The 72089-nt window shown below is 46.0% G+C and overlaps 2 protein-coding genes across 2 annotated transcripts; both read left to right on the top strand.

Annotated features, from left to right (window-relative positions):
• The first annotated feature begins 21720 nt into the window (after positions 1 to 21720).
• On the top strand, positions 21721 to 36875 carry LOC109757003 (nuclear distribution protein nudF). The gene is made up of 8 exons (XM_020315829.3): positions 21721 to 21992; positions 23336 to 23522; positions 23657 to 23745; positions 24878 to 24983; positions 35022 to 35230; positions 35425 to 35467; positions 35632 to 35891; positions 35999 to 36875. The coding sequence occupies exons 1-8, from the start codon at positions 21829 to 21831 to the stop codon at positions 36384 to 36386; spliced, it is 1446 nt and encodes a 481-aa protein (XP_020171418.1). The 5' UTR covers positions 21721 to 21828; the 3' UTR covers positions 36387 to 36875.
• A 19144-nt stretch (positions 36876 to 56019) lies between these two features.
• LOC109775484 (probable WRKY transcription factor 72) lies at positions 56020 to 58477 on the top strand. The gene is made up of 4 exons (XM_020334228.4): positions 56020 to 56281; positions 56398 to 56469; positions 56654 to 57241; positions 57361 to 58477. The coding sequence occupies exons 1-4, from the start codon at positions 56219 to 56221 to the stop codon at positions 58114 to 58116; spliced, it is 1479 nt and encodes a 492-aa protein (XP_020189817.1). The 5' UTR covers positions 56020 to 56218; the 3' UTR covers positions 58117 to 58477.
• The last annotated feature ends 13612 nt before the right edge of the window (positions 58478 to 72089 follow it).

The following is a 72089-nucleotide window of genomic DNA, read 5'->3' as shown; positions in this document are numbered from 1 at the left end:
AGAATCCCCATTCTCCTCTTGGGCCATAGCATCGAATTGCAAGTCGAGTTGATGCAGGAATGATTGAATCAAAACAGGCGAGATCGGTGATCCTTGTGGAAGGCCGACTTCACTGTTTGAGTAGTCATTCCCTTTCTTAGAAAGTATCGGTGTCTTGAGAAAGCAATTGATGAGGTCAATGAGAGGAGCGTTATCTGTACCTAAGAGCTTAGACAAATGTTCAAGTAGTAACCGATGGTCTATGCTATCGAAACACTTGACCACGTCCACCTGAACCATATAATCCATAGACGACCATTGAGTTAATGCACGGAAGAAGGGCCGAGAACCTTGCGGAAGCCCTGCGCAGATGGGGAAATTCGTGGATCTAATGAGTCATTGAGTAGCTCTGCCAACGCGGTTAGTATAAGTCGATCGGCTGCCGCCGGTTGAGTGATAGGCCTACCTAAATGCTCCCGGCCTTTTCTTTGGTCTAAAGGACCTAAACTACTCACTTGCCAAACTGCCTATTCATATGCCCTTTCCTAAACCACTTTGCTAGTTCTATACACCTGCCAGGATGCTTCTATTGCTTATTACGTATTTGATACTGCTCACTATAATGGAATAGCTTTGTACTCAGTACATGATTGCTTTATAGCACCTGTAGCTTATGCAAACAAATTCCCTCAGAGTGGCAGCTTTTCAATGTCTAGCTAATCCACTGCATCTTATAAATTGTATAGTTATTCAGAACCTCTTCCTTCGAGCTCCTATGGAAGACCTTGGCCGCACGCGCCTTAGGCGATTTCTATTTTCTTTAGTTTAGAATTAGTCTTTAATTTAGGCCGCAGGTTTCTACAAATTAGGTTAGGCCAAGATATTTGAACTTGTGCAAACCAACCAGTTCTCCCATTTTTTCCCTGTGGATCGACACCCGAAGTACTACACGATAGGTCATGCTTTGCCTTTTGCAGATGCTAGTACAGTCCTATTTCAATCAAAAAGTAGAGTCCTATTTTCAAGTACAGACCACCGCTTTCTTTTTCTTTGGACTGAAGACCCGCCTGAGTTCATAGTGCTGACTTCCCACCCGAGACTGACTTGCTTACCTCTGCACCAACAGCTTAAATAGTAGAATTTATAACACTCCATTCTTCTATAGATAGCCTAGAATCGGAACTAGAATATGTGCCCGACTTACCTATTTCCAAGACAGTTACTCAACTTCCATCGCCGCTTGACACTCTCGTAGTAGATCATAAGAGAAGTATTCTTTAAAGAAATTCGTATAGAAAGATGGACTAGCTCGAGACCTTGGCTTCAAACAATCGATTGAATCTGGATTCCTTTGCTTATCCTTCCTAGCTATAGTCTCTCTTGTGCCTTCGGCAGTAAAAGTGAAAGATTTCTGTATCAGCAGTTTGTTTCCCCATTTGCTCAAACAACGCATCAAACCTGTTCCCTCACCATATCAAAAGATCAAGCAGAAGAGTCCTCTTCTTCAAGAAGAGTTTTTCATTTCACTCTTCCGCAGCAATGCCCGGGCAATAAAACAATATGAGCAAAACAATATCATAGCAAACGGTATGTGCTGGTTGGATAGAGCAATCAGTAGTTTACGTTCGAGCCAATCTTCTTTCTAGTAGACTTTAGATTCAGTCGTCCGTTTGTTTTGTTTTGAATTGACATAGAGAAATCTTTCTCGCGTTCCCTTAATTCAGGAATAGGTGGCGAAGGCTACTTGTTCCTTGTATATATATAAAGGAAAGGGGTTATTTTTCCTTTACGGCAATAAGAGTTGATTCCCTTGCTTGTAGTTTTGGATCGATTCTGCGATAAGGCTGGATGGCCAAGGCGCCCTTTCGAGACTAGGACTCTCAGGTGGGTAAGATTCGGAAAACAGAAAAGCTAACCTGAATTCCTGCTTATCCCTAGGCTGCTGCTCTGTACTGCCTTCCCTCAAGTCGGTATCTTCTTCCATCATGAAAGTCGGTAAGCAATCTAGTCGGCAACAGGGAAATCAGGAACTCAAACTAATAGCTTCCTTGGTCTCTGAACAGAGCACTACACTAGATGAGGGAATCGATGGATGTGCACCTTTTAGGGGAAGAATGCCACAACCCTTCCTTCCGATACTTTGGGCCTTACAAGATTCTAGCACGTGTTGGTGTTGTTCCATATTAACACCGGGAGCTACCTTCAACTTCTCAAGTGCACCCTGTATTTTTCACGTCTCTAAGCTTCGACGTGTTGTTCCCCCGCCCACTGTCTCAGGTATCCTCTCGTTTACCATCTGAGACTGACAATCCCTCTATCCCTATGCAAGTTTTGGTGAGTCGTTGGTATAAGTAATAAAGGGAGATCAAGTCCTGGAACAAGGCTTGATTCGCTGGTCCGAGTCGATGGCACTGGACAATACTTGGGAGGACCTCATCGACCTGAAGACTCGTTTTCCTTATGCACCGGCTTGGGGTCAAGCGCTTTCTCAAGGAAGGGGGAATGTTAGCGCTTCTACTTCGAATACTCGTGCCCCGATTACAACACAAGACGACGTCGGCCCACGAGCCAGACCCAGGAAGAATACGAAGTCCAATTTCCTCAACCGCGCACACGGATAAGACGCGAGACAGTTTCTGAGGGATAGAAGTCTTGATCGGGCCAAGCCGGCATAACAGTTAGTAGTTCGCATTACTTTCTCTTCCGAAGCGCGCACATTCGAGTTCAGTATGGATGCACTGAGCGCTTAAGACCACTCGCTGGATGATATGGTCAATCATACTCCAGAGTGGGGACAGCATAACAATAACATTCTCTCTTTAGATTCGAGATGTATTACTCGAGACGTGCCTCACTCTAGTGAGGATTTGAGCTCCCGGATAGACGTAGGGCCCGCTCGGTACGCTGTCATTGTTTAGGGGGGTTCTTAATTATAGCATGAAATTCCGAGTTGGAGGAATGATATTGGGCTTGAGAAGTGAGCAAGGAACCTGACATAACATTCCTATGGTTCCTCTGTCCCGGTCTTGCACCACTCTCATATCCATCAATCAATTTCATAGATAGTTACTATGGTTGTTTCTTCCTCCATTCACTAAAGCAAATGGAGCCTTTCCCTCCTCGAGTCAGCAAGCCAACTCGAGCGTTTTACCCTCGTGTCACTAGCGCAACACAAGCCATTCAAAAAAAAGTCTTGGAACTGAAGAGAAATCCATCTCTATACAAACTCTTTATGTTCTTGATATTGATTGAGTTACGAGAATGAAGAAGCGTAGCACACCTTTTCTCTCAATTCAAGTTTCCATTCAATAAGTGCATCAAGTATTTCGTATAGAAAGAAAAGGAACCACTTCTCTTCTCTTAAGTATATGAAAAATAGCTTTTTGGTCCCTTTCGTCCAGAGGTTAGGACATTGTCTTTTCATGTCGAAGACACGGGTTCGATTCCCGTAAGGGATAGGTACTTATTCCCGGCCGGCGGTATCAAGAACCCGGATAGTCAGTAGGAAACTCCAATCTGCAAGCGGAACAACGAGTTTAGAAGGCACGTTCTTGAAAGAGCAGGCTGACTATGAAACTCATATAAGGCTCGCGATCGGGTGCATTGTTGACTCGGGGGCGGTTCCATAGGCGGCTACTCTAAGACGGATCAAGTTGGGCTATATATTATGGCAAGTTGACCCTACTTTCCAATTTCGTAGATAGAACAGTTCTAGTAGAAGGTTAAACCGGCCTTCCTAAGAGTACTAGGTTAAAGGGGAGACCTCTAAAGCCCAGAAAGAACTATCCTATCCCTTTAGGAATCCAAAAGCGCCGTATCTGTGGATCACTGACGGCTATACCCAATGAGCAAAGTAGAAAGAGCCTAGGAAAATGCATCTTCTCCCTATTCAGTCAGCAGTTGTCCATCGACTAGTCTTACTTACCGCACCGCCCGGCGAAAAGGGATTTCTCAGTGATAGACCCACGAGAGCGTGTGTGCCAGTGACAAAAGAAGTGCGAGATGATCTGGGAAGTGAGGGATGCCCTTCCTGGGTATCACGAGCGGCGAGGCAGGTACGACCAGAGGAAAAGCAAGGCAACAGGGTGCTAGGTTTAAGCAAGTATTGTCCGTCCGATCATTGGAATCGGCTTAGCCGAAAAAGGCAGATCTGGTTTCACTAGTAGGAAGAACACCCTTCTAAGGTGAAGGTATTCCATTTCTAAGAAGGAAGTTCTATATATTCGAACTAGAGAGAAGCTCTAAAATGGAAATCGAAAAGGAACCCCTTGTCCGTCCAGGTACTCACCCCGCCGGAACTCGCAATCAAACATAGGGTTGGCAAACTAGGAAGGCACAGAAAAGAAGGCAGTTGCGAAGGCGAGCAAGGTATTTTTGAATTTCCTCAAATTGATTCATCAATGAAGTAGTTGAATTGAAGTAAATGTGCCTACGAAAGAAGAGTTTTCGATATGGATATGCGAACAGGAAGAAAGCAAGCATATATTACTATTGCATTGGCAACGAACACCGTCAAACAAAGATAGCTGTTGAGGAGGAAGACCTGGATAGGGAGCCGGTTACGAATAAACCTGGGACTAGGAAACCCCGAACTACGAATGGAAACACTTTTTCAAGCAGGGGTAAACGGATCTGGTTAGGAAGCCGGAGATGGAAGAGAGGGTGTCGTGTCGGATCTTCAATCGGGGCAAACAACGGATGCTCGGGATAAAGCTGGACTTCGATTGGTTTTTGATGGATATGAGCTTTCCCTGAATAAGGATCAAAATATGCTTCCTAAAACAGCATGCGCAATGGTGGGCCGAGTACATAGCATAGCGTATATCAAGTATCCAACGCCTTCCGAATAAGGAATGGAAGCCGACTTAATAAAACTACATCTTGCTGATGTAGGTGTAGACAGGTATTCTAAAAGGAGTGACAATATTGGGTGTAAGGATTCTTCTATGCAAACATTGACCACTCGTATGGTAGCCTCACAACCATCTACAAGGGAGACTTCCACCTCAACCTGAAGTTCACCCACGTGGAGCCTTTACTAGTCGGAGTGGTAAGACTACAACCGATCCTCTTCCCCAATGCCAGCGTTGTATGTACCACCTGCCTTCTACCCTAGCCGGCCCAATACCTTCTCCGCAGGGACCTCAACAGTCCACTACTTCTGCTGCACAGCCTAGTTCTTCTACACCAGCAGCTATTGCTCCTAATGATCCATCATCAATCTGCTTCACCTGTCAACCCGAAGCTGCCATTTCCAGAACGGTTTGTGAAGTCAACTGAAGACAAGCAGATTGCAAAGTTTCTGGATATGATGACAGATATGCAGATTACCACCCCCATCCTTGATGGTGTCTTACAGGTGCCGATGTATACACAGTTCTTTAAGGACCAGCTCGCAAAGAAGCGAAACATTAACGAGCCAGAACTGGTTACTCTTACTAAGGAATGTAGTGCACTCGTTCAAATAAGCTACCTCTCAACTTAGATGAGCCTGCCAGTTTCAGTATTCCATGCTTGATAGGAAGTCAAACTTTCCATGCTTTATGTGGTCTTGGGTCTACTGTGATTCCCTTCACTGTCTACGAGCCACTACCATTGGGTGATGTACGGCCGACTAGCATCACTCTCCACCTTGCTGATCAGGATCCGGCAGACATTTTGGGTGATATCCCTGCGATAGTTGGTAACTTCGCATTTCCAGTTGATTTTGTTGTCTTGGAGATGTAGGATAAGAGCTTTCCTTTTTTTTGGGAGACCTTTTCTAGCTACTGCAGGGGCTGTCATCGATGTGAAAGATGCTAAGCTCACGCTTCAATTTGGTGAGGAGAAAGTCTCATTTGACATTAGGTATATCTTCCAACTCACCTTCCTCACTGTCCAGACCATAGTAAGCAATATGAAACGAGTCACTTAAGCCCTAGTAAAAGGCTACTCTTTGAATCCCCTCTTTAAGGCATATAAAATTAGTACTCTTCCTGAGCTAGCTTAAGCATATCTCGAGCGAGTGAGTTTCCCTCCATCAAGTTCTAAGCGATCAAATAAGGTCCTTGCTCTCGAGCCAATGCCAATACCAATAGAGAGGGTCTAAACGAAGGATTCAAAGGAGGTTACCGGTTAAGGGCAAATGCAATCTCTGAGCCAGTTGGAGAAAAAAGGTAATCAAAGAAAGTTTCAGTTGGACTTTCCCTGCCAACCCTACCCAAATTTCATACCCTGCGGTTTTCGTTCCTCTATTGATATTTCGTTCCTCGAATCGAGACTTTCTTTGTCGAGGATCTCTGGTTTAGGGTACTCCATCGAGTTTCAGTTTATTCTTCTAATGGCTGTGTCCGTCTAAGGTGGCTATTTGAGCGATTTAAGTATCGCGGTTGTCTTGAGCTCTGGATTGATGGAAGGAAACCCGGGGCTGGGTTCGATTTCAACTCGGAGATAGCCGGGTCTATAGTAAGAGCCGCTTTGTGAACAGCATCGGATGACATAGCCAGGGTAGCCGCAATAGAGCAATTATGCCTTAAGCCCAAAACTCTTCCTTCTAGGGATCAGATCAACCTAAAGCACCATCAGTTGTGGATTCATCCACAAAGTCTTTCTACTTAGCTCGTCAAGCGAAGTAGCTATCAACGGCTTTAGCATGACAACTAGAACATCAAGCCATGGTAAACTGCCAAAGCTTCTGCTGTAGTGTAGCACCAGGGTTCAGCCTTCTCCTTGCCGAGTTGCATCGCCCGCATCGTGTTCAATTGGAAAGTCTGGCAAAGGCGCTTCCAACTCCTAGTTCAGGGTCTGAGGTTACCAAACAAAGATGAATCCTGCGCAATTAGAGATTAAGCCATAAGATCCCACCCAGAAACTGGAAGAGTCGGGGGCACCTACCGAAGGAGTCTTCCCTCCATCGATTCAATGACAAAATAGCTCTATTGAGAGGGCCTTTGACAACCCTCTTGAATGTGGCTCGCTCCTAGTTTTTCTTCCCCCGCCCGTTCTATCTAGGCTGGTGGCAATACCAGATTTCGTGTCTGATCGAACTTGAAACTAGCCCATTGAGCTTCTTGGATTCCAAACCAGAAAGAAGGATCGCACACAAGAAAATAGAGTTGGAATGAAAGATGGGGTAAAGATGAACTTTATTCTCCTAGCTGCTCTCCATCCAGCAAGTTACTCTCTTTCAAAAGATGACAACTCAAGATTACCAATCAAAACCAACGCTTTTTCTTCTCCTATAGCTTCATCATTACATCTTTCACTAGTTGTTGGATGTGAGTGATGAGATCGATCCATGGAATTTTTACCTCACTCACATACTTTGGAAGATGAAGAAATTCTCTTGAATTTACTTATGGGCTGGCTCTACATGTGGTCAGATGGGTTCCCCTCTTCAGTCATTTGGTACCTCTCCAACGCTTCCTCCTATTCCTATTGATCAGATCAAAGCCAAACCTATCTAGTCTTGCACGTTGTCACCCACCGCTCTTGCCAAAAACAAAGAAATTCTATCTTGGGAACTAAAAAAGAATCGGAATGGGAAGTATTTATTTCTTGATTCTCCGGCTAGCATCCTTACTTCCTTCTTCAATGGAAATTCTATGTTTTGGCTCGGTATAAACCAAAAAATGAGAAATTCTCTTATTTGTAGAAAAGTCTTCTTTTGGTTAAATCTGGAGAACCCAGTCGAAACTCTGATTCATGTTTGTGGATTTTAATAGCTCTCCTATCTACCCGGAAATGATCTTCTACCTTTACTGTCTGTGTTCTTTACATATCTTTTGATTGTTTTTCAAATCATTGTGTCGTTACAAATTCAGTGGTTGCACCCTTGTGAGCAAGTTGTTGCCGGATTGGATAGGAGAAGTGAAACAAAGCTACGAAGGATAAAAATTAGCTGAAGAAGTTAAGAAGAGCATTAGTGAAGCGAGAGGAGGACAAGATGGTTGGGAAGAGGAGGAAGGGGTATTAAGGAAAAAAGGGAGGCTTTATGTGGGGACCGCTGGAAATGCAAGAGCCAGGATAGCGCAAGAACTGCATGGGACAGCTACCGGAGGCCATTCAGGTATACTAGCTTCCTATAAGAGAACTAATAGGAACTTTGTCTGGCCAGGAATGGATGCCTCTCTTGAGGACAGACTGTGACGGTAAAGCAACAACATCAACTCGCAATGGCCCTCGTGCCATGAGACATGGATTTTAGTCGACGTAGATTGGATCGAAAGATCGCACTTCCGCTCTTCTCCTATCGGACTAGTCACTTCCCACTCTCCTCAAGTGAACAGTTTAGCCACTATCCTCCCATATACTCTGCTTTTTCATTGCTTATGAACTGGAACTTGTTGGTGCATGGATTTCACGTTTCAGCAGCACTTTGGTTTGTGCATGGTTGTGAAAAGAAGGCTTTCTATACACTTATATGAACTTCATTGGCGAAAGAAAGAGAAGCTTGCCTTGATAAAGCACAGCCTTTCGCACTCCAATAGGCATATATTGTTACAAGGTTATGCCCAAAGGTCTCAAAAACGCCGGTGCTACATATCAACGCGCCATGACTAAGATCTTCGATGAGATAATACATAAGATTGTCGAGTGCTATGTAGATGATCTCGTTGTAAAGGCGGTATCCTATGAAGAACATCTTCAACATCTCAGAATCGTATTCGACCACCTAAGGCAACATGCACTCAAGTTAAACCCGTTGAAGTGCGCCTTCATGGTCTCGTCAGGCAAATTCCTAGGGTTTGTCATTCGACATCGGGGAATAGAAATCGACCCGAGTAAAATCAAGGCCATACTCGAAATGCCTCCTCCTCAAAACCTTAAGGAGCTGCGTTCGCTTCAAGGGCGCCTGGCATACATCAGGCGATTCATAGCCAATTTTGCAGGAAGAATCCAACCTTTTACAAGAAAAACCAAAAAAGACATTCCATTCTTTTGGGATGAAAACTGCCAACAAGCCCTAGATGGCATCAAAAGCTATCTCCTCAATCCGCCAGTCCTGGCTGCGCCGATACCAGGGAAGGAGCTTATACTCTACACCACGGCCTTGGATGAATCTCTTGGGGCTCTATTGGCACAAGAAAATGAAAACGGGAAAGAGAATGCCCTCTATTCCCTCAGTCGTGTGCTCGTAGGAGCTGAACATGCGTACTCTCCTATCGAAAAACATTGCCTTGCACTGGTGTTCGCTGTCAAGAAGCTACGGCACTACATGATAGCACATCGGGTCACCCTCATCTCCAAAGTTCACCCACTTAAATATCTCATGACAAGACCAATGCTTACAGGAAGATTGGCAAGATGGGGCCATCATCCTTACTGAGTTCGACATTGTGTATGCGCCGCAGAAGGCCATTAGAGGGCAAGCGATGGCGGATTTCCTAGTAGCACATCATACATATTTATACAGTAAATAAAATATGTCCATGGATGGGATTGCACGTAGTCCATTCCACCTTTATCTATCTAGGTTATCCTTCTTTCTTAACAAAGCAGAATGTGATGATCGATCCCTCTATTATGGGATTTATGTTTATACCAAAGCCTCTACTTTAGATATTTACGCTGATGAAGGAAAGCCTTGTTAAAGACTACTACTTTTGACTTCCTTTTTCATACTCTTCTTTCATCCTCCTTACCAGAACGCTTTTCCTGGTTCAGAAGAATAAGATACTGAAATTGTGGCTTACATATGGAAAATGCCTTCGTCTTGAAGCTACCAATGCACATCACGGTGAAATCATTGTCAATTAATTGTTAGATTCCCCATATCACCCATAGCCACCCAAATCTTTTTTTTTGCCTCAAACTCTGCTGCCCTATCACTCCTCGATAAGTGTACTTACTCAGGTTGTGCACTTGGCTGAGCGAGATCTTCCCCTTTGGCATGAGAATCGCCTACCTACGCTAACGTAACTAATGCAGATGGCGGAAGTTAGTAGTTCTCCTATGCCAACATGAACACAAATGAAATCGTCGAATTTCGTATAGAAAGAAAAGGAACCACTTCTATTCTCTTTTCTTAAGTATAAGAGGGATAAGTACTTATTCCTGGCCGGCGGTATCATTGCTGCTCCCCGCCTAATGCGGATCATTGTGCAATGCTTATGTGAAATCTCAATCCAAAACTTCTTCGTTTCGTTGGAAAAACCAACGCCGACGTCAAGATCAGTCTCCTTTCCTTTCAAAAGTGAGCGAGCAGAGCTGAAAAAGATGGAGTTACCTGGAGATGAACAAATTCGATTACAAGACTGCATCTCCAGGAACCAATCTGCGTTTATCCGTGGGCGTAATATCCTGGAGGGTCCGCTCGCTCTCCAGGAAATCGTCCACGAGCTTAAACGCACAAAGGAACCAGCCGTTCTGTTGAAGCTGGATTTCGAGAAGGCGTACGACCGGGTTAATTGGGATTTCCTGCGTCAAGTGCTCCTGGGTCGTGGCTTCTCCGCGGTGTGGGTTCATCGCGCCTTGCAATTGGTCTCGGGTGGCCAAACTGCAGTGTCGGTGAACGGAGAAATAGGGCATTTCTTCAGGAACAAACGCGGCCTTAGGCAGGGTGACCCGGTGTCGCCGCTTCTGTTCAATTTTGTTGTTGATGCGTTGTCCGCTATGCTATCCAAAGCAGCGGCGGCTGGCCATATCCAAGGGTTGGTAGGCCATCTCATTCCAGGGGGAGTGACCCATCTGCAATACGCAGATGATACATTTTTTATGTTTCGCCCGGACCTCCAGAGTATAGCCTCGGTCAAGGCGATCCTCATTAGTTTCGAGCTCATGTCCGGTCTCAAAATCAACTTCCACAAGTGTGAGTTGATGACGATGGGGGTGGAGCCGGACGAGGGTAGACGTATAGCGGATTGGTTTAATTGCAAAGTTGGCAAATTTCCCTTTACGTACCTCGGGCTCCCGATTGATATCAAACGACCCACGATAGAGGATTGGGATCCGCTATGCGGCAAGGTGCGCGGGAGGGTGTGCCCCTGGCGAGGGAAATTCCTCTCCAAGGCGGCTAGACTCATTCTTACGAATTCAAGTCTGTCTTCCTTGCCAATGTTCGCCATGGGTTTGTTTCTTCTCGCAGAAGGGGTGCATGCGAAGTTCGACACGCCCCGCGCCAAGTTCTTTTGGGAAGGAACCGGCCCAAACCGTAAATATCATATGGTTAAATGGGCCTCGGTGTGTCGTCCCAAGGCCTTGGGGGGCCTCGGGATCACCAATTCCAGACTCTTAAACATCGCCTTGATGTGTAAGTGGATTTGGAAAATCACTCAAGGTGCTTCAGGCCTCTGGGTTAATCTCCTCAAAGCCAAATACTTCCCAGGCGGGAACTTCTTCGAGGGGCGGGCACGGGGCTCCCCCTTCTGGAACGATTTGCAGTCGGTTAAACCGGCGTTCGCCATGGGGGCGAATTTTTCGATTGGAAACGGACGCTCGACCCGTTTTTGGACGGATAGGTGGCTGGGAGCCCAACCTTTATGGATGGAATTCCGGGATTTGTACAAGCTGGCCGTAGATCCATCCATCACGGTGGCGGCTGCGCTCGCGGCTTCTCCTCCCGTGATCTATTTCAAACGAGAACTAAACGGGTTGGAGCAGTCCAGCCTCTTGGCCCTGACGCACCGTATTAACCCGGTCACCCTTCAGGACGAACCAGATACGGTCAGCTGGGCGCTTACCAGTTCGGGCAAGTTCTCGGTTAACTCTCTGTACTGTAGGCTGTGTCAAGGGACGGCACAGCAGGCGCTCGCGGGGTTATGGAAAGCGCAGTTGCCCTTGAAGATCAAACTCTTCATGTGGCAATTGTTTCGCGATAAGTTGCCGACTTCCTTAAATGTGGCCAAACGCAATGGACCGGCCACTGGCCCCTGCGCGTTGTGTGGGGAGCCTGAGGACGCCAGCCATGCGTTCTTCAGATGTTCCCTTGCTAGATTTGCTTGGAGCGCGGTCCGGGCGGCGGCTGGTGTTCAGTGGGATCCCAGATCGGCCGCAGAGCTTACTCACCTTTTAGATACGATACACGGAAGTGCTAAACGGGTGATGTGGAGATGTGTCGGGGCACTTCTCTGGACTATATGGCTTACTAGAAACAAATTTACTATTGAGGGTTGCTTCCCTTCGCATCCGGCTAACATCCTCTTCAAATGTAACCTTCTATTGCAGCAGTGGAGTCCGTTGGGGAGGCGCAGGGATACTGAGCTGACCAACACCGCTCAACAACGTTTGCTGCAAGTCTATGTGATGGCTAGGGAGCCTTGACTATGGTGCTGTCCATGGTCCCTTTTGTTGCTTGACGAGCCTGCGTGCTCTGTACGGGCTATGCCCTATAATGCCTTTCTTTGGTTTGGTTAAGCTGCGCATAGAACTTCCGTTGATCCGTTCGCGTTGGCCGGTTAGGCCTGTGGGGTTGTGTTATGACTTGTTTCACGCTGCCGTTGTGGCTTTATTAATTTAAAGCCGGACGCGTCCGTGCGTCTTCGTTCTAAAAAAAAGCTTGTCTAGAGTCACTGGACTTAAGCAAGCGGACTGGTATCCCTGTGGTACTGCTCCCGCAGCTTGTCTAGGAAACACTTGTCTAGAAAAAATTCTTTTTCATTTTATTATCTGATGAAATTTAGGATGCATTAGAAGTGTGCACCGATGCACATGTGTGTTGGGGAATGGGGAGAATATCACGTGATACCACCACTTAGATACAAATTCGAAAAAATCAAATTTAAATCATTCAAAAAATTCCAAAAAAATATGGATGTTTGCAACACACGTGTCTACAAACCCTAAAAAAATTCAGATCCAAATTTGATGTATACATTGAGAAGCAAAAAAGACAAACCTGTTGTGAATAGTGTAGTTTTTCACACTTTTCATGTTTTTTTCTTTATCGACACTATTCATGCTGAATTTATCATGGGAGCATCTAAGTGATGGTATCACCTGCCATTCTCCCCTGTGTACCGCTCCTGCAGCTCGTCTAGTGGTTTTTTTTTTCATTTTTTTATCTATTGAAATTTAGGATGCATTAGAAGTGTGAATATCCTTTTTTATGGTTCCGCTATGCGGGGTTTGTTCGGCCGCAACCCGTGAGAGCCCGCAAAACGCGTGTTTTTTTTCTTCTGAATTTGACACATATCTCACATATTACACAGAATTATGAATTCAAAAAACATAAAATGTGAATATTATGAATCCAAATGACAATAATTATTCAAATCACTGAATAAAACTAATAATTCAATACAACAATGGTACCGACCACACATGAATTAAAAGAAATTAATGTAAAATGGGCCGATGCCTTTGCCAATCGTACTAAATGCCTTTGGCCATGCCTTTGCCAATGGTGCTCAATGAGATCCTCCTGAAGTTGATGTTAGGTGTTTGCATCTTCAGTTTGTCGGTATGTCTGAAGGAATGCTTGTATGCGGTCAGGGTCTCTAGCTAGCTTCACAGACATTGTAGTACAAGAACTCCAAGTTCATGTCCCTCTCATTTTTTATGATCAAGTTGTGAAGAAACACACAACATGTCTTGATGTTATTCAAGGTTTGATTGTCCCAAAAATGAGCAAGACCACGAACAATGGCAAATCTAGATTGCAAAACCCCGAAGGCTCTTTCAACATCTTTTCGGGCAGCCTCTTATACCTTTGCAAATTCAATATGCTTTCTAGTTTTGGGCTTTTTGATGCTCTTGAAAAATGTACACCAAGAAGGGTAAATACCATTTGCAAGATAGCACCCCTTTGTGAACTCATGCCCATTCACCGTGAAGTTGCAAGCAGGAGTATCACCACCAGCAAGTCTAGCAAACAAATGAGACTGTTGCAACACATTGATATCATTGAGAGTAGTCGAATACCAAAAAACAATGCCAAATCCATAAATCCTCGGATGCTACGGCTCTAGCACAATTGTTGCATCTCGAGACTTGCCACAATATTGCTTGTGCCATGCCTTCGGGCAGTTTTTCCAAGTCCAATGCATGCAATCAACGCTTCCTAGCATGTCGGGCCAACCTCGCTTCTTATTTGCTGCCATCAACTTTTTTGTGTCTTCCTCATTGGGTGCATGAAGATAGACACGACCAAAGACGTGGATGGTCACTTTGGCGAACCTACGCACTGACTCAATGCGAAGATACTCATCAGCATAGTTAGTCGGAATGCCATACGCAATTACCCGCATAGCTGCGGAGATTTTTTGATATGCGCTAAAACCCAACAAGCACGCGACGTTTCTCCTTTGAGTAAAAAAATCAAGAATTTGCCTCGCAAGCTTGCACAAATTTTACGAAGAGGGATCGGCGCATCCGATACCTTCTCCGGAAGAGGTGCGGCAGATAGGTAGGATTGTCCGCGAAGTAGTCCTGCATCAACATCATGTTCCTGAGATGGCGGTTGCGAGGGATGCAAAGACAGCCGTCGGTTGATCCTCGCCATCTCTTGCGGTTTCGATCCTCGATCTCTTTCACGGCTAGGACTGCCACCACCATCTGCTGTCGATGGCGCTCGAGCATCAATTCCACGTCCGAGTCCTTGGACGAGGACGAATCCTCGAGCAAAAATTGCTTGCAAAGGCTCAAATCCATCTAAAAACGGCATTCGAGCTCGCATCAACAAAATTTCACCTGCAGTCGAGGTAAAGGGGAAGAAAAGGGGCTCACCGGGGCGGTGGCGACCGGGGGCTCGTTCGGCGAATCCGGGGCAGGCGGCAACTCGTCGGCGGTTGATCCAGGGCGGCGGCGACCCCGGGGCGGCTCAGCTCGGCGGATCCGAGGCGTCGGCGAGTGGACCCGGGTGTAGTGCGGCCCGGCGGCGCGATTCCGCTGGGGGAAATGGCCGGAATCGCAGGCGGCGGGTGATGTCGCTTGAAGCCACGTCGGTATTTCCCCAAAGAGGAAGGGATGATGCAGCACAGCGGCGGTAGGTATTTCTCTCAGATATGAAACCAAGGTTATTGAACCAGTAGGAGAACCAAGCAACACAACGTAAACAGCCCCTGCACACAAATAACAACACCTTGCAACCCGACGTGTAAAGGGGTTGTCAATCCCTTTCGGGTAACGGGTCCAAAAACGGTGCGTGGACGGGAGAAAGTTGTAATAGATTGAATAAATAGATCGCAAATAAAATAAAGTGCATCAAAGTATTTTTATATTTTTGGTTTAATAGATCTGAATAAAAAGTGTAAATAAAATATATCGCAAAGCAAATATATGAGAAAGAAGACTCGGGGGTCATAGATTTCACTAGTGGCTTCTCTCGAAAAAGATAGCAAACAGTGGGTAAACAAATTACTGTTGGGCAATTGATAGAACCTCAAATAATTATGACGATATCTAGGCAATGATCATTACATAGGCATCACGTCCAAGAGTAGTAGACCGACTCCTGCCTGCATCTACTACTATTACTCCACATATCAACTGCTATCCAGCATGCATTTAGTGTATTAAGTTTATGGAGAAACGAAGTAATGCAATAAGAACAATGACATGATGTAGACAAGATCTATCTATGTAGAGATAGACCCCATCATTTTATCCTTAGTAGCAACGATACATACGTGTCGTTTCCCTTTCTATCACTGGGATCAAGCACCGTAAGATCGAACCCACTACCGGGCACCTCTTCCCATTGCAAAATAAATAGATCAAATTGGCCAAACAAAACCCAAATATCGGAGAAATACGAGGCTATAAGAGATCATGCATATAAGAGATCAAAGAAACTCAAATAACTTTCATGGATATAAAAAGATATGACTGATCATAAACTCAAAGTTCATCAGATCCCAACAAACACACCGCAAAAAGAGTTACATCATATGGATCTCCAAGAGACCATTGTATTGAGAATTCAGCGAGAGAGAGAAAGCCATCTAGTTACTAACTACGGACCCGAAGGCCTACAAAGAACTACTCACGCATCATCGGAGAGGCACAAATGGAGGTGGTGAACCCCATCCGAGATGGTGTCTAGATTGGATCTGGTGGTTCCAGACTCTACGGCGGCTGGATGAATAATTCGTCAACTCCCTTAGGGTTCTGGGATTTTTTGGGTATTTATAGAGCAAAGAGGCGGTCCGGGGGGCACCCGAGGTGGGCACAACCCACCAGGGCGCGCCTGGGCCTCCTGGCGTGCCCTGGTGGGTTGTCCCCTCCTCGGGACTCCCCCAGGTGCAACCAGGGCCAATATCTTACTTCTGGTCCATAAAAAATCTCTGTGAAGTTTCGTTGCATTTGGACTCCGTCTGATATTGATTTCCTGCGATGTAAAAAACATGCAAAAAATAGCAACTGGCACTTGGCACTATGTCAATAGGTTAGTACCAAAAAATGATATAAAATGACTATAAAATGATTATAAAACATCCAAGATTGATAATAAAACAGCATGGAACAATCAAAAATTATAGATACGTTGGAGATGTATCAGCATCCCCAAGCTTAACTCCTACTCGTTCTCGAGTAGGTAAGTGATAAAAACAGAATTTTTGATGTGGAGTGCTGTTTATCATGTCATATCATATTCTTTTCTTTAAAACGTAGACATTTGCACTTTTATGTGATTCAAAGCAATAGTCTAGTTTTGACATAATAATTTAGATACTCAAGCATATCAACAAGCAACCATGTCTTTCAAAATATCAATGCTAAAATAAGTTATCCCTAGCCCATCACGCTCAAACATTAACCCATTCATGAAACACACTCGAATATTACACCCAATACTTAAGTACGATCATATTGCCTCTTAGTTGGTGCTTTTATAAGAGAAGATGGAGTCTCAAATAAAAATTGCATAAAGTAAAAGAAAGGCCCTTCATAGAGGGAAGTAGGGATTTGTAGAGGTGCCAGAGCTCAAAGTGAAAAATTGGAGATAAAAACATTTTGGAAGGTGTATCCATCCCACCAAAGAAAACGACTTAGAGTTCCGAACACTTTCCATGCTAGATATGCCATAGGCGGTTCCCAAACAGAAAATAAAGTTTATTCCTTTTTCCATCATACTTTCACTTTTCATGGCTAGCCGTATCCATGGGTGCCTTCCACACCAACACTTTCCAAAGAATTTATTATTTGACAACATATAGTAAATTCATTTTTGCATTTCGGGACTGGGCATCCCTAAAACCTTTGCCTTACTCTCGTGCAATGACAAGTGAATAAACACTCATCGTGAGAATAACACATCCAACATGGAAAATATTAGCCACCCATTACCGTTCCATGAGCGAAACAAATACACAAAAGAGAAGTTTATTTTGAAAATTAGAGATGACACATGCAAATTTGCTTAGAACGGCAAAATAATACTGCATATAGGTAGATATAGTGGACTCATGTGGCAAAACTGGTTTAAAGGATTTTGAATGCACAAGTAGAGATCATACTTGGTGCAAAATGAAGGCTAGCAAAAAGATTGAGAAGCGACCAACCAAGAAACGAATAATCTCATAAGCAAGCATTAAGCATAATTAACACCGAATAATGCATCATAAGTAGGATATAATTTTCATTGCATGACTATTGACTTTCGTGCATACATAGGGAATCGCAAACCTTAACACCAATATTCTTACTAAAGCATAATTACTCATCAACATAACTCACATATCACATCATCATATCTCAAAACTATTACTAAGAATCAAGTTTATTTTGTCCAATGATCTTCATGATTTTTTACTTATCCTTCTTGGATATCTATCACTTTGGGACTAATTTTCATGTGTTGCTTTTCATAAGCTCAAACAAATATAAGTGAAGATCATGAGCATAAAAATTTCTTTCTCTCAAAATAATTTAAGTGAAGCAAGAGAGAATTTCTTGAAATTTTTACGAACTCTCAAATAAATCTAAGTGAAGCAAGAGAGCATTTCTTCAAAAATACTAAGCACACCGTGCTCAAAAAGATATAAGTGAAGTACTAGAGCAAGTCCTAGCTCATAAAAGATTTAAGTGAAGCATAGAGAGCAATTCTAACAAGTCATGACATATTTTGGCTCTCTCAAATAGGCGTGTCCAGCAAGGATTGATGACTTAAAACACAAAATGAAACAAACAAAGACTCATATCATACAAGACGCTCCAAGCAAAACACATATCATGTGACGAATAAAAATATAGCTTCGAGTAAAATATCGATAGTCGTTGGAAGAAAGCGGGGATGCCACTCGGAGGCATCCCCAAGCTTAGTTGGTTGCTCATTTTTGGATAATAGCTTGGGATGCCGGGGCATCCCCAAGCTTAGGCTCTTCCATCCTTCCTTCATCCATCGTAAGATAACCCAAAACTTGAAAACTTCAATCACACAAAACTCAACAAAACCTTCGTGAGATCCGTTAGTATAAGAAAGCAAATCACTACTATAAATACTGTATCAAACCAATTCATATTTTGTTTTTTATTATATCTATTGTATTTCAACTTTTCTATGGCAAAAACTCATCAAAGAAAACCATAGAGCCATCAAAATAAGCACACAACACAAAGTAAACAGAATCTGTCAAAACAGAACAATCTGTAGCAATCTGATACTTTCGAGTACTTCTGTAACTCCAAAAATTCTGAAAAAATAGGACGACTAGGGTAATTTGTATATTAATCTTGTGCAAAAGGAATTGGCATTTTATCACGTTCTGGTGATATTTAACAATTGTTTTCGTGGCTGCATAAGTTTCTAATTTTCAGCAAGATCAAACAACTATCACCCAAGAAGATCCTATAGGCTTTACTTGGCAGAAAAACTAATTAAAACACACAAAAAACAATCATACCAGTAGCATAATTGTTCAAACACTTAAGAACATAAAGCAAAAAGCAAAAAATAAATTTTATTCATTGGTTGCCTCCCAACAAGCGCTATAGTTTTACGCCCTTAGCTAGGCATAAGGCAAGGATCTAGGTTTTATCATCCTTCTTCTTCTTAATTTTCTTAGAGGTGTTTCCATCATGAGGTTTTGTAAACAAAACATAAAACATATTATCCACGGAAACTTTAGCATTCCTTAGTTGGTTTTCATCATAACCCCTTTGATTTCCCGCAACAATCCAAGAGTAGTGTTGATTAACATTATTGAAAACTTGTTGGATTATATCTAAAACGGGATTTAAGATTCTCATCAAAGATCTTATTATCCCCAAGCAAATGCCTCAATGCATAATCACTATTGTAAAGAATTTCATCTATTACGGGTTTTTCATGATTCATGCCATAAAAGTCAAAGATTTCCCTAGCTTCCCGTATTATGTAGTCAAACTCATTCATAAGAACGAGAGTGGCCAAGTTTTTAGCCCTAGGATTCTTTATCTCGGGAAGCTCAAAAAAAATCTTTGCAAAATAGGATGAGTGAGGATAAATTTACTTTCAAGTTTCAGAACTAGTGCTGAAATAGCATCCGCGTAAGATCTAGTAGGTTTAAGTATAGGAGCATCATCAAGACTCAGATTTCCAACACAACTGAAAAATTCTTGGATACGTTCTTTCCCCATAACGTTCCCCTGCCCCAAGATAAAATTTTTAGCATCTGGATTGCCTGTACATCCAATCTTAGGAGTCAGGCCATCATCTGTTGGTGCCATACCGAAATCACTCATGATTGCAAGCAAAGAATAGATCTGACAAGAAAACGGCGATCGGAAAAGAGGGCGAATAAAATGGCAATTTTTTTTGAAGTGCGGGAGAGGAAAACGAGAGGCAAATGACGAATAATGTAAATTGCAAGGAGATGAGCTTTGTGATTAGGAACCTGGTATATGTTGAAGATCCTCCCCGGCAACGGCGCCAGAAATTCCTTTTGATGTCGCTTGAAGCTACGTCGGTATTTCCCCAAAGAGGAAGGGATGATGCAGCACAGCGGCGGTAGGTATTTCCCTCAGATATGAAACCAAGGTTATCGAACTAGTAGGATAACCAAGCAACACAACGTAAACAACCCCTGCACACAAATAACAACACCTCGCAACCCGACGTGTTAAAGGGGTTGTCAATCCCTTTCGGGTAAAGGCGCCAGAAACGGTGCGTGGACGGGAAAAAGTTGTAATAGATTGAATAAATAGATCACAAATAAAACAAAGTGCAGCAAAGTATTTTTGTATTTTTGGTTTAATAGATCTGAATAAAAAGTGCAAATAAAATAGATCGCAAAGCAAATATATGAGAAGAAAGAAGACCCGGGGGCCGTAGATTTCACTAGTGGCTTCTCTCGAAAAAGATAGCAAACGGTGGGTAAACAAATTACTGTTGGGCAATTGATAGAACCTCAAATAATTATGACGATATCCAGGCAATGATCATTACATAGACATCACGTCCAAGATTAGTAGACCGACTCCTGCCTGCATCTACTACTATTACTCCACATATCGACCGCTATCCAGCATGCATCTACTATATTAAGTTCATGGAGAAATGGAGTAATGCAATAAGAACGATGACATGATGTATACAAGATCTATCTATGTAGAGATAGACCCCATCGTTTTATTCTTAGTAGCAACGATACATACTGTCGTTTCCCTTTCTGTCACTGGGATCAAGCACCGTAAGATCGAACCCACTACCGGGCACCTCTTCCCATTGCAAGATAAATAGATCAAGTTGGCCAAACAAAACCCAAATACCGGAGAAGAAATACGAGGCTATAAGAGGTCATGATATAAGAGATCAAAGAAACTCAAATAACTTTCGTGGATATAAAAAAATATGACTGATCATAAACTCAAAGTTCATCAGATCCCAACAAACACACCGCAAAAAGAGTTACATCATATGGATCTTCAAGAGACCATTGTATTGAGAATTCAGCGAAAGAGAGAAATCCATCTAGCTACTAACTACGGACCCGAAGGTCTACAAAGAACTACTCACGCATTATCGGAGAGGCACCAATGGAGGTGGTGAACCCCATCCGAGATGGTGTCTAGATTGGATCTGGTGGTTCTGGACTCTGCGGCGGCTGGATGAAAATTTCGTCGACTCCCCTAGGGTTCTGGGATTTTTGGGGTATTTATAAAGCAAAGAGGCGGTCCGGGGGGGGGGGGGGGACCCGAGGTGGGCACAACCCACCAGGGCGTGCCTGGGCCTCCTGGCGCGCCCTAATGGGTTGTCCCCTCCTCGGGACTCCCCCAGGTGCAATCAGGGCCCAGTATCTCCTTCTAGTCCATAAAAAATCTCCGTGAAGTTTCGTTGCATTTGGACTCCGTCTGATATTGATTCCCTGCGATGTAAAAAACATGCAATAAAAAAGTAATTGACACTTGGCACTATGTCAATAGGTTAGTACCAAAAAAATGATATAAAATGATTATAAAACATCCAAGATTGATAATAAAACAGCATGGAATAATAAAAAATTATAGATACGTTGAAGACGTATCAGCGGGCCGCGGGCGGCTGCCGGAGGGGATGTGGGGAGCGCGCGCGCTGAAATGTCCCTCCCGCCAACCGCTTTCGTAGGATACAGGACACCAACAGGGCAGGGGAAACCGGGATTTTCGTGGGTGGGGGAGGGGGAATTTACCGCGCCCCTAATTTTTTTTAAGGGTCAGACGTATTCAAGGTTTCTGTTCAGGTCATTTTTTCGCCTAAAACTGTAAACTGACAGTTATTTTACGGTCGGGGCGATTTAAGGGGTCTGCTAGAGATGCTCATAGGCGCGGGGTCCAGCCGTGCTATATACAGTGGGGGAGAGAAAAATACTGGACCGTCCGATGTCAAAGAAACGGTGCGGAGGGAGCATAGACAGTTGGGGACAGACCGAGAGGTAAAGAGCAAACTTAACCGCCGCCGCCGCCTATCCCCCCTTCCCCGCGCGCCTGAGACGGTGGCCACCGTGATACGTTCTAGGGTTCAGCTCGCCGGCGATGTCGATGCCGTTACCGGGGCGGACGCTCGTCGACCTCGACGGCGACGCGCTGGCCCACTGCGCGCGCCACCTCGGCGCCCGCGACGTCGCCAGCCTCGCCATGGCCTGCCGCCCGCTGCGCGCTGCCGCCTACTGCGACGCCGTATGGTACCACCTCTACAGGTCTCTTCCTTCACCCACTTTCCACTTTCCTCTCGCTCTCGTTCGATTCGGGAATTTCGATTTAGGCGTCAGTACACTCAGCTGTATAGGGCAATTTGTACAGACCCAATAGGTTTGCCCCCTTTTGGTGATTGCACGGCAGACCTCACTGAATTTTTGTGCCCGGAGTTTACAAATGATCGGTTTCCTGTTATGATTGGGATTTCGAAGCTTTTGTGGGGCTAACAAATTGGGGAAAATTGTTTTGCAGCGATATTAGGTGCCGCAACGATGGTTGGGACTGCAACATTATGAACCTCTACTGTGATTTTCTTGTTTGAGCAGATAGAGTTAAGCTTCGGAGAACATCTGGTTTGGTGTCAGCTAGGCTGAGGAAGCCTCGATTGAACAGTACATTAATTGTTGGGATGCACTGCACTGAAAGGGAGGAGATCCTGTCATTTTTCAGAATGACTTTCATCTTCATTGTTGTATGATTGGTTGGCATTTGATAGGAAAACTTGATCATAAGACTGTCAGAGGGTTTGTGGGTCCACCGATTTAGTGGCACTTTATTAGTTGTCTTGGTTGTTGGGATTGCAATCTGCAGACTTGTCAATCTTCTGATTTGTATCTCTCCAGCAAAGTAGAATATTTGAAATATGGAGCAACAGTGTTGGTGTTTATGGTATACTCCCTATGCGTCATAACAATAGTGTTTTTTTGGACATTGACACAGTTTGCAAGGCGTTTTTTGGATAACTTGATGTTGAATTTAAAAATGTTGTTTCACAAAAAAAGAGAGCGGTTTGTACATTAAGAGTGAGCTCAAGTTTAGGGTTTCAGGTACTATCATACATTATGAACGTCTATCTATTACATGTTGAAGATATCAATTTGATGTTGTCGGTGCTAGTTATTTTTCATTGTAGAGTCAAACCTAGAAATATTGGACTCATACAATTCAAAATGACTTATATTCGACTCTGTTGGACTAACTTTTTTAAGTAGTAGTTTTTGGTAGTTTAATTGGATAAAGCTATTATGTAGGTGGAGGAATTGTCACTGTCTACACAATATGAACTTTATTTAATAAGGCGCATGCAATTTGAAAGTGACAGGCAGCGAATGTTTCTTTTACGTGATGCCACTACAAATGCTTGATGGTCGTTTGTTCGCTTTTATGCTTTGCATCAAGTTTTACAGTTTCTACGAGTTGATCAATGTCGTGTGATCCTTTTCTGAACTCACATAACTGTATCTAATGTTTGAGTCTATGCTATATAGTATTTTGAGACTTTGGAAACTACATATGTATCTGATTGCCCACTTATTTATTGCGTCATGACCATTTGAACGCTTAGGGGGCAATGGCCTTTTCAACAAGTGCCTCGTGGAGCTTTGGGGATTAGAGAACTATACATTCGGAGGCACACTGAAGTACATCAAATGAAATTTGATGATCCCTTATCATCTATTTATTATCTAGATCCCACGGAGCCGACACCAAGCCACCTAATGCTTGATAGGAATGGTGTTTGGTTCTCTCAAGTGAGTGAAATGCAACAGTATTATGTGTTTTTAATATAGCAGATTTGCTCTTCTGCTTAAGTAATGCAGGTTGTTACAGTATCAAAAGCTTATTTGTGCTAAGCAACATATGCCGTGCAATTTCCTCTGTGCAGGGGCCAGTAGTCAAAAGATTGAGGCTTGGTCTGGACATGGAATTAGTGGAAACCTACAGGACCCATAGCGCGAGGATCACTTGTATGAGGTAACCATAAAGCAAATAACCATTGCTCTTTAGACATTTGTAGTTCTTGTTACTTTTTAGTCAGCTTATCTGATGTTCACGGTTTTTTTTGGGGGTCAGTTTCATGTACTTCAACCCTGTTGGGAATCAAGGGGTGACCATTGAATCCTTTTTTTCTGTTCCTATAATAATATCAAAGATAGTACATTTCTGTGCTAACGGATGTTAGGATTTAAGATCCATCCCCACTTTATGTCTTGGACAAGATTCTTGAATCCTCGCATAAAGAAAATTTCTGAATTTAGTAGGATGTTATGACTGACATGTTATTTGGAACAAAATGACCTCGTCTGATTTTTAATGTATTAGTCTTGCTTTATATCTTTGCTTCCATTTGTTAGAAAAATAGGCAACTTCATTCAGTCTCAGTACGTTGGTTATATCTTCAGATTTTGTAGATTTGTTTTTACTTCATTCTCATCTTGGGTTCAAGCCTCGACTTCTGCAACTTAAATAAATAAATTGCTTGCTTTCTTTCTCTCCATGCCACATGTGAGAGGGATGTTGAAGTATATATGGATCGCCCAACCTTCTCCATCAGTTTGTACTTTTGGTTCTAGTGGTTGATGCATGAAACTTAATACAACGAGGGCATATATAATGCTCATTTACTGAACATCTTATGTTTGGTATAGTAGGATGTTATGACTGACATGCTACTTGGAACCAAATGACATCATCTGACTTTTTATATATTATTTTGCTTATTTTTGCTTCCATTTGTTAGACAAATAGGTAACTTCACTTCAGTTAGTACCTTGGTTATATCTTCGAACTTTGTAGATTTGTTTGTGTTATGTCTTGGTGACAATGTCATTTTTTTACTTCATTATCGTCTTGTTACACTACCATTTCTTTTACTTAATTTTCTTCTTTCCTAGCAGAGAGGAATTGTTGCAAATCATTTTCATGATTACTAGCTGGTTTATGTTTGGGATACAGTATCCTCATTTCACAATTTAAAATTTTACCGTTTCACAGTTCTATCTGTTATTGGCTTTCCACTAATTCCCCTATTTTGCATGGTATACAAATTTACTGTGCCTGCTGAAAGTCTCAGAGATAGGAATGTCTTATTATTTTTATTTTGCAGATTATTCCCACTAATCGACACCCCGTTGTATCGAAGTGATGCACATAGAAATGAAAAGGCATTAGCCACTTCAAGCACAGATAGAACAGTCCGTCTTTGCTGGAAGGTACCTCATTTCTATGTTACATTACCCTGTTGATACAACATGTACTCCCTCCGTAAAGAAACATAAGAGTGTTTAGATCACTAAAAGCAGTGATCTAAACACTCTTATATTTCTTTAGAGGGAGTATGTTCTTTTTTTGTGAGGATACAACATGACCATTCATGATGACATCACTGACTTTGTACATGAGTGCAGAGGTACTTGAAACAGGAATAATAAAAAACAGAAACTAACTGCTACTCCCTCCATTCACAATTATAAGATGTTCTAAAGTTTTCTGATTCGGATGTATATAGACACATTTTAGTGTCCCTGTTCACTCATTTCAGTCCATATGCAGTCCATATAAATATCCAAAACATCTTATAGTTGTGAACGGAGGTTGTATTACTTATGGTCATTGAATGACGGTAAAATATAGTTATTAAAATGATACAAACTCTTGAAAAGAAATTGGAGGGAGTACTGAATGAGCGACAATTAATGTTATTGTACTCCCTCCAATACAATGTTATTGTACATCATATTGACATGCGTCTGCTGTCATGTCTATGATTTACCTAACATTTAACATACACTACTTGTTATCTTCACAAAATTTTACTAGTTGATTATACTCTTCTGGATCTTTCCTCAAGAAAATCCTGGCCCGATCCAGAAAAGTCAACAGAGGTTAACATTTCATCTTCATTGTGAGTCATTGTGCTGCATTATTAGTCTGAACCCTTTGACGGAAGAATAGTGAGGGTCACGCAGTCCTCCGTTTAGGTTTACTTCATTTTGATTGATCAACAGCTAGGTCAAACAATTGTCTGCTTTCATATGCTGTATAATGAATATTAGCAAGTAAGCTACTATCAGCATCACATCTTAACCAATTTGCTAACAACTCAGTTAATTACACGTCCAGACCACTCTATGATATGTGCCACGACGCACCGTTGTATTTAAATGAACTAGTATTAGCAGGTAATCTACATGTTTGTCTTTACCATACCAGCCATTTCAGTCTAGAGATGAAAGGCCGAGTGTTGTTATGTTACTTGTTTTGGTTAGGTGATTAGCTAAACAAAGTGATCCAAGCTTGACTATGCTGGTTTCTTGCTGTAAACTACTTTTTTTAGAAAAGGAGGATGACCCCCGGCCTCTGCATCTGGGAGATGCATACGGCCACTTTATTGATTATTCTCGAGGACCGTACAAAGTATTACAACAATGTGTCTGAATCCACCATCTTGGCAACATATGCCACTACTCCTATCCAATATGATGAGGGGGTGCTAGCTGGGCCACTACCCAAACCACTCACCTAAGCCTAACATCAAAAGCCGGAAGCCGAAACTCATTCGGAAGCCCCAGCCGAGCCACATACCGGGTCTGGGGCACAATCCGGTCAGACGCACTCGTGTGTCGTCGCCGCCATCTTCCACAGGTCCGTCTTCAGATCATATTGAGGCTTCTACCTTGTCTGGCCACTCTGCCATCGACGTCCCCATGACGCCAGACAGCTTCCTCCTCCTGCACGAGTCCATCTCCGCGCATCAGACGCCGAGTCTCCATAGCACCATGCCGCCGAGATCCGCCACCATCAATGTGAAAGATGAAGCACCGCTCCACCAAAGTCGCCATCCTCTAGTCCCTCGAGCCCGTGTGCACCTCCAAGAATGACGCCCCCAGGGGGGAAACGACACCAGAGAGCCGCCGTCATCCGATCTACTGATCTAGGGTTTCCCCCGGAGGTAGCAGAGAGTGGCCTTGAACTTCTCCACGACGATGCCTTCAGGAAGGGAACGACGCAGACAGCGTCGCCATCGCCGGCCTTGGCAATAGCCAAAAGCAGGTTTTCACCCAGATCTGATCGAAGACCTCCATCTCTCGTGCACGGGTCGCCGCCATCCTTGCCGGGATCTGGAAGATCCCGCAAGCCAGATCTCAGCAGGGAGAAGCCCCCCCCCCCCCCCCCCCCCCCCCCCACCGAGACCCGCCGGCCGAGCAGGGGAGGCCGAGGCCGCGCCCACAGGAACAGATGATGAATCCATGCCCGCGCCGCCGCCCCGGAGTCAGCCCCACGCGCCAAGAGGCGAGAACCACCACCATGACGCCCGCCGCACCGCCGCCGGGAGCTCGTCGCCGACCACTCCGCAGCACGCCGTGCCGCCGCACCCGCCAACCAGTCCGGCGCCCAGGCCCGGCGGATCTGGCCCGCACCTGACCACCCGCGCGAGGGGACGAAGGAAGCCCCGCCGCCGCCTGCGCAGACCGGGCTTCGCCCGGCCGCGCCCTCCAGCGGCGGCGAGGGGGAGTAGGGAGGGAGAGGGGGCCGAGCGGAGGAGATCGGGGCGCCCTCCCCGGCCGCCTCGCGGGTGGCGGCGCGGGAGGGATAAGGTTCGCAAAAATGTTTATCTTGCTGTAAACTACTAACACGTGCTTCCTTTTCTCTTCTGTAATTTCTTTCAAATAAGAAATTTTAGTGTTAGATGGACATTGGTTCCTCTTTATATGAAAATAATAACACGTGCTTCCTTTTCTCTTCTGTAATTTCTTTCATTTCCTTGTTTTGTGCTTGTGGTATCTATTCATGACATTGTGAAGCGGCCACTGACCCTGGCCTGCCGCTTAACTCTATGCCAACCTCACTAACTACTAACAAAGTTATGCGGCAGTACCCCTTACTCTGCCTTGTCAGCCCCTCTGTGTGCTTACATGTTAGATTCCCTGGACTAGTTGCCGGTGAGAAAGTGGTACTCAAGCATGGTAACCAGGAAACCTAGTTAAGAGAGGTGAGGATGGAGAAGGAAATTCTGGTTAAGAGGGGTGCGGCTTATGTAATACTGGCTGCTAGAGACAAAGCAGGATCTAACCTGCTGTAAACTAACAAGAGATAAAGTAGATCTAATCTGCTTAAACTCATACGTACGGAAGGATATACATAGTCCCAATCTGATATTCTAGGGACTGGAACCATTATGCAGTAGCCTCCATTCCTTGTCCAGCCTGGCTGACTGCATGTATGGAATTTTCGACATGAAATTACACATGAGCCTCCAACATGCTGCTGTGCCGTACATCCTAGTGTGTCCTTCCTTCCCAAGATCAGCCTTCCTGGTCACCTTTAGTTGCTTCTAGCTCCAGCCCGCTGCAAAATTACCACAATAGTGTGCAAGCCTCGTCATTGATGTACTTGCCAGGCCTTGCGCCATTTCGTTTTCACCAAAGATGGCATGGCATGAGGTATTTAAATAGGAAATTTGGATATATGCCCTTCTGAAGTGCCCAGTTGGAAATCCCAACACGCAGTTTCTGCTTCGATATGTGCCTCTGTAGAGTTGTAGCGCAAACAGAAATACCACATTCGTCCAAATTTACCTCTAATTGGACATTTATGCCCCTGCGGATCCTCTTTCTTCTTCTCAGTCGTCCTCTTCATGTTCCTCTTCCCTCGTGCAACACGGGCTTTCTTGTCCCACTCGCCTCTGTTAGAGTTATAATATAAGTCATGTACCCCTTTGTATTTATCCCGTTGTATAAGGGGTTTCCTGCATATGTTCCACACCTGTACATGTATATATATCGGCCTATGGCCTCATGGGAATATAAGTTGCTTATTCCTAACATGGTATTAGACCTCTAGGTTTCTTTTTCGCACGCCGCAACTCGTGCCCGATCCGCTGCCCCGGCCGACGCATCGGCCTCCTCGTCACGCGTCGTGCGCAGCTCCCTCTGCGCCCCCGTGCTCCCGCTCGTCTCGGCGCCCTGCATCGGCGTCTCGGCGCCCTGCATCGGTCGCCTCGCCCCCGCTCGTCGGCCGCCGCCGAAGCTCCCGCTCGTCTCAGCGCCGCCGAAGCTCCCGCTCGTCTGCTCTCCCCGTGGACTCCCTCTGCGCCGCCGACGCTCCCGCCCGCCAGCTCCCGCCGTCCCTGCGTTCAGGCGCCGCTCCCGCCTGGCAGCTCCCGCCGCCCGCCGGGTACCTGCTGCTCCCTCCGTTCCCGCGCTCCAGTGCCTGGACTCCGCCCCTCCCGCCTGGACTTCGCATCCCCTTCCCGCGGCCGCCGATCTCTGCTCAGATCGAGCATCTCGATTGGAAGGTCTGATCTCTGCTAAAAATAAAAAAAAATGTCGGGCTATGTTGTTGTCCCTCGCTGCCCGGTGATTCCTGACGGAGTTTTCAGTGTTTGCTCTACTGACCCCGTCTCGCACATGTGCCTTTCTTCTGCGCTTGGTGCTCGTTCGTCTGTGCTATCGTCCCCTGTGGCGACTCTCGCACGTGGTGATTGTCGCTCTACATCGACTCTTCCTGCGACTTTCATCGGTGATTATCGTTCTACACCGGCTCCTCTCACGGCCCCCATCGGATGTGTTGATGCATATGACTCTATTGACCCGCGTCTTCCTTTGGCGCTTGGGGCTTGTCTGCATGTGCCCTCGTCTCCGTCACCGGCCTCTACGGATGATGTTGCTTATGCTATGTCGTCTCCTCTGGCGGTTTCCACAGGTGGTGGTGGGCCTGGTGGCTGCTCCTCTCCTAGTGCTACTGCGTCATCTACTTCAGCTATGTACTTCACCGAGCAGGAGATTGTGGGACTTCGTGGTCTGCTCACTGCCTCCAGCTCTTCATTGCCGGGTGCATCTCCGTCGACCTCTTCAGTTGAGCTCCTGACTGAGCAGGAGATTACGCGCCTTCGGTGCTTGCTCGCTGCATGCTCTGGTTCTTCACCGACGGGTTCTGCTGGTTCTGCTACTGACTCCTCTGGCATTGTGAGACCACCTTCATCACAGTCAGGTACATCTCCATGGATTCTGGATACTGGAGCATCTTTTCATATGACTCATGATTCATCCACCTTGTCTTCTATTCGTGCTCTTGATTCTCCTATTCATGTTCTTACTGCTGATGGTACCTCCCTCCCGGTTAATGGTCGAGGCATTCTTAGCACCTCATCTTTTCATGTTCCTGATGTTGCTCATGTTCCTCGACTTACCATGCAGCTCCTTTCTGGTGGTCAGATTGTTGACTCCGGTTGTCGGGTGATTCTAGACTTTGACTCTTGTTCTGTTCTGGACCGTCACACTGGTGCTGGCCCCCGACACCGTGACTCTCAGGGTCTCTGGGAGCTTGACTGGCTTCACCTTCCCTCCGCTGCTACCGCCGCCAGTCTTTCCCCCTCTGTTGCCTTGTCTACTAGCTCTTTTCAGCAGTGGCATCATCGCCTTGGTCACTTGTGTGGCTCTCGTCTCTCATCCTTAGTTCGACGTGGTCTTCTTGGATCTGTCTCCGGCGGTGTGTCTTTAGACTGTCAGGGTTGTCGGCTTGGTAAATAGGTCCAGTTACCTTATCCTCATAGTGACACTGTGTCAGCGTCCTTTTGACCTGGTTCACTCCGATGTCTGGGGTCCAGCTCCCTTTGCCTCGAAAGGAGGTCATCGCTACTATATTATTTTTATAGATGATTTCTCTCGATACACCTGGATATATTTTATGTCTTCTCGTAGTGAGGTGTTATCCATCTATAAGCGTTTTGCTGCCATGGTTCACACTCAGTTCTCTACTCCTATTCGTGTTTTCCGAGCTGACTCTGCTGGAGAGTATATCTCCAAGATGTTGCGTGGAGTCCTTGCTGAGCAGGGTACTCTTGCCCAGTTCTCTTGTCCTGGTGCTCATGCTCAGAATGGCGTGTCTGAGCGCAAGCATCGTCACCTTCTTGAGACGGCTCGTGCGATGATGATGGCATCTCTCTTTCGCCTCATTTTTGGGACGAGGCTATCTCCACTTCCGCCTATCTCATCAACCTTCAGCCGTCCGCTGCTTTGCAAGGTGGCGTTCCTTTTGAGCGTCTTTTTGATCGTTCTCCCGATTATTCGATGCTTCGCTTGTTTGGTTGTGTTTGCTATGTTCTTCTTGCCCCTCGTGAACGCACCAAACTGACCGCTCAGTCTGTTGAGTGTGTCTTCTTAGGCTACAGTGATGAGCATAAGGGCTATCGTTGTTGGGATCCTATCGGTCGTCGGATGCGTATCTCTCGCGACGTGACTTTTGATGAGTCTCGTCCTTTCTACCCACGCCCATCTTCCTCGATTTTTTCAGTGGAGGATATTTCTTTTCTCACTTTTCCTGACTCACCTATCACCCCCGTTGCGCCTGTGCCTATTCGTTCCACTCCCTCTGCTTCTCCACCTCTAGTCGATTTGCAGCAACCATCTTCTCCGGTTTCCTCGCAAAGCATGTCACCGGATTCTACACCTTCATCTCCGGTGCCTTCTTCGTCGCCACCCCCCGATTCTACCTTGGCGATTCCTCCTTCTATTGTTCCATCTTTTCCTCAGCATTACACTCGTCGTTCACGACCTGTGGATGCCTCCTTGGATGAGTCGTCCTCTTCCACTCAGCCTACTTATGGCTTGCGTTCTCGTCCTCGTCCGCCTGTTGATCGCTTTGGATTTCCCACTGCTGGTGCTGCTGTTCTTGAGCCGACTTCTTATTGTCAGGCTGTTGTTCATCCTGAATGGCAGTTTGCGATGGCAGAGGAGATTGCTGCTCTTGAACGCACTGGTACCTGGGATCTTGTTTCTCTTCCTCCCGGAGTCCGTCCCATCACTTGGAAGTGGATCTACAAGGTTAAGACTCGCTCCGATGGTTCTCTTGAGCGTCACAAAGCTCGTCTTGTGGCTCGTGGTTTTCAGCAGGAGCATGGTCGTGATTATGATGAGACTTTTGCTCCTGTGGCCCATATGACCACTGTTCGTACACTTCTTGCTGTTGCCTCTGTACGTCACTGGTCTATATCTCAGCTTGATGTTAAGAATGCCTTTCTTAATGGTGAGCTACGTGAGGAGGTGTACATGCAGCCACCACCTGGGTATTATGTTCCTGATGGCATGGTATGTCGTCTTCGTCGCTCTCTCTATGGCCTTAAGCAAGCCCCTCGCGCCTGGTTTGAGCGTTTTGCCTCTGTGATCACTACTGCTGGTTTTTCAGCAAGTGCTCATGATCCAGCATTGTTTATTCACCTTTCTCCTCGTGGTCGGACTCTTCTTCTTCTCTATGTTGATGACATGATCATCACTGGGGATGACCCCGAGTATATTGCCTTTGTAAAGGCCCGTCTTAGTGAGCAGTTTCTTATGTCTGATCTTGGACCTCTTCGCTACTTTCTTGGGATTGAAGTCTCTTCTACCTCTGATGGCTTTTTTATATCCCAGGAAAAGTATATTCAGGATCTTCTTGCTCGTGCTGCTCTTACTGACGAACGGATTGTTGAGACTCCTATGGAGCTCAATGTTCACCTCCGTGCTACTGATGGTGTTCCTCTCCCTGACCCGACGCGTTATCGTCATCTTGTTGGCAGTCTTGTTTATCTTGCTGCACTCGTCCGGACATCTCTTATCCGGTTCATATTCTGAGTCAGTTTGTTTCTGCTCCCACATCGGTTCACTATGGTCATCTCCTTCGTGTTCTCCGATATCTTCGGGGCACGATCTCTCACCGTCTATTCTTTCCTAGCTCCAGTTCTTTATAGCTTCAGGCCTATTCGGATGCTACGTGGGCTAGTGATCCTTCTGATCGCCGTTCACTTTCTGCTTACTGTGTTTTTCTTGGTGGTTCTCTCATTGCCTGGAAGACGAAGAAACAGATTGCAGTTTCCCGTTTGAGTGCTGAGGCTGAGTTGCGAGCCATGGCTCTTTTGACGGCAGAGATGACTTGGTTACGGTGGTTACTTCAGGATTTTGGTGTTTCTGTCACTACACCGACTCTGCTCTTATCTGACAGTACAGGTGCTATTAGCATTGCGCGCGATCCTGTGAAGCATGAGCTCACCAAGCATATTGGTGTTGATGCTTTCTATGTGCGCGCTGCTGTGCAGGATCAGGTTATTGCTCTTCAGTATGTGCCTTCCGAGTTACAATTGGCAGATTTCCTGACGAAGGCCCAGACTAGAGCACAACATGGCTTTTATCTCTCCAAACTCAGTGTTGTTCATCCACCATGAGTTTGAGGGGGGGGGGGGGGGGTGTTAGAGTTATAATATAAGTCATGTACCCCTTTGTATTTATCCCGTTGTATAAGGGGTTTCCTGCATATGTTCCACACCTGTACTTTTATGTATATCGGCCTATGGCCTCATGGGAATATAAGTTGCTTATTCCTAACAGCCTCAACCTCCATACTTGGGGCCTGACCTCTGTCAGTGCATTACACGTGGCCATAGGGCTCATCCTTGCCACACGTCATGTGGCTGAGTACATATTTGTTGAGATTAGCCCTGACCCGAAGAGCAGGGGAGCGGAGAGACGGCGTCGTGCTCCACGCAACTTGCGGAGACAGCAAGGTGAGCTGGAGAGAAGGTGCTGCAGCAGGAAGGTGGTGAGGAGGTAGGACAAAACAGGCACTTTTATCGAATACGAGTGAAATTCTTCGGTCAATGACATGCTTATAAATATGGCAACTCTGCAGTGGCATTTCATGAAGTTGAAACCTTGCAGTGTCATTATAAAATCTGAGCAATTTACAGTCATGCATCTAAATTATCTTTGCAAATAATGTGATGGTTAGCTAACATCTTCAGTCACAATAACACATCGTGGTGGGGTATGGTTTTGAAAGGCTATATATCTAACTCCTTGACCCCCGGCCCCCGCGTCGCCTGACCGGGCGACTCGGGCGGCGGCTAGGGTTTCCGAGCGCCGCCTCCCCCACACCTCCTCTCCCTCCTCGTCGCCACCTGAGGTGGTCGCCGGGCAAGCCCGCGCGGCCGCCAGTGACGGTGGCGGCGAGGCCCTCGTCGCTCCTGCAGCGGAGGATCTGGATCCCAGGGTCGGCGGCCCCTGCCGGCGTGGCGTCGCCGTTAGCCTTGAACGGCGCTCGCGGAGGGCTCTGGCCGGCGTCCTCGACTGCGGGGGCGGTGGGGCGTCGGCGCCTGGTGGCTACAGCGTGGAGGCCTCCTTTTCCTCGCCAGATCTGGAGGTTTGCCGCCCCTAATTCGCTCCCTCCCCTTCTGCGCTTGTCTTCCCGCGGCTGGTCGCTGGATTTGGCGGAGTTTGGGGCTGGTGTTGCAGATCGGGACCGGGGGAAACCCCTGGCCGGCTGGTTCGGCCCGGCATCGACGTCGGCCTTGGGCGACGTTTCCTTCCTGGAGGCGATGTCGTGGTCTCCTTCTCCCCACCTCCGTTTCCTCTCCCGGGTGAAAACCCAAAATCCGGCCGGATTGGGCAGCGGCGGCGCCGTGTGTGTCGTTCCCTCCATGGAGGCGTTGCCTGGGGAGTGTGGATTCGGGCATAGGGGTGCTGAAGGTGGGGTTTTGGCCGGCAGCAGGTGCAGTGCCTCTCGCTGTCCCGCTGTCTGCCTCTCTGTTGTTGCTAGGCGGCTTTCCTGCAGCCTTCAGACGTTCTGGGCGCGATGTGTCTTCGGCGCCTGAGGGATGCGGTCATCGGTTGATGCTAGTTTCCTGTAACTAGCTCTCCGAGGTGTTGTAAGTTCAGAGTGCCCCCTTGTATCTTTTGGGCTTTTCACACATTGATGGCGGCGGAGATCGATGGCATGGCGCTGTGGAGACTCGGCGTCCGATGCGCGGAGATGGGCTCGCGCAGGAGGAGGTTGCGGTCTGGCGTCATGGTGACGTTGATGGCAGAGTGGCCAGACAAGGTAGAAGCCTCAATATGATCTGAAGACCTGTGGAAGATGGCGGCGACGACACACGAGTGCGTCTGACCGGATTGTGCCCTAGACCCGGTATGTGGTTCGGCTGGGGCTTCCGAATGAGTTTCGGCTTCCGGCTTTTGATGTTAGGCTTAGGTGAGTGGCTTGTGTAGTGGCCCAGCTAGCACCCCCTCATCATATTGGATAGGAGTAGCGGCATATGTTGCCAAGATGGTGGATTCAGACACATTGTTGTAATACTTTGTACGGTCCTCGAGAATAATCAATAAAGTGGCCGTATGCATCTCCCAGATGCAGAGGCCGGGGGTCATCCTCCTTTTCTAAAAAAAAAATCTAACTCCTTGAGAAGCTAGTGCTAAGCGTGATTTTATAACCTTTTTATGTAGGGCCAATCACGCTGTTACAAGGGCCATTCAGGACCTGTTACTGCTCTGGCTGACAAATTGCTTGATGACGGTGAATGTAAAATACTCGCAACTGGTGGTGAAGACTGCACCATTCGCCTTTGGTCTATGAATACAAGAGCAAAAAAACACCCTCTAATATCAACTTTGCACGGGCATGAAAAAACACTGTCACTTTTGTCTGTTGCTTGGTACGTACTGTCAAACCATCTGAATGGAACTTATTCTACTATTAGTCGGCTATTTTTCGTGTGCAAGTGCACCATTTATCAAACTGGAAAGCATTTCGATGGCTTTTGTACAGTTGCAAGGTTCCTATACTTTCCAAGGTTTCTTAAATGATGATCCATCAGCACGATCATTGAGCTTCTTCTTTGCTCTTCAGGCATAAATCCTCCCTGCTGGTCAGCAGTTCCAAAGATACAAAGGTAATAGAACATCGAAGAAAACTTTATCTGAAATCCTCCCTGCTGGTCAGCAGTAATATTAGTATTTAACATATTCTGTGTGGGCCACAACTGAGCCATCTGATGCTCATGGTAAGCTCTATTGTTTGTATGTTGCTTTTTCATGTTGTTATACTGCATCACAGGTGAAAGTGTGGGACACAATGGCACCTCCTTCCAGTGTCTCATCATCTTGCGTTGGGGGTGCTCATCTTAACTCAAGTGGTCCACCGATTGCAATCAAATGCTACGAATCCCTTTGTTACATTGCTGCTGGATCCGAAGTGACAGCAATTGATTTGAGGACGATGAAGAAGGCTTCTGTTCTTGCACCTCGTAACCAAAGAATACTTTCTTGTGAGATGCTGCCCTCTGAATGGCTAATATGCACGGGCATAAAAGACAAGTAAGCTCGCAATCTCTCTACAATCAGTGCTTTCCAGTTTCAGACATCGAGCTTCTAGCTTCGACTGTGTTGCAAACCTTACCTATCTATCATTATTTGCTGGACAGGGCTCTTCTGTGGGATATTCGTAAGTCTCAAGAACTCAAGCACACAGTCGCAGAACTGCATTCAGATGGTCCCGTGACGTTGCTTCACTTGGATCCATACAAGGTAGTGATGGGCGCGCCATGGGATGGTCAGGTCCATGTCTGGGAAACTCGGACGGGCCACTTGGTGAACAGATTGAGTTGCGACGAGCCTGTTAAATCAGGAGGGAGAAGCACAATGTCAGCCATGGCCGTGGACGGGTGTAGGATTGTCACCGCAGGGAGTAGTTCTACCAGAGGCAGCCTGTTACACTACCAAGACTTTCTGAGATCCTCAGTTCCTGTAGCTTTACCTGGCAAGGAGGTTTCCAAGTTCTGGGGATCTCAAGAATATGACGATGAAGACTAGCGTAAATTATCCTCACAAAGGTAGCATTGCATACAAGATGAGATTTTGAGAGCTCATCCCTTATGTTAAGCTGGTGCACATCTGTCTCTTGGCCTCTCCATGCTAAGGTTTATTAAAAATACAAGGGAGCGTCTTTGCAAATGGGCCTGCACCATGCATGCAGGAAGGATACTACTGCCTGAGCAGTTTGCTTGTAAGGCTTCATCTGTAGCTACATACATATTGTTTTTCTCGAAAAAGCTACATACATAACATGAACCTTTGTGTAACTAGTGGTGACAGGATAATCATGTTGTTCTCTTCACCATAGAATTACAGTGGATTAGGTTGAGTTTCTCAAAAAAGTGAGGCCTGGTTCCCGCAGTATTCCTCTGAAGGGCAGTTATAGTGCTACTGAACATATATGCAGAAGTCCAGTAGCACATGTGTTGACAATCATATTACCATTGTAAGATATTCTCATAGATAATGAATCATATCCCACGAGTACTCCCTCCGTTCCTAAATATAAGTCTTTGGAGAGATTCCACTATGGACCACATACGGAGCAAAATGAGTGAATTTATACTCTAAAATGCATCTAGATACATCCATATGTGGTCCATAGTGAAATCTCTACAAAGACTTATATTTAGGAACGGAGGGAGTATAAGTTATTACCTATTATGCACTTATGCAGCATGCAATTTTTATTTTGAGAGAATATGCAGCATGCATGTTCAGATACAAGACATGCTGCAGTTTATCAGTGATTCAGTCTATCCCTGTCCTCAAGGAATGTATTAGATGCGGAGCAGTTCATTCTCTTCCTGCATATGGAACATAAGTGATCTCTAGAGAAGTCTGATGGCCTCAGGTGTTGCGATCAATGATCAAGACAAAAACAAGTTGTTTTTGAAGAAAAGTCTGATGAACTGTTGTACATGATGTGAAGTTTGAGAAGACTCATTTTCCTGTTTTTGCAAACTATTGCTGATGGGAAAGCAGCAGTGCAAACTCTCTGTTAATCACATCAAACTTGTAAATCGAATAGTTAATAGTCAAATTATGAGGCAACCTGGAGATCGTGATTTTACCGCATTAGACACAAAATAGGCAGAAGACTTTACCCCCCACTCTATAGTCTAGCACAAAGGGCTTTGGCTTGTTGTATAACCTTTCAAAGAATGGGCTGGTCATACATACATATTGCATCGCCACCTTTTTTTTATCGAAATTCATCAAAATTGGTACTCCCTCCAATACAATGTTATTGTACTAAATGAGCGACAATTAATATGGATTGGAGGGAGTACTAATTTTGGGGTGGACTGTTTCTTATACATGAAGGTAACCTAGGTTGAAGTCAGGCTTCAGTGTGAATACTCTCTGAATTCCAGCACAGTTACTGCTGTATTATATTCAGTTACAATGTCAAACATGGTCACTGGAGATAAGGGAGAACTAAGTTTAACCTGCAGTACGTTGAAGTCAGCAATGTCGCACTCCAAGTTGGCAATGCAAGGTGTTTACACGCTACAAATCCGGCGGCTCTATTGCTAAGGACAGAGGTGAGTCTCTATTATGATTATAACCATCTATCCTCTCCATGGAAAAAATCGTTGGTGTGACCGAATTGTCTTTGCTTTTTCTCAAGCCTACTGTAAGCAGTTGACATTTGAACCAGTAATCTTCTTATCTTTGGCATTTATATGTGACACATCTAATTAGTTATGCAGTGGAATCAGTTGCGCTGGTACAACGTGCAATCTTGAAGTTGATTGGCATAAGAATGTCTTGGGTTTACTTCCTATGAGACTTTCTTAGGCTGTTAAGAAGTTATCATCTTAGATGCAGACAAGCTGTCATTTTTCTCATGCTTTTCCAAGTAGACTTGAGAACAAACCATCTTTTCCATGGTTTAGTGATCTCTATTTTTTGGCTTTGCATATTAACTTGGTAGAGCATAACTCTGTTCTACCTCTTCGTTTGGTAGAGCATATTTTCTTTGCATGTCTCAAATCAATCTTGAGTTTTTCCTACAAGGATTTTCCTGACATGCTTTCTTGTAAAAATAAAAGGAATACTTGTGAGAGTTGCAGCCTCCTGCCACTATTTCACTAGAGAATGGTTTTGCTTTAGTATCTGCTCCGTGCTAATAGTGCATATAATGGCAGTATCTGCTTGGAGGATACTCTTTTTGAGAATGGAGGCTGAGCTCAGCCTGAAGCTCAACATGGGGACAGAAAGTTACTTAGTCTAGCATCGTGAATATGCCTTTTTGTCACTGCCCTTTAGAAAGTCAGTGTCAAGTAAGTGTGAAAAGGACTCATCCTTGTGTGCTGCAGAGACAAGTTGAACCGGGCTATTTCCTGGAAACCACCTAATACAGCCTTATCTTTTAGCTCATTTCCGCCTTTCTCGCTAATGATGATTACTTGTGCATTAAACCAGGCCTATCGAGTTAACAGCCGATGTGTCGTGGCACGAAGACCAAGATATTGGAGTGATGTCAGTGCATAACAGAATAGTCTATGCGAATTAGCACGCCGGGATGAATTTGACAAACTTTGATATAATTTAGCGCACAGGAACTCAGGTCAGTAATTCAGAAGTCAGAATTATGAGCACATACACATCCTATTAACATTTGTCTGCTGTCATGTCTATGCTTTACCTAACATTTAACATACACTACATGTTATCTTCACAAAATTTTACTAGTTGATTATACTCTTCTGGATCTTTCCTCAAGAAAATCCTGGCACCGATCCAGAAAAGTCAACAGAGGTTAACATTTCATCTTAATTGTGAGTCATTGTGCTGCATTATTTGTCTGAACCCTTTGACGGAAGAATAGTGAGGGTCACGCAGTCCTCCGTTTAGGTTTACTTCGTTTTGATTGATCAACAGCTAGGTCAAACAAAATTGTCTGCTTTCATATGCTGTATAATGAATATTAGCAAGTAAGCTACTATCAGCATCACATCTTAACCAATTTGCTAACAACTCAGTTAATTAGACGCCCAGACCACTCTATGATATGTGCCACAACGCACCGTGTATTTAATTGAACTAGTATTAGCAGCAGGTAATCTAGCCTGATGGGGTGGTGCATCTACATGTTTGTCTTTACCATAGCAGCCATTTCAGTCTAGAGGTGAAAGGCCAAGTGTTGTTATGTTACTTGTTTAGGTTAGGTGATTAGCTAAACAAAGTGATCCAAGCTTGACTATGCTGGTTTCTTGTTGTTTCCCAAATGGAGATCATAATGTGCTGTCATTACACTCCAGAAATCAACAATGTGATGCACTGATGCTCAGCTGTTCAGATTTTGATTTCGACGTTTGCATTTGGTTAGGTGGATGTTATACAGCTGTTGCAGTTATTTTACCAGAGAACAACTAAGATTGATGACCGACTGGTCTTGACTGGTTTCGTTACCGATAACAACAAAGCATGTCGATTAGTGCTAGGACTTGGTTGTGGTATGGCATATGCCAAAAACACATGGGCCTGAAGATTTACACATTGACAACATTGCCCATCATAATCACCTCTTTTAGCCATTTGAAATTAAAAATAATACCCAAACTCTTAAGTTTCTATGCAGAAAGGGGAATATGTACCAACACTCCTATATAATAAATACCGATGCACTTTACCAGTTCTACTCTTTTGAAGGTTTCCTTTCCACATGAATTCCAACAACAATTGTTGTTCAAGTCTTGATCTCGGTCAAGTAAACGTAGTTATTCCGGTAAAAATCGCCATTAATCAATGATCTAAATCTGACAATCAAGTCTTATTGGGATGTATGAGCTGTGACAATTGACTTCTCGCTGTACCCTGTCCATTATTAGTCCTCCTCAACTCTAGTCTTTGCTAAGACAGATCCATCCACGATCTGACATTTCGATAACTTCTGACAAGTTGTTGACCTCGAGTATTCTGATGCACAGACTGCAAGAAGATCCCAACAGATACTATTCCTTTTGTGTCCAAACTACACTAGAACCGCTCCCATAGGCCGCGCCCTTGATCCGGTCCATGTGCCAGACCGCTGACCTGCAAAAGATAGATGATCTCCCTTCTGACTTTGCAAATTCTCATCTCATGCATGACCCAGTAACCCACGAAAAATGCTAGCACCAGCAACATTTGACAGCTACCGAGAATCAATCGTCGGTAACGCGAGTTTGATTTCCCAATCGCGACGCCACAAAAAACAATAAGGGCGGGTGGAGATTTTTCGAGACCGGCGAAGAAGAGGATGATGACGATGATGCAGTAGATAGCATTGCCTTCCAAGCATCAAACACCTAGAGGAAGCAAGAGCCAAAACCCCCTTGTTTTCTGCCAGTTGATAAACAAACTCATTATAAATATACCGTGCCAAAGGGGACTCATGGGGTCTTTCCTTAAGAAAAATGTGCTGGAAATCTCAATCATGCATGATCCAAGCCCTAGGGTCCAAAGTTTTGACCAGATCGTTGAAACGGCTTGGCCGCTGATCACATGATCGGATGCGTCGTCCAGCGAGGAACCCCATCGGTTTTCTTTGTATCTTAGCTGTATTCATTTGGGAGAGGATTAAAAAGCATATAGGAATTAGGTAGGAAGGACGCCTCCCCTGATGCTTCAGTTGACTAAACCGTGCGGCTTGCTTCAGCTGCTTCTGTCGACCCCAACCGCCATGTGCTTATCTTATTGGCCACCACTTCTTCTGCTCCTGCGTTTTTAAACCTGTTATATCGTTAGAAACGGTGCTGTTTCTTTCATACATGACGCACCTTTGCGCATGTGTCTTCGGTGGTTCCTTCTCTGACTAAATCCCCGAGTATAGTCAAGGGAAGGCATATGTAGTCATGGTGTATATGCATATATTTTGTGGACAGAAAGAAAAATCTGTGACTATTTTTGTCGTGTTTTGAAGAAGTTGCACGTCCTCAAGGAATATATATTTGAAGCTTATATCATGTATTTGTGGCATCGTCGCACAGTAGACGACATTTTAATTTCTATGATTCTTTGGACACATTTAAAAAAATTGTGACTCTTTGAACCACATTTTGTGTCCAAACTCCCACTTTGAATAACATTTTAGCAATTCAAATGGCCCTTCACATGTCAGTCTCACTCGTCACCTTTGCCACGCTAGGCTCTTGGAGAAATGATTATATTTTCATATGATTAGGTACTGCATCAAGGTGAGCTAGGTTTAACAGGTGGTTGTGTTCAGAGGCTTCCCCTTGGGGTTCTGACGTCAGATTCCACCCAAGCTCTAGCGTGAAGGGCCAATGGTGCGACACCCTCCAATCTCGGGGCGAGTGGCAAGTGGAGGCACTGTTGTGCTTGGCACTCAAGTGATGGCGACGCCATGTCCTCCCTTGACGACTAGGCTCCCTCTTGAGAGAGCCTCTTCCTTTTGTTCCGGTTCTCTGATCACGGATCAGAGCTATTGCATTCGAGAAGAAAAATAAAGTAATGGAAGTCGAGAAGACGCGTAATGGTAGTGAATAGAAAGACATATTCTTCCAATTTCCTTGTTCCTGATTCGATTTGCTCGCATGAAGCAACAAGAAAAGATACCACTCGAGGATCCAATACTTTATTCCACAAAGGAAGTATCCTGAAATCCTTGATTTAATTTCGAGCAATAATATGATAAAATCTTAATCAAGCCATTCAGCTAGCCTAAAAATAGAAAAACAACCCATCAACTGAAGAGTTTATGTTTTTGTAAAATTTCTGCTCCCATGACTACAAGCTGTGCTCAATATTTCACTTGATTTCTGCTTGGTAATATGTTGTTTTGTTGCTGCTTTGTCAGATACTTTGTATTCTTCCGTGCATGTGTTGAGTGTTGTGTTGCACTGTTCGTTATTGAGGGCTTCATTATTTAAAGCTGGTTGAAATAGTTCTTTCTAAATAAAAAGAGTGTTTGTGACATGGTAACACATTGATCAACATTTTAACTTTTATGATTGTTTGGACCACAATTTACAACCAGAATTCCATTTTGAACCCAATTTTAGTTATTTAGGTAATCCGTGTAAGTGGGTCCCACTCATTAGAACGGCATGGCGCCTAGATTTGTGCATGTGGCTCTCTAGTATGCATCAAATATTGCGCAGGTTATTGAATACCAACAGCACTAGGGGCAGAGCGTGAGCCAAGTTTTTTTTGGGGGGTGGGGCATACAACTAGGGAGATTCGCAAGCATGAATGTTATATGAGAATTTACCAATGAAACTAGCTTATGCTTTCAAAAAATCACTCAGAATGAGGGGGGGGGGGGGGGGGGGGGGGGGCGGGCAACACTTAAGGTGGAGCGAGGTAAGAGTGGCGATGGCTATGCTCGCAGGGAATGGGGACACTAGACAAACCTGTAGGAATGCAGATTTGGAACCTTGAGGGTACTCCGACCCTCCTTAGTTCAACCTTTGCATCCCTACGAATGTGGTTGCGTTGGACCGAGACAAAACAATATGTCGTCATTGTCAGCTCAGAGGTGCATCAGACAAAGGTATGTCCCAAAGAGGTACTCCCTCCGTCTCATAATATAAGACGTATTTTGACACTACACTAGTGTAAAAAAAGTCTTACATTATGGGACGGAGGGAGTATGTTTCTAAGTCTAAGCATGAAGTGGTGGCTAGCGAGGACTATTTGAAGGTATTGCTCAAAGTAGAATTATGTACTGCAAAACACGGTTTAAACACATCGTGAAAAGTTAAAATGTTGTTCAAAATGTCATGAACAGACTGCACAAAAATTTCCTACGCCACACCGTACCTTTGTTTGCTCGATCGGTGGTGCGGCATCAAGACAAGCATAAACAATTGATAATTAACAATTCAGGTAAAGGAGACTTTTTTTCCGTAACCTCGCCGATCATGTACGAGGGTTCTTTTAATTAGCACACGAAGACGCCCTTGATTGTCGCAGCTATTCAGCGTGGAATTTGCCTTCTTGTTCCTATATGGTGTGTATGGGATCTGGAACTGGAATTTTGTTCCATGCCGTGTGCTGCTTTGTAGCGAGAATTATTGTGACCTTTTTCATGCCAGCCGCACCGTACAAGTAGCTAGCTGCACGGCGGCACGTGATACACGCTCCTCATTTCCGTCGATGCATATGCCGCCGGTGTCCTTGTCCCCACCGCGTCTTCGTGCTGTGGAGTACCGTGTAGGAATTGAAACTCGTAGGAACACAGACGCACGAGCAAAGCTATTTGAGGCCGATTTCTTAGGCTAACGATCATGCTCAGCTCACGGCACGATCGGTCGCAAAACTAAGGACTTGCCAAATCCGACATCCTATACGTCCGTGCACAGTGATCAGACAATTTCTAAATCCGTGCCTCCGCAGCCATGTATCTCATATCAGGCACTCTATATCCATACAAAATCATACAACTTAGTACGTAGATCACCAGACGGACAAAATTGGCAGAAAACGGACTAAACCGATAGCAAAGGGGCATAAGTTTACATATAAATATCACCATAAGATCGGTCATAGTTCACACGGTTCATACTGTCCGGCAAATGCTAACTAGATACTAGGAGGTAGATACTACGAGCTAGAGGAGTAAATAGCATAAAACTACTAGTTTACAGGCTATGGTTCCAAAAAACTACCACTTTTTAATTTTTCTCAGATAACTACCAAGTCAGGGGTTGGCTGTTTCAAAAAACCCAAATCATCGAGTCTTTATAAGTTGATCACGATTATGACAGGTTGGGCCCACAGCTAAACAAACCGTTAGTTTGACCTTAGTTTGACCGTTAACTTACATGTGGGGCCCACATGTAAGTTTCTTTTTCCTCTTCTCTTTCTTCTTTCTCTGCCTCCTATACCAGACCTCTCTTCTCCCGAGCCGGCGACCCCCTCCCCCTCCCAAGCCGGCGACCCCCTCCCCCTCCCAAGCCGGCGAACCTCCCCCCAAGCCGGAGCTCCTGGTGGCGACGGTTGCAACAAGGCCGGCCTCGTCCGCGACACTCCAGCAGCGGCGCAGGCCATCTGCGTCGAGCTTGAGGAGCTCGGGCCAGGGGATGGCGGCGGCCGCGGGCGAGGCACGACGTGGGGGTGGCGTGGAGACCTGAGCGGAGCCCCATGGCCGGCGGCGCCCCAGGCGGCTCCCATGGCGCGCGGTGGCACGGCGACCCGAGCCGGAGCCCCATGGCTGGCGGCGCTCCAGGCGGATCCCGATGGCGCGCGGCGGCGCGGCGACCTGAGCCGGAGCCCCACGGCGGCGCGCCCGGCGACCACCCCGGCCACCCAGGCTGCGGGCGCGGCGACCACGGGCGAAGCCCCATGGTGCAACGGCGACCACGGGCAGAGCCCTTTGGAGGTGCGGCGGCGACACTGCAAGGACCCGATTGCTTTTTTAAAATGATTCCAGGGACCCGATTGCTTTTTAAAAATATTTGTAGGGGCTAATCTGTAAAAATTTTGTTGATGAGGCGCTGACATGTGGCCCCCACAAGTCAGTTAACGGTCAAACAAATGGTCAACCAAACGGTGTGTTTAGTGGCGGGCCCGACCTGTCATAAACATGTTTAATTTTTTAACAAAGAGAATTTGGGGTTTTTTGAAACAGCCAACCCCTGACTTGGTAGTTATCTGAGAAAAATTAAAAAGTGATATTTTTTGGAACCATAGCCTGTAAACTAGTAGTTTTATGCTATTTACTCGAGCTAGAGAGGGCGGAGCTGTTGGGGAACGTAGCAGAAATTCAAAATTTTCTACGCATCACCGAGATCAATCTATGGAGTAATCTAGCAACGAGGGGAAGGGGAGTGCATCTACATACCCTTGTAGATCGCGAGCGGAAGCGTTCAAGAGAACGGGGTTGATGGAGTCGTACTCGTCGTGATCCAAATCACCGATGATCCTAGCGCCGAACGGACGACACCTCCGCGTTCAACACACGTACGGAGCAGCGACGTCTCCTCCTTCTTGATCCAGCAAGGGGGAAGGAGAGGTTGATGGAGATCCAGCAGCACGACGGCGTGGTGGTGAAAGTAGCGGGATCCCGGCAGGGCTTCGCCAAGCGCAAGCGGGGAGGAGGAGGTGTCACGGGAGGGAGAGGGAGGCGCCAGGGCTTAGGTATTGCTGCCCTCCCTCCCCCCACTATATATAGGGCCAAGGGAGAGGGGGGGGCGCAGCCTTGGCCCTTCCTCCAAGGAAGGGTGCGGCCAGGGAGGAGTCCTTCCTCCCCAAGGCACCTCGGAGGTGCCTTCCCCCTTTAGGACTCTCCCTTTTCCTTATCTCTTGGCGCATGGGCCTCTTGGGGCTGGTGCCCTTGGCCCATATAGGCCAAGGCGCACCCCCTACAGCCCATGTGGCCCCCCGGGGCTGGTGGACCCCCGGACCCCTTTCGGCACTCCCGATACAATACCGATAAAGTGCGAAACTTTTCCGGCGACCAAAATAAGACTTCCCATATATAAATCTTTTCCTCCGGACCATTCTGGAACTCCTCGTGACGTCCGGGATCTCATCCGGGACTCCGAACAACTTTCGGGTTACCGCATACTAATATCTCTATAACCCTAGCGTCACCGAACCTTAAGTGTGTAGACCCTACGGGTTCGGGAGACATGCAGACATGACCGAGACGACTCTCTGGCCAATAACCAACAGCGGGATCTGGATACCCATGTTGGCTCCCACATGTTCCTCGATGATCTCATCAGATGAACCACGATGTCGAGGATTCAATCAATCCCGTATTCAATTCCCTTTGTCTATCGGTATGTTACTTGCCCGAGATTCGATCGTCGGTATCCCGATACCTTGTTCAATCTCGTTACCGGCAAGTCTCTTTACTCGTTCCGTAACACATCATCCCGTGATCAACTCCTTGGTCACATTGTGCACATTATGATGATGTCCTACCGAGTGGGCCCAGAGATACTTCTCCGTTTACACGGAGTGACAAATCCCAGTCTCGATTCGTGCCAACCCAACAGACACTTTCGGAGATACCTGTAGTGCACCTTTATAGCCACCCAGTTACGTTGTGACGTTTGGTACACCCAAAGCATTGCTACGGTATCCGGGAGTTGCACAATCTCATGGTCCAAGGAAATGATACTTGACATTAGAAAAGCTCTTAGCAAACGAACTACACGATCTTGTGCTAGGCTTAGGATTGGGTCTTGTCCATCACATCATTCTCCTAATGATGTGATCCCGTTATCAACGACATCCAATGTCCATGGTCAGGAAACCGTAACCATCTATTGATCAACGAGCTAGTCAACTAGAGGCTTACTAGGGACATGGTGTTGTCTATGTATCCACACATGTATCTGAGTTTCCAATCAATACAATTCTAGCATGGATAATAAACGATTATCATGAACAAGGAAATATAATAATAACCAATTTCTATTGCCTCTAGGGCATATTTCCAACAGTCTCCCACTTGCACTAGAGTCAATAATCTAGTTCACATCACCATGTGATTAACACTGACAGGTCACATCACCATGTGACCATCATCAAAGAGTTTACTAGAGTCAACAATCTAGTTCACATCACTATGTGATTAACACTCAATGAGTTCTGGTTTGATCATGTTATGCTTGTGAGAGAGGTTATTTAGTCAACGGGTCTGAACTTTCAGATCCGTGTGTGCTTTACGAATATCTATGTCATCTTTTGGATGCTACCACGCGCTACTTCGAGCCATTTCAAATAATTGCTCTACTATACGAATCCGGTTTACTACTCAGAGTCATCCGGATTAGTGTCAAAGTTCGCATCGACGTAACCCTTTACGACGAACTCCTTTTCACCTCCATAATCGAGAAAATCCTTAGTTCACTAGATACTAAGGATAAGTTCGACCGCTGTCATGTGATCCATTCCCGGATCACTATTGTACCCCTTGACCAACTCATGGCAAGGCACACTCCATGTGCGGTACACAGCATAGCATACTGTAGAGCCTATGTCTAAAACATAGGGGACGACCTTCGTCCTTTCTCTCTCTTCTGCTGTGGTCAGGTCTTGAGTCTTACTCAATACTCACACCTTGTCACACAGCCAAGAACTCCTTCTTTGCTGATCTATTTTGAACTCTTTCAAAATCATGTCAAGGTGTGCGTTCTTTGAAAGTATCATCAGGCGTCTTGATCTATCTCTATAGATCTTGATGCCCAATATGTAAGCAGCTTTATCCAGGTCTTCCTTTGAAAAACTCCTTTCAAACAACCCTTTATGCTTTCCAGAAATCTTACATCATTTCGGATCAACAATATGTCATTCACATATACTTATCAGAAATGTTGTAGCGCTCCCACTCACTTTATTGTAAATACAAGTTTCTAACAAACTTTGTATAAACCCAAAAACTTTGATCACTCCATCAAAGCGTATATTCTGACTCCGAGATGCTTGCTCTAGTCCTTGGAAGGATCGCTGGAGCTAGCATACCTTTTTAGCATCCTTAGGATCGACAAAACCTTTCTGATTGTATCACATACAACCTTTCCTTACGAAAACTGGTAAGGAAACTTGTTTTGACATCCATCTGCCAGATTTCATAAATGCAGCTAATGCTAACATGATTCCGACGGACTTAAGCATCGCTACGGATGAGAAAATCGTAGTCAACTCCTTGAACTTGTGGAAATACTCTTTGCCACAAGTCGAGCTTCATAGATGGTAACATTACCGTCCACGTCCGTCTTCTTCTCAAAGATCCATTTATCTCAGATTTCATGGCTTCTAACCATTTGTTGGAATATGGGCCCACCATCGCTTCTCCATAGCTCGTAGGTTCAGTATTGTCCAACAACATGATATCTCAGACAGGATCATGTACCACTCTGAAGTAGCACGCATCCTCGTCGTCCTACGAGGTTTGGTGGTGACTTGATCCGAAGTTTCATGATCACTATCATAAGCTTCCACTTCAATTGGTGTAGGTGCCACAGGAACAACTTCCTGTGCCCTGCTACACACTAGTTGAAGCGACGGTTCAATAACCTTATCAAGTCTCCACCATCCTCCCACTCAATTCTTTCGAGAGAAACTTTTCCTCGAGAAAGGACTCGTTTCTAGAAGCAATTACTTTTGCTTCCAGATCTGAAATAGGAGGTATACCCAACTGTTTTGGGTATTCTTATGAAGATGTATTTATCCGCTTTGGGTTCGAGCTTATCAGCCTGAAACATTTTTCACATAAGCGTCGCAGCCCCAAACTTTTAAGAAACGACAACTTAGGTTTCTCTAAACGGTGTCGTCTCAACGGAATTGCGTGGTGCCCCTTTTAAAGTTAATGCGGTTGTCTCTAATGCCTAACCCATAAACGATAGTGGTAATTCGATAAGAGACATCATGGTATGCACCATATCCAATAGGGTGCAGTTATGATGTTCGGACACACCATCACACTGTGGTGTTCCAGGCGGTATTAATTGTGAAACACTTTCCACAATGTCTTAATTGTGTGCCAAACTCATAACTCAGATACTCATCTCTATGATCATATCACAGACATTTTATCCTCTTGTCACGACGATCTTCAACTTCACTCTGAAATTACTTGAACCTTTCAATAATTCAAACTTGTGTTTTATCAAGTAAATACACTCAGCATCTACTCAAATCATCTGTGAAGTAAGAACATAACGATATCCACTGCATGCCTCGGCACTCATTGGACTGCATACATCAAAATGTATTACTTCCAATAAGTTGCTCTCTTGTTCCATCTTACTGATAAACGAGGACTTTCAGTCATCTTGCCCATGTGGTATGATTTGCATGTCTCAAGTGATTCGAAATCAAGTGAGTCCAAACGATCCATCTGCATGGAGTTTCTTCATGCATATATACCAATAGACATGGTTCGCATGTCTCAATCTTTTCAAAAACGACTGAGTCCAAAGATCCATCTACATGGAGCTTCTTCATGCGTTTTATACCAATATGACTCAAATTGCAGTGCCACAAGTATGTGGTAATATTTTATATCTTTTGGCACGAACATGTATATCACTACGATCGAGATTCATTTTAGGTGCAAGACCATTGAAGGTATTATTCAAATAAACAGAGTAACCATTATTCTCCTTAAATGAATAACCGTATTGCGATAAACATAATCCAATCATGCTCAACGCAAACACCAAATCTCGATGGTAGAGGGAGCATGCGATGCTTGATCACATCAACCTTGGAAACACTTCCAACACATATCGTCATCTCACCTTTAGCTAGTCTCCGTTTATTCCGCAGCTTTTATTTCGAGTTACTAACACTTAGCAACCGAACCGGTATCTAATACCCTGGTGCTGCTGAGAGTACTAGTAAAGTACACATTCATATAACGTATATCCAATATACTTCTGTCGACCTTACCTGCCTTCTCATCTACCAAGTATCTAGGGTAGTACTGCTTCAGTGACCGTTCCTCTCATTACAGAAGCACTTAGTCTCGGGTTTGGGTTCAACCTTGGGATTCTTCACTAGAGCAGCAAATGATTTGCTGTTTCATGAAGTATCTCTTTTGCCCTTGCCCTTCTTGAAACTTGTGGTTTTACTAACCATCAACAATTGATGCTCCTTCTTGATTTCTACTTTCGCGGTGTCAAACATCGCGAGTTGCTCAAGGATCATCATGTCTATCCCTGATATGTTATAGTTCATCACGAAGCTCTACTAGCTTGGTGGTAGTGACTATGGAGAACCATCACTATCTCATCTGGGAGATTAACTCCCACTCGATTCAAGCGATTGTGGTACTCAGACAATCTGAGCACATGCTCAACGACTGAGCTTTTCTCCCTTAGTCTGTAGGCTTAAGAAACTTGTCAGAGGTCTCGTACCTCTTGACGTGGGCACTAGTCTGAAATCCCAATTTCAGTCTTCGGAACATCTCATATGTTCTGCGACGTTTCAAAAACATCTTTGGTGCCACAATTCTAAACCATTAACATTACGCACTGAACTATCACGTAGTCATCAAAACGTGTATGGCAGATGTTTCGCAACATCTACAGACGACGCTGAGGTTCAGCACACCGAGCGGTGCATTAAGGACATAAGCCTTCTGTGCAGCAATGAGGACAATCCTCAGTTTACGGACCCCGTCCGCATAATTGCTACTATCAACTTTCAACTAAATTTTCTCTAGGAACATATCTTAAACAGTAGAACTAAAGCGTATGACATAATTTGCAAAGACCTTTTGACTATGTTCATGATAATTGAGTTCATCTGATTCATGAACTCCCACTCAGATAGACATCCCTCTAGTCATCTAAGTGATACATGATCCGAGTCAAACTAGGCCGTGTCCGATCATCACGTGAGACGGACTAGTCATCATCGGTGAACATCTCCATGTTGATCGTATCTACTATACGACTCATGTTCGATCTTTCGATCTCTTGTGTTCCGAGGCCATGTCTGTACATGCTAGGCTCGTCAAGTCAACCTAAGTGTTTCGCATGTGTTCCGAGGCCATGTGTGTACATGCTAGGCTCGTCAACACCCGTCGTATTCGAACGTTAGAATCTATCACACCCGATCATCACGTGGTGCTTCGAAACAACAAACCTTCGCAACGGTGCACAGTTAGGGGGAACACGTCTCTTGAAATTTTTGTGAGGGATCATCTTACTTACTACCGTCGTTCTAAGCAAATAAGATGCATAACATGATAAACATCACATGCAATCAAATAGTGACATGATATGGCCAATATCATTTTGCTCCTTTGATCTCCATCTTCGGGGCACCATGATCATCTTTGTCACCGGCATGACACCATGATCTCCATCATCATGATCTCCATCATTGTGTCTTCATGAAGTTGTCACGCCAACGATTACTTCTACTTCTATGGCTAAAGCGCTTAGCAATAAAGTAAAGTAATTTACATGACGTTATTCAATGACACGCAGGTCATACAAAAAATAAAGACAACTCCTATGGCTCCTGCCGGTTGTCATACTCATCGACATGCAAGTCGTGATTCCTATTACAAGAACATGATCAATCTCATACATCACATATATCTCATTCATCACATCCTTTTGGCCATATCACATCACAAGGCATATGCTGCAAAAACAAGTTAGACGTCCTCTAATTGTTGTTGCAAGTTTTTACGTGGCTTCTATAGGTTTCTAGCAAGAACGTTTCTTACCTACGTAAAACCACAACGTGATATGCCAATTTCTATTTACCCTTCATAAGGACCCTTTTCATCGAATCCGTTCCGACTAAAGTGGGAGAGACAGACACCCGCTAGCCACCTTATGCAACTAGTGCATGTCAGTCGGTGGAACCTGTCTCACGTAAGTGTACGTGTAAGGTCGGTCCGGGCCGCTTCATCTCACAATGCCGCCGAAACAAGATAAGACTAGTAGTGGCAAGAAGAATTGACAACATCGACGCCCACAACTACTTTGTGTTCTACTCGTGTATAGAAACTACGCATAGACCTAGCTCATGATGCCACTGTTGGGGAACGTAGCAGAAATTCAAAATTTTCTACGCATCACCAAGATCAATCTATGGAGTAATCTAGCAACGAGGGGAAGGGGAGTGCATCTACATACCCTTGTAGATCGCGAGCGGAAGCGTTCAAGAGAACGGGGTTGATGGAGTCGTACTCGTCGTGATCCAAATCACCGATGATCCTAGCGCCGAACGGACGGCACCTCCGCGTTCAACACACGTACGGAGCAGCGACGTCTCCTCCTTCTTGATCCAGCAAGGGGGAAGGAGAGGTTGATGGAGATCCAGCAGCACGACGGCGTGGTGGTGGAAGTAGCGGGATCCCGGCAGGGCTTCGCCAAGCGCAAGCGGGGAGGAGGAGGTGTCACGGGAGGGAGAGGGAGGCGCCAGGGCTTAGGTATTGCTGCCCTCCCCCCCCACTATATATAGGGCCAAGGGAGAGGGGGGGGGGGCGCAGCCTTGGCCCTTCCTCCAAGGAAGGGTGCGGCCAGGGAGGAGTCCTTCCTCCCCAAGGCACCTCGGAGGTGCCTTCCCCCTTTAGGACTCTCCCTTTTCCTTATCTCTTGGCGCATGGGCCTCTTGGGGCTGGTGCCCTTGGCCCATATAGGCCAAGGCGCACCCCCTACAGCCCATGTGCCCCCCCGGGGCTGGTGGACCCCCTTGGTGGACCCCCGGACCCCTTTCGGCACTCCCGGTACAATACCGATAAAGTGCGAAACTTTTCCGGCGACCAAAATAAGACTTCCCATATATAAATCTTTACCTCCGGACCATTCCGGAACTCCTCGTGACGTCCGGGATCTCATCCGGGACTCCGAACAACTTTCGGGTTACCGCGTACTAATATCTCTATAACCCTAGCGTCACCGAACCTTAAGTGTGTAGACCCTACGGGTTCGGGAGACATGCAGACATGACCGAGACGACTCTCCGGCCAATAACCAACAGCGGGATCTGGATACCCATGTTGGCTCCCACATGTTCCTCGATGATCTCATCGGATGAACCACGATGTCGAGGATTCAATCAATCTCGTATTCAATTCCCTTTGTCTATCGGTATGTTACTTGCCCGAGATTCGATCGTCGGTATCCCGATACCTTGTTCAATCTCGTTACCGGCAAGTCTCTTTACTCGTTCCGTAACACATCATCCCGTGATCAACTCCTTGGTCACATTGTGCACATTATGATGATGTCCTACCGAGTGGGCCCAGAGATACCTCTCCGTTTACACGGAGTGACAAATCCCAGTCTCGATTCGTGCCAACCCAACAGACACTTTCGGAGATACCTGTAGTGCACCTTTATAGCCACCCAGTTACGTTGTGACGTTTGGTACACCCAAAGCATTCCTACGGTATCCGGGAGTTGCACAATCTCATGGTCCAAGGAAATGATACTTGACATTAGAAAAGCTCTTAGCAAACGAACTACACGATCTTGTGCTAGGCTTAGGATTGGGTCTTGTCCATCACATCATTCTCCTAATGATGTGATCCCGTTATCAACGACATCCAATGTCCATGGTCAGGAAACCATAACCATCTATTGATCAACGAGCTAGTCAACTAGAGGCTTACTAGGGACATGGTGTTGTCTATGTATCCACACATGTATCTGAGTTTCCAATCAATACAATTCTAGCATGGATAATAAACGATTATCATGAACAAGGAAATATAATAATAACCAATTTATTATTGCCTCTAGGGCATATTTTCAACAGGAGCTTCACCACTTCTTCGCCGGCCCTTTGCCCTTAGGATCGCTGGCACTGCTGTAGGCGTCCGCGGCAAGATGTGGGTCGATGTCGGAGCCGCCGCCGTCGGATCCGTCGGAGGAGGAGGAATCGAGATGACGGTGTAGCCCTTGAAGCGCCGGACGATGCGGTCCTGCTTGCGCTTGAGCTTGGCCACCCTCACCGCCTCCGCCTCAGCCTCCACCGCCTCCCGCTCGGATTGCTCAATCCCGAGCCAGAGCCGCTTGGCGTTAATCCTTCGGAGCCACCGGGCGTTCGTCTCCGGCATGGTAAGCGACCGATGGTACACCCACTGGAGGAGACGCTCCTCCTCGCTGGGCACCGGCATCACGAGGCGGCGGTGGGCAGATTGCGCAGCCACGTGGGACACGAACCCCATCTCCCTTGCCCTCTGCCTCTCGTGGCGGGCGGCGCGTGCCTCCGACTCCGGAGTCAGCATCCGTGGGGCCGGCGGAGCGGGCACTAGAACCCACCGTTGCCCGCGTGGAGGTGGAGGAGGACGCCAGGCGGGTGGAGCCGATTGGGCTACCCTCGCAGATCTGTGCACGGGGCGCGAAGGGCCAGCGCTGCGGCGACAGGTGGTGTCACACCTAAACCGGAGCTGTCGCCTGTATCAACCCATGAGCGCTCCAGCGCGATACCGAGCGCCAACATGTCCTTGTCTCCGGAGCTGCCACCGGAGTGGCTGCCGGTGCTGGACATGGCCGCCGACACTCAGGATTGGATGGATTGGGGAATGGGGAGCGGAGCGGAGTGGAGTGAAGTGAGCCTAGGGTTTGCTTCGGAGGGGGATTTTGTGGGATCAGGGTGGGCCAGAGGTGGGCGAGGCAGACGTGGCGGACGCACCCAGGCGCACCGGGCCGCCTTATATTCACCCTACATTTGGGATGGATATAAGGGATGCTGATCAGGGCTGTTTGAGAGGTTCGGTTAGGTCCTTTTTATGACGATCAGTGATCGGACGGCTTGTCCAGATGTTTTAGACGGATTTGAAAGGTTTGGTTGTAGATGCTCTAAGCATGCATGCAGCTAGCGATGACAATCATGGCTTGGTTTCAACGGGGCTCCGCTGGGACCGAGCTCAAGTTCTCAACAAGTAGGCCAACGGAAACCGAATAATCTAATCCAATTTGATCCCTTGCATGGCCGACTTGATCGGAGGCCACATCGCATTCACGATCACGAGGCTTGGACGACTTGCTTCTGATTGGATCGCGCACGGCGTGGAGGACGTCACGCTCCGTCGCGGGCACGTACAGGAGGTCGATCGATCCATCCTCTGCTACTTAATCAACACGCACGAAGACTTCTTGGACTCGGGAGAGAAGGGATCGCCATCGCATCCGGTCACACGCCGTACGCACACATTTTCTTTATGATCCCGCACATGTGATATGACCTCGCGTCGCATAAATTGGGATCGATCGAGCGCTGTGCATGTGCGCCGGCGACTCTACAGTGCTCCGCACATGCCGTGGTACCATGTACTGTTCAGACGCAACCAGCCCAGATTATTCGGTTACGTAGTACAGTACTACCATCACAACAGATTGGGACGGAACAGGTAAATGTGCTGACCGGGTTGCACTTGTACTGTCGCCTAGTTGTTCCACGTTTTTACTTTTCACGCCTGAGTTCAATGACCGGTCCGAGTCCTCGCTGTTACTACGTTTGACCTGCTGCATGCACGTAAATCCCGAATCGATACTACGTGCGTGCGTCACTCACGTCGAGCAAGGCGTTATATGAGAATTTTCGCATCATTTTATGCTATATATTTTTACGTGGAGAGGAGAACAGTTCAGACCGACCGATGGCTAGTTGCTTGCTTCTCCGGGTTAGCCGTACGAAAGTCAACACGTAAAACGGCCCCAAAACGAATTCAACGCTAGCAGCACGCTCATGCTGCGTGCGTACATACGCTAACCAAGAACACATCTAAGCTAGCTAGCTAAGTCAAAGCCTCTCTCTCAGAGCAAAACGGAAGGATGATTGGACAATGAAGGTCGCACGTACGTGCGTGCGTGCGATCCGCATTCGGAGGGGAGCTCGCTCGCGGAACCAACGCCGCGGGGGCCGGCGACTTGCAGGACACGTTGTGGGCGGCGACGACGGCCACCGGTGGTGACCACCGGCCGCGAGGACGGTATTATATTGGCACCATGGGCTTGCTTACCTCACTCGCTCGCTAGCTTGGTAGACCTGCCTGCCTGCTTGCCTGCTGCCCACGAGGGAGGCTGGTTAGCCGGGTACACGCGTTGACATTGTTTATGAGCTCGCCCGTTCGCTCGCTCTGGTCTGGACGGGAACCAGCAACCGGGCCGCCGTACGTGATGGTAGGTTAAGGAGCCAGGCACTGGGATTTGAGATTTGGTACGCAGAGCACGCAGCAGCTGCTGGTTATCGATTAGTTTAATCCCCGGCGAGTCAGAAAGTGTAGGCTTCGTCGTCCTAGTCGTCGTCGTCGCTTCGACTCCGATCCTTCTTTATAAGGAGGGCGCGGGGCTGCTGCAACCACAAGGCGTCTCTTGCTCATCCAAAGCAAACAAAGCTTCCTCCATCTCGTGGCTAGCTGCTTGATCTTTGTGACTGATCCGTCCATGGACGTCGCCGTCGAGAGGCCGCCGCCGGTGAAAGAGGAGAACAAGCCGGACACCATGGAGGTATGTACAGTACACGCATAATCTACTCCTTCCCTTTAAGTTATCTATACCCTACATGCATGTCTGTTCTTGAGATCGAGTTGGAACTTAATTAGCTTTAATCATCTGGCCTGTAGATCGCAAGCGCGCTTCCAATGGTCCTTGAGAGTTTCCCGTCCACGCAAAGAAATTCGACCACCACCAGCAAGGTACGTACTACGATCTGAGAGTCAAATTGAGAGCTGTTTAATTAGTATGTAAGAAACAGAAACAAGTTAAGAATGAATTGCACACCAAATTAAATATCGTGTTTATTTGCGAAGAATCACTGGTATGATATATACTCCTAGTTTGCATCATCTAATGATTTTGTTGGGTATTGTGCATGTGCAGGACGACAAGCTGGAGGCGACCAAGGCGGAGATGGGCGAGGTGAGGGAGGAGAACGAGCGCCTCAAGACGCTGCTCTCCCACATCGTCAGGGACTACCAGTCGCTCCAGACGCACTTCCAGGACGCCGTCAAGGTCAAGCACCAAGCACCGGCCGCCGACAAGCTCCCTGCCGCCCCCGCGCCGGCGCCTACCGCTACCACCGACGATCTCGTCTCTCTGTGCCTCGGCAGCGGCGGTTACGCTCGCCCGAAGGGCGCCCACCAGAGGTCGCTGTCGTCGTCGTCCTCCGGCACCGAGACCGACCCCGACGATCAGCTGTCGCTCGGGCTCAGCAGCCGTCGCTCTACGGACGGCGACGACAGGCAGGCTGCCCGGCCGTCGGCTACGCCTCTTATGAACCTCAGCTCCGACAGCAGCGCGGACGACGACGCCGCGCCCGGTCACCAGCTGCCGGCCGCCGCCTGCCCGCCGGCGACCAAAGCGCGCAAGAGCCCCGGCGCCGGGGTCGACGGAGCCGACGACGAGGTGCTCCAGCAGCAGGCCAAGAAGGCTAGGGTTTCCGTCCGTGTCAAATGCGACACCCCCACGGTACGTTCGCGCATACAACATACATACGTACAAGATTCTGTACGTGTTTTCATGATGAAAATACTTTTGAATTCAAAATCATGATGAGCTAACCATGTTTATGTGTTGATGATGAGCAGATGAACGATGGGTGCCAATGGCGGAAGTACGGGCAGAAGATCTCCAAGGGGAACCCGTGCCCGCGCGCCTACTACCGGTGCACCGTGGCGCCGTCCTGCCCGGTACGGAAGCAGGTGCAGAGATGCGCCGACGACATGTCCATCCTGATCACGACGTACGAGGGCACGCACAGCCACCCGCTGCCGCCGGCCGCCGCGGCCATGGCGTCCACCACCTCCGCCGCTGCTTCCATGCTGCTCGCCGGCTCTTCCTCGTCCTCGTCCCACGGGCACCACCTCCCTTTCCCGTCCGCGGGGCTCCTGGGCCCGACCACCATCTCCACCATCGCGTCCTGCCCCACCGTCACGCTCGACCTCACCGCCCCGCACTCGCTCATGCAGCAGCAGTACCAGTCTCCCTACGCGGCAGGGTATGAGTCCAAGGCGCTGCCGGCGGCGTGGAGCAGCGGCTACCTGGCGCCCTACGCCGGGGGGCTGCCGTACTACGGCAAGAGCTCCTTGCCGGCGATGGGGCAGCATTTCGGCCTGGGCATGGCGACGACGAGGGCGGAGCAGCTGTACGGCGCCGCCCATTCGTCGTCGTACCTGCAGAGAACGTCCAGCGTCGGCGTCGTCCATGGCGCCCCCGCGGCCGCGCCGGCGGTGACGGACACGATCGCGAAGGCGATCACGTCGGACCCGAGCTTCCAGTCGGTGCTGGCGGCGGCGATCACGTCGTACATGGGGCGCGGCGCCGGGGCGGCGGCGCACAAGTGATCGATCGATCGACCTCGCGCCGTGTAGATTTCTTTTTGGTTTAGGTCCGTGGATTATCCTTGTATATACGCAGTTAAATTTACTTCGTTTTGGTGTTATGAATTGGCTCGGGAGATCGACACATGGTCATCGATCTAGTCTAGGGATTAGTTGATGTACAATTAATTGCACATATATGGCATGGATGAGTCAACTGTATATGTACTGTGAGAAAGAAAGCGATCAGATCGTCCCAGCTGTATATGCACATAGCCAGGCATGTGATTTAGGGGATTAAACTTGTTTATGCTCTCATATACCAAGTTGATCTTAGGGTTCCATACGCGATAAAGCACAAAGTTTGTGGCGTTATGGTGTGCTGGACTTGGTGTTTTCTTGACATTCGGTTCATATAAATAATAGGGTTCCTCCATCTCACGGAGAAATAGGGATCTACTCAGACATAGAGGCACAAGACATCATCGAGGTGTTCTTATCAATAACATAGGAATAATTAAAGCGAGACACTTATGAATCCACAATTGGTTTAGGATTACTGAAAGCTGAATAAAATTGTTGCTTATTGATGATTTGGTGCGGCATACAAGAGTATATAAGAGGGTACAAACCGACTTGGGGTAGGGGTACAAAACTGACTTGGACTAGAAGTCGTATACCATAATGACTACTCTAACATCCCCCCCGCAGTATCAACGGCAGGCTCGACGACGTTGAGACTGAAACAGATATCTTTAAACGGCTTAGTAGGCAGTGTCTTGGTGAAAATGTCAGCAAACTGAGTCGTAGAGGGAACATGAAGCACCCGAACCTGACCAAGAGCAACCTTTTCACGAACAAAATGAATATCAATCTCAATATGCTTTCTGCGTCGGTGTTGAACGGGATTGCTGGTCATGTAGACTGCTGATATGTTGTCACAGTAGACAATAGTGGCCTGCTCAATAGGCCTGTGTAGCTCGGAGAGTAACTGCCGAATCCAGATTGTATCTGCAACGGCATGTGCCACAGCGCGATACTCAGCCTCGGCCGACGAACGTGAGACTGTAACCTGTCTTTTCGAAGACCAAGAAATCAAATTGTTACCAAGAAAAACACAAAAACCGGAAGTGGACCTTCGAGTGTCAGGACAACCAGCCCAGTCTGCATCAGAGTATGCGGTAAGCGAGTTTGGAGAAGAATTATTGAGGTGGAGACCATGATTGAGAGTTCCTTTTAAATACCGAAGAATGCGTTTAACATGATTATAGTGAGGAACCCGGGGATCATGCATATAGAGACATGCTTGTTGAACAGCAAAAGAGATTTCAGGACGAGTAATGGTGAGATATTGGAGAGCACCTGTTAGGCTACGATAGAGAGTAGGATCGGAAAAGGGTTCACCGGTAGCCGAAAGTTTAAAACTAGTATCGACGGGAGTGCGAGATGATTGACAGTCAAGCATACCAGCACGATTAAGAAGATCAAGAATATACTGGCATTGGGAAAGAAAAAGGCTGGAGGAATCTCGAACAACAGCAATGCCTAAGAAATGATGAAGGAGTCCTAGGTCAGTCATAGAAAATTCAGATCTAAGAAGAGAGACAATATGATCTAAGAACTTTTGAGAGGAGGCGGTAAGAATGATATCATCTACATAGAGAAGTAAATAGGCAGTGTCAGAAGTTTGATGATACACAAAAAGAGAGGTGTCGGAGAGAGATGGAGTGAAGCCTATTGTTTGAATGAAGGAGGAGAAGCGTTGAAACCAAGCTCGTGGGGCCTGTTTAAGACCGTAGAGAGATTTCTGAAGAAGACATACATGAGTTGGAAAGGATGGATTTTCAAAACCCAGAGGTTGCTGGCAGTAGACAGTTTCTTGAAGGGAACCATGGAGGAAAGCATTTTTAACATCAAGTTGGTGAATGGGCCATGAAGAGGAGACAACAACACTAAGAACGGTGCGAATGGTGCTAGGTTTAACAACAGGAGAGAAGGTTTCTTCGTAATCAATTCCTTGTTGCTGAGAAAAGCCACGACAAACCCACCTGGCTTTATATCGTGAGAGGCTCCCATCGGAGTGGAACTTTTGGCGAAAAATCCATTTGCCAGAAACAATATTTGTATTGGGAGGACGAGGAACAAGTTGCCAGGTGTTGTTTTGAAGTAAAGCATTATATTCTTCTTGCATGGCAGCGGCCCAATTGGGATCAAGTAGAGCAGTTTTGTAATTCTTTGGAAGAGAAGTGAGAGATACGGAGGTATGAAGGTTTAGGCGGTCTTGGGGTTGATGAAATCCTGATTTGGCCCTAGTACGCATGCGATGATCATTAATCGGGGCTGCCGTAGGAATAGCACGAGGGGGTAAGTGTTGGAAATATGCCCTAGAGGCAATAATAAATAGGTTATTATTATATTTCCTTGTTCATGATAATCGTTTATTATCCATGCTAGAATTGTATTGATAGGAAACTCAGATACATGTGTGGATACATAGACAACACCATGTCCCTAGTAAGCCTCTAGATTGACTAGCTCGTTGATCAATAGATGGTTACGGTTTCCTGACCATGGACATTGGATGTCGTTGATAACGGGATCACATCATTAGGAGAATGATGTGATGGACAAGACCCAATCCTAAGCCTAGCACAAGATCGTGTAGTTCGTTTGCTCAGAGCTTTTCTAATGTCAAGTATCATTTCCTTAGACCATGAGATTGTGCAACTCCCGGATACCGTAGGAATGCTTTGGGTGTGCCAAACGTCACAACGTAACTGGGTGGCTATAAAGGTGCACTACAGGTATCTCTGAAAGTATCTGTTGGGTTGGCATGAATCGAGACTGGGATTTGTCACTCCGTATAAACGGAGAGGTATCTCTGGGCCCACTCGGTAGGACATCATCATAATGTGCACAGTGTGACCAAAGAGTTGATCACGGGATGATGTGAGTTATGGAACGAGTAAAGAGACTTGCCGGTAACGAGATTGAACAAGGTATAGGGATACCGACGATCGAATCTCGGGCAAGTAACATATCGATAGACAAAGGGAATTGTATACGGGATTGATTGAATCCCCGACATCGTGGTTCATCCGATGAGATCATCGTAGAACATGTGGGAGCCAACATAGGTATCCAGATCCCGCTGTTGGTTATTGACCGGAGAACGTCTCGGTCATGTCTGCATGGTTCCCGAACCCGTAGGGTCTACACGCTTAAGGTTCGATGACGCCAGGGTTATAGGGAAAGTATGTACGTGGTTACCGAATGTTGTTCGGAGTCCCGGATGAGATCACGGACGTCATGAGGAGTTCCGGAATGGTCCGGAGGTAAAGATTTATATATGGAAAGTTGTTGTTCGGGTTCCGGGAAAAGTTCGGGGTTTTTCGGTATTGTACCGGGAAGCTTCCAGAAGGTTCCGGAGGATTCCAGAGGGATCCGGAGGTCCGGAAAATGTTCCACCACGTCCAATACAGCAGCATGGGCTGTAAGGGGGCGCCCTAGCCTTAATGGGCCAGGGGCACCAGCCCCCCCAAGGCCCATGCGCATGGGAGAGGGGAAACCCTAAGGGGGAGGGCCTCCACTTGACTTGGAAGGCACTCCTCCCCCCTTTGGCCGCCGCCCCAACCCTAGATGAGATCTAAGGGGGCCGGCCCCCTCTCTCCCCACCTATAAATAGTGGAGGGGTGGGAGGGCAGCGACGACCTAAGTTCTGGCGCAGCCCTTCCCCTCTCCCAAGTCCTCCTCCTCTCCCGCAGTGCTTGGCGAAGCCCTGCGGGATTGCCACGCTCCTCCATCACCACCACGCCGTTGTGCTGCTGCTGGACGGAGTCTTCCCCAACCTCTCCCTCTCTCCTTGCTGGATCAAGGCGTGGGAGACGTCACCAGGCTGCACGTGTGTTGAACGCGGAGGCACCGTTCTTCGGTGCTTAGATCGGAATCAACCGCGATCTGAATCGCTACGAGTACGACTCCCTCATCCGCGTTCTTGCAACGCTTCCGCATCGCAATCTACAAGGGTATGTAGATGCACTCTCCTTCCCCTCGTTGCTAGATTACTCCATAGATTGATCTTGGTGATGCGTAGAAAATTTTGAATTTCTGCTACGTTACCCAACAGTGGTATCAGAGCTAGGTCTATGCGTAGTTTCTATGCACGAGTAGAACACAAAGTAGTTGTGGGCGTAGATGTTGCCAATTCTTCTTGCCGCTACTAGTCTTATCTTGTTTCGGCGGCATTGTGTGATGAAGCGGCCCGGACCGACCTTACACGTACGCTTACGTGAGACAGGTTCCACCGACTGACATGCACTAGTTGCATAAGGTGGCTAGCGGGTGTCTGTCTCTCCCACTTTAGTCGGAACGGATTCGATGAAAAGGGTCCTTATGAAGGGTAAATAGAAATTGGCACATCACGTTGTGGTCTTACGTAGGTATGAAACGTTCTTGCTAGAAACCTATACAAGCCACGTAAAAACTTGCAACAACAATTAGAGGACGTCTAACTTGTTTTTGCAGCATGTGCCTTGTGATGTGATATGGCCAGAAGATGTGATGAATGATATATGTGATGTATGAGATTGATCATATTCCTGTAATAGGAATCACGACTTGCATGTCGATGAGTATGACAACCGGCAGGAGCCATAGGAGTTGTCTTTATTTTTTGTATGACCTGCGTGTCATTGAATAACGCCATGTAAATTACTTTACTTTATTGCTAAGCGCGTTAGCCATAGAAGTAGAAGTAATCGTTGGCGTGACAACTTCATGAAGACACAATGATGGAGATCATGGTGTCATGCCGGTGGCAAAGATGATCATGGTGCCCCGAAGATGGAGATCAAAGGAGCAAAATGATATTGGCCATATCATGTCACTATTTGATTGCATGTGATGTTTATCATGTTATGCATCTTATTTGCTTAGAACGACGGTAGCATAAATAAGATGATCCCTCACTAAAATTTCAAGAGAAGTGTTTCCCCTAACTGTGCACCGTTGCGAAGGTCCGTTGTTTCGAAGCACCACGTGATGATCGGGTGTGATAGATTCTAACGTTCGAATACAACGGGTGTTGACGAGCCTAGCATGTACAGACATGGCCTCGGAACACATGCGAAACACTTAGGTTGACTTGACGAGCCTAGCATGTACAGACATGGCCTCGGAACACAAGAGACCGAAAGGTCGAACATGAGTCGTATAGTAGATACGATCAACATGGAGATGTTCACCGATGATGACTAGTCCGTCTCACGTGATGATCGGACACGACCTAGTTTGACTCGGATCATGTATCACTTAGATGACTAGAGGGATGTCTATCTGAGTAGGAGTTCAATAATCAGATGAACTTCATTATCATGAACATAGTCAAAATGTCTTTGCAAATTATGTCATACGCTTTAGTTCTACTATTTAAGATATGTTCCTAGAGAAAAATTTAGTTGAAAGTTGGTAGTAGCAATTATGCGGACTGGGTCCGTAAACTGAGGATTGTCCTCATTGCTGCACAGAAGGCTTATGTCCTTAATGCACCGCTCGGTGTGCTGAACCTCAACGTCGTCTGTAGATGTTGCGGAACATCTGACATACACGTTTTGATAACTACGTGATAGTTCAGTGAGTAATGCTAACGGTTTAGAATTGTGGCACCAAAGACGTTTTTGAAACGTCGCAGAACATATGAGATGTTCCGAAGACTGAAATTGGGATTTCGGACTAGTGCCCACGTCAAGAGGTATGAGACCTCTGACAAGTTTCTTAAGCCTGCAAACTAAGGGAGAAAAGCTCAATCGTTGAGCATGTGCTCAGATTGTCTGAGTACCACAATCGCTTGAATCGAGTGGGAGTTAATCTCCCAGATGAGATAGTGATAGTTCTCCATAGTCACTGCCACCAAGCTAGTAGAGCTTCGTGATGAACTATAACATATCAGGGATAGTTATGATGATCCTTGAGCTATTCGCGATGTTTGACACCGCGAAAGTAGAAATCAAGAAGGAGCATCAATTGTTGATGGTTAGTAAAACCACTAGTTTCTAGAAGGGCAAGGGCAAAAGGGATACTTCATGAAACAACAAGTCATTTGCTGCTCTAGTGAAGAATCCCAAGGTTGAACCCAAACCCGAGACTAAGTGCTCCTGTAATGAGAGGAACGGTCACTGAAGCAGTACTACCCTAGATACTTGGTAGATGAGAAGGCAGACAAGGTCGACTGAAGTATATTGGATATACGTTATATGAATGTGTACTTTACTAGTACTCCTAGCAGCACCAGGGTATTAGATACCGGTTCGGTTGCTAAGTGTTAGTAACTCGAAATAAAAGCTGCGGAATAAACGGAGACTAGCTAAAGGTGAGATGACGATATGTGTTGGAAGTGTTTCCAAGGTTGATGTGATCAAAGCATCGCATGCTCCCTCTACTATCGAGATTTGGTGTTTGCGTTAAGCATGATTGGATTATGTTTATCGCAATACGGTTATTCATTTAAGGAGAATAATGGTTACTCTGTTTATTTGAATAATACCTTCAATGGTCTTGCACCTAAAATGAATCTCGATCGTAGTGATACACATGTTCATGCCAAAAGATATAAGATAGTAATGATAGTACCACATACTTGTGGCACTGCCACTTGAGTCATATTGGTATAAAACGCATGAAGAAGCTCCATATAGATGGATCTTTGGACTCACTCGTTTTTGAAAAGATTGAGACATGCGAACCATGTCTATTGGTATATATGCATGAAGAAACTCCATGCAGATGGATCGTTTGGGCTCACTTGATTATGAATCACTTGAGACATGCAAATCATACCACATGGGGCAAGATGACTGAAAGTCCTCGTTTTCAGTAAGATGGAACAAGAGGGCAACTTATTGGAAGTAATACATTTTGATGTATGCAGTCCAATGAGTGCTGAGGCATGCAGTGGATATCGTTATGTTCTTACTTCACAGATGATTTGAGTAGATGCTGAGTGTATTTACTTGATGAAACACAAGTCTGAATTATTGAAAGGTTCAAGTAATTTCAGAGTGAAGTTGAAGATCATCGTGACAAGAGGATAAAATGTCTGTGATATGATCATAGAGATGAGTATCTGAGTTACGAGTTTGGCACACAATTAAGACATTGTGGAAAGTGTTTCACAAGTAATGCCGCCTGGAACACCATAGTGTGATGGTGTGTCCGAACATCATAACTGCACCCTATTGGATATGGTGCATACCATGATGTCTCTTGTCGAATTACCACTATCGTTTATGGGTTAGGCATTAGAGACAACCGCATTCACTTTAAATAGGGCACCACGCAATTCCGTTGAGACGACACCGTTTAGAGAAACCTGAGTTGTCGTTTCTTAAAAGTTTGGGGCTGCGATGCTTATGTGAAAAAGTTTCAGGCTGATAAGCTCGAACCCAAAGCGGATAAATGCATCTTCATAGAAAACCCAAAACAGTTGGGTATACCTCCTATTTCAGATCTGGAAGCAAAAGTAATTGCTTCTAGAAATAGGTCCTTTCTCGAGGAAAAGTTTCTCTCGAAAGAATTGAGTGGGAGGATGGTGGAGACTTGATAAGGTTATTGAACCGTCACTTCAACTAGGGTGTAGCAGGGCACAGGAAGTTGTTCCTATGGCACCTACACCAATTGAAGTGGAAGCTTATGATAGTGATCATGAAACTTCGGATCAAGTCACTACCAAACCTCGTAGGATGACGAGGATGCGTAATACTTCAGAGTAGTACGTGATCCTGTCTTGGAAGTCATATTGTTGGACAACGATGAACCTATGAGCTATGGAGAAGCGATGGTGGGCCCATATTCCGACAAATGGTTAGAAGCCATGAAATCCGAGATAAATGGATCTTTAAGAAGAAGACGAACGTGGACGGTAAGGTTACCGTCTATGAAGCTCGACTTGTGGCAAAGAGTATTTCCACAAGTTCAAGGAGTTGACTACGATGAGATTTTCTCATCCGTAGCGATGCTTAAGTCCGTCGGAATCATGTTAGCATTAGCTGCATTTATGAAATCTGGCAGATGGATGTCAAAACAAAGTTTCCTTACCAGTTTTCGTAAGGAAAGGTTGTATGTGATACAATCAGAAAGGTTTTGTCGATCCTAAGGATGCTAAAAGGTATGCTAGCTCCAGCGATCCTTCCATGGACTAGAGCAAGCATCTCGGAGTCAGAATATACGCTTTGATGGAGTGATCAAAGTTTTTGGGTTTATACAAAGTTTGTTAGAAACTTGTATTTACAATAAAGTGAGTGGGAGCGCTACAACATTTCTGATAAGTATATGTGAATGACATATTGTTGATCCGAAATGATGTGAAATTTCTGGAAAGCATAAAGGGTTGTTTGAAAGGAGTTTTTCAAAGGAAGACCTGGATAAAGCTACTTGCGTATTGGGCATCAAGATCTATAGATCAAGACGCCTGATGATACTTTCAAAGAACGCACAGCTTGACATGATTTTGAAAGAGTTCAAAATAGATCAACAAAGAAGGAGTTCTTGGCTGTGTTACAAGGTGTGAGTATTGAGTAAGACTCAAGACCTGACCACAGCAGAAGAGAGAGAAAGGACGAAGGTCGTCCCCTATGCTTTAGACATAGGCTCTACAATATGCCATGCTGTGTACCGCACATGAAGTGTGCCTTGCCATGAGTTGGTCAAGGGGTACAATAGTGATCCGGGAATGGATCACATGACAGCGGTCGTACTTATCCTTAGTATCTAGTGGACTAAGGATTTTCTCGATTATGGAGGTGAAAAGGAGTTCGTCGTAAAGGGTTACGTCGATGCGAACTTTGGCACTAATCCGGATGACTCTGAGTAGTAAACCGGATTCGTATAGTAGAGCAATTATTTGAAATGGCTCCAAATAGCGCGTGGTAGCATCCACAAGATGACATAGATATTCGTAAAGCACACGGTTCTGAAAGGTTCAGACCCGTTGACTAATAACCTCTCTCACAAGCATAACATGATCAAACCAGAACACATTGAGTGTTAATCACATAGTGATGTGAACTAGATTGTTGACTCTAGTAAACTCTTTAGATGTTGGTCACATGGTGATGTGACCAGTGAGTGTTAATCACATGGTGATGTGAACTAGATTATTGACTCTAGTGCAAGTGGGAGACTGTTGGAAATATGCCCTAGAGGCAATAATAAATAGGTTATTATTATATTTCCTTGTTCATGATAATCGTTTATTATCCATGCTAGAATTGTATTGATAGGAAACTCAGATACATGTGTGGATACATAGACAACACCATGTCCCTAGTAAGCCTCTAGATTGACTAGCTCGTTGATCAATAGATGGTTACGGTTTCCTGACCATGGACATTGGATGTCGTTGATAACGGGATCACATCATTAGGAGAATGATGTGATGGACAAGACCCAATCCTAAGCCTAGCACAAGATCGTGTAGTTCGTTTGCTCAGAGCTTTTCTAATGTCAAGTATCATTTCCTTAGACCATGAGATTGTGCAACTCTCGGATACCGTAGGAATGCTTTGGGTGTGCCAAACGTCACAACGTAACTGGGTGGCTATAAAGGTGCACTACAGGTATCTCCGAAAATATCTGTTGGGTTGGCATGAATCGAGACTGGGATTTGTCACTCCGTATAAACGGAGAGGTATCTCTGGGCCCACTTGGTAGGACATCATCATAATGTGCACAGTGTGACCAAAGAGTTGATCACGGGATGATGTGAGTTACGGAACGAGTAAAGAGACTTGCCGGTAACGAGATTGAACAAGGTATAGGGATACCGACGATCGAATCTCGGGCAAGTAACATATCGATAGACAAAGGGAATTGTATACGGGATTGATTGAATCCCCGACATCGTGGTTCATCCGATGAGATCATCGTGGAACATGTGGGAGCCAACATGTGGGACCCTGTTGTCCACCACACTGGATCCTCTTAAGTGATGACATCATCCACTACACCAGAGCAGATTAGCTTCCTGGGCGTTAATAGATACCGGAACATAAGCAACGGAGCCGCTTCACCTACACTGACAACCACCGCAACACCATCAGCCTCGACAAAACTTACATGACTACGGGCTCCCACGGATGCCCATGACGCCCACACACCAGCAAGAACCAAGTACTCTTCTTCAACAAGTGATGACTACATTGATTCTCTTAGCAGTAATGACGTAGCTTAGAATTCGTACATATCTACATTCAATTTTATTCCGCATCGTGTTGTTTTACTAGAAATAGTAGATTAAAACTTGTCACAGTGAGCAACTTATGTGTACTTGATGATGAAATACAAGTCAATGAACGTTTAGGCCCAATTATTTTGTTTTGTCATAATTTACAACATCAAATGATCGCTATTACTTCATTCCTGCTACTATTGTTTTGTATATCATGTAGTACCTTTTAAGTTGTCACACTGCTCCGAATATAACTTTATGTGCATTCTAGATCTTCCTAAGTTGCCAGACTAATTGGTCGTTATTGCTTATTATGGAGCTGGCAACTAGAACTAGCAAACTAATTTTTCTCTTGGAGCTGCTACCTTGAACTAGCAAAATCAGAGAAGAAGCACACCCATTAAGCATGCACCCTTCTCGTGCTGTTGTACACAATCTACCAGTAATTCATTTGAGCCATTATATGACATTAAAATTGGTTGTGACAAATGTATAAATGGAACAATGAACTACAAGGACTATATTTATTTGTATGGGATATCAGGGATATCTTAAAGAATGTTGCAACAAAAAGAGCTACAACGAGTCTATACATCGGGCTACAGTAAGTCACTTCATTTAAATTACTATGACATGTGATGTCTATGGCGGCATGCTTGTCTGCGGTTCTCAGCAAGTAATCCAGCAGTGTAGACAATTACACACAATTCACTTGCTTGTTTGTCTAAATTGTTTGGTTCAAATGCTTGTTTGTCAAGATCTAACTAAGTTGGCCAATGGGCCAACAATCATGCCTATTGCCTTGTGGATCCAGGAGTAATATGTGGCACTAATGAATGATTTTGCACTTCATAGACTCCCTATCATTTTCATTTTTAGGATCATTAGAAAATGGCCAACAACTAATTTATATGTGGTACACAATGTTTAATTGGTCATTTCATTAAAAGGGAGAGATTCCACATGGTTAAATATGAAGGAAATATGCCCTAGAGGCAATAATAAAGTTGTTATTTATATTTCCTTATATCATGATAAATGTTTATTATTCATGCTAGAATTGTATTAACCGGAAACTTAGTACATGTGTGAATACATAGACAAAACAGAGTGTCCCTAGTATGCCTCTACTTGACTAGCTCGTTAATCAAAGATGGTTAAGTTTCCTGACCATAGACATGTGTTGTCATTTGATGAACGGAATCACATTATTAGAGAATGATGTGATGGACAAGACCCATCCATTAGCTTAGCATAATGATCGTTAAGTTTTATTGCTATTGCTTTCTTCATGACTTTCCTCTGACAATGAGATTATGCAACCCCCGAATACCGGAGGAACACCTTGTGTGCTATCAAACATCACAACGTAACTGGGTGATTATAAAGATGCTCTACAGGTGTCTCCGAAGGTGTTTGTTGGGTTGGCATAGATCGAGATTAGGATTTGTCACTCCGTGTATCGGAGAGGTATCTCTGGGCCCTCTCGGTAATGCTCATCACTATAAGCCTTGCAAGCAATGTGACTAACACTACTAGAAAAAGGACTACTAATGGCGCACCTAATCTGGCCATTAATGGCGCATCAGTGGTGCGCCATTAGTAGCACGCCATTAGTATATTTTACTAATGGCGCACCACTGGTGCGCCATTAGTATCTGGTATACTAATGGCGCACCCCAGATGCGCCATTAGTATATACTACAGTGCGCCATTAGTATGCCTCCCAGGGGGCCATGTATAGCAGGTGCTTTGGCATACTAATGGCGCACTACAGACGGATGCGCCATTAGTAACTTCGACATACTAATGGCGCACTGTTTAGTGATGCGCCATTAGTATCCTTTGGCATACTAATGGCGCACTATGATGTGATGCGCCATTAGTATGAATATTAGGTTTTTTTTTATTTTTTTTATTTTCTGTTTTTTGCACAGGTTACAAAATGTATAATTGGACAAAATATAGACAGCACACATCAACAACAGATTCATCGAATACAATAAAAGATTAGTCTCTGAATACAATTCATCATTTTAGTCTCCGAATACAATTCATCATATTAGTCTCCGAATTGAAAAGACCGAACAAAATGTATAAGTATGAATCATTATATTACAAGTCTCGAGACCGCGAGTTTGTCTTCACATTACAAGTCGATATCGATCATCTAAACTACCATCACATAGAAGAGAGCTGCGGTCATCACGATGAGCATCATCACGATGAAACTCATCTTCATCCGGTTCCTCCAACGCTCCCTCCCCTCTCCCGCTAGATAGCGGGCGTATCTAGATTCGGCCTCGACCCTAGTGGCGTACCCTTTGTAACTGTTACCGCTGAATCGGTGAACCTGTCTCCGACACTCCTCCCAGTCGTCGTAGACTCCGGGAACCTTACCCTTGTACACGACATACCACGGCATCGCTATGCAGTAGCCAAACGAAACGTTAGTACCAATTCACAGACAATACATAAGCAATATATAAGTATGCAACAGAACGATCGGAAGAGAAAAGCAAGACATTAATAGCATCGATTACATCTAAGTTGAAGGACTCTCGAAACCAAAGAGACATACTACAAGTTCATTAAAGTTTAATTACAACATGAGCCAATCGATGTTTCAGAACTAGACACAGCATCACTGCTTTCGACTCGACTCAAGGGACCGGAGCGTGGATGAAGCCGCCGTCTATCGTGGGAGTCATGAAACCACGGGCGTTGTCAGCCTGCATTTGTAGGATTGTGTCGATGTCACTGTTGGACGGTTGATTTCTGAGGTAGAACTGCCCCGAGGTACGAAGGACATCTTGATGGATGATTTCCGCAAACTCCGACTGGATGCGAAAGAATTCTTGTCTGATGTCCGCGTCCTGGATTGCCGACACGCTCGCGGCCCAATCTTTGAGTCTACTCGGTAGCAGTAGTTGATGATGGTCCCGTATGATCGCCCGCATGTGATGGATGGCGTAGTAGGCACCCTTCTGACCGCCAGGCGGCTGCTTGACGCAGCAGAACGTCGTGTTGTGGGAGAACACGTGCTTGCCGTACTTACGAATAGGCCTGGTGAAGGTGCCTCCAGATTTGACGTAGCCGGGGAGAACATCATCAAGAACCTTCTTGACATTTGTGTAGTCTACGTTCGACTGACGGTCCGGGTCGAAATACGTGGCCATGGAATATTTGGGGCTTAGGAGGATGAGCGTGCAATGTGTGTCACTGCAGAAAACACGGAATGTTAAAAGAAAAACGATCGAAATCTAAGAATTCATATGTTACGGGGCGGTTGAGGGGAGGACTTACTCGGGAAAGTAAGGCACGAGGAAGTTGTCCTTATCTTGGTTTGCCAGAATGACGCCTTCGAGGTAAGAACTCGCGACTTGCCGGTCCCCAGCGCTGCCCAAGATCTTGGCACGCATGTAGAAGGGGTCGACTATCATGATGTCCGGGGTCTTGTCGCGAATGATCCGCATCTCCATACTCAGCGAAAATAGCCGAACGAAGGTGTAGTGCAGCGGATGAAGGTTCAACATAGCGTGGATGTCATCAAACCGCAGGACGATCGTACCCCCGATGGAGTTATCCACAAAGCCCTTGCCCTCTGGCACCTTGGCTGCGAAAACCGGGTATGCCACATCCTTCTCTCGGAGACGCCGCTTCTCCAAAGAAAGCACACTGTCATGCAGACTCCGCATAGCACCGGTTGCAGCATCGAGCATATTTCTCGGTAGCATCGGCCTACCCGCCACATGCACCCTCCTCAAGATATCCG

This window comes from Aegilops tauschii, chromosome 3 (assembly GCF_002575655.3).
Source record: "Aegilops tauschii subsp. strangulata cultivar AL8/78 chromosome 3, Aet v6.0, whole genome shotgun sequence".
Taxonomy (NCBI): Eukaryota; Viridiplantae; Streptophyta; class Magnoliopsida; order Poales; family Poaceae; genus Aegilops; species Aegilops tauschii.
Note: the sequence above shows the minus strand (reverse complement) of the source record. Positions and strands in the feature narration are given on the sequence as shown.

Excerpts from the sequence above, each read along its gene's own strand:
- LOC109775484 (XM_020334228.4), top strand. The coding sequence starts at position 56,219 with ATGGACGTCGCCGTCGAGAGGCCGCCGCCGGTGAAAGAGGAGAACAAG. Across the intron at positions 56,282-56,397 it reads ACAAGCCGGACACCATGGAG|ATCGCAAGCGCGCTTCCAAT; the intron begins GTATGTACAGTA and ends TCTGGCCTGTAG. Across the intron at positions 56,470-56,653 it reads ATTCGACCACCACCAGCAAG|GACGACAAGCTGGAGGCGAC; the intron begins GTACGTACTACG and ends GTGCATGTGCAG.
- LOC109757003 (XM_020315829.3), top strand. The coding sequence starts at position 21,829 with ATGTCGATGCCGTTACCGGGGCGGACGCTCGTCGACCTCGACGGCGAC. Across the intron at positions 23,746-24,877 it reads GCGAGGATCACTTGTATGAG|ATTATTCCCACTAATCGACA; the intron begins GTAACCATAAAG and ends TTTATTTTGCAG. Across the intron at positions 24,984-35,021 it reads CAGTCCGTCTTTGCTGGAAG|GGCCAATCACGCTGTTACAA; the intron begins GTACCTCATTTC and ends CTTTTTATGTAG.